Source organism: Carassius carassius, chromosome 46 (assembly GCF_963082965.1).
Source record: "Carassius carassius chromosome 46, fCarCar2.1, whole genome shotgun sequence".
Lineage (NCBI taxonomy): Eukaryota > Metazoa > Chordata > Actinopteri > Cypriniformes > Cyprinidae > Carassius > Carassius carassius.
The window spans coordinates 5,478,898-5,550,986 of record NC_081800.1 but is presented as its reverse complement, the minus strand read 5'-3'; the positions used below and the strand labels follow the sequence as shown (position 1 = coordinate 5,550,986).

The 72,089-nt window shown below is 37.3% G+C and overlaps 5 protein-coding genes across 5 annotated transcripts in view; 1 reads left to right on the top strand and 4 right to left on the bottom strand.

Moving 5' to 3' along the window:
- Positions 1-13,881, top strand: part of LOC132129077 (CD9 antigen-like) — a 17,876-nt gene extending 3,995 nt beyond the window's left edge. Inside the window, exons 2-8 of the mRNA XM_059540505.1 lie at positions 1,729-1,825; positions 11,493-11,590; positions 11,822-11,896; positions 12,003-12,083; positions 12,405-12,455; positions 12,770-12,853; positions 13,062-13,881. Coding sequence (XP_059396488.1) covers positions 1,729-1,825; positions 11,493-11,590; positions 11,822-11,896; positions 12,003-12,083; positions 12,405-12,455; positions 12,770-12,853; positions 13,062-13,127 — 552 coding nt within the window. The 3' untranslated portion in view covers positions 13,128-13,881. The remainder of the gene's footprint in view (positions 1-1,728; positions 1,826-11,492; positions 11,591-11,821; positions 11,897-12,002; positions 12,084-12,404; positions 12,456-12,769; positions 12,854-13,061) is intronic.
- Positions 13,882-18,616: 4,735 nt separating this feature from the next.
- LOC132129475 (mitochondrial glutamate carrier 1-like) lies at positions 18,617-21,899 on the bottom strand. Its single transcript, XM_059541095.1, has 9 exons — positions 21,740-21,899; positions 21,325-21,450; positions 20,941-20,996; positions 20,497-20,587; positions 20,286-20,404; positions 19,845-20,037; positions 19,076-19,230; positions 18,914-18,989; positions 18,617-18,816 (listed from the first exon to the last, which is right to left on the bottom strand). The coding sequence occupies exons 1-9, from the start codon at positions 21,757-21,759 to the stop codon at positions 18,657-18,659; spliced, it is 996 nt and encodes a 331-aa protein (XP_059397078.1). The 5' UTR covers positions 21,760-21,899; the 3' UTR covers positions 18,617-18,656.
- A 1,383-nt stretch (positions 21,900-23,282) lies between these two features.
- LOC132129476 (thyrotropin subunit beta) lies at positions 23,283-24,960 on the bottom strand. The gene is made up of 2 exons (XM_059541096.1): positions 24,701-24,960; positions 23,283-23,759 (listed from the first exon to the last, which is right to left on the bottom strand). The coding sequence occupies exons 1-2, from the start codon at positions 24,860-24,862 to the stop codon at positions 23,520-23,522; spliced, it is 402 nt and encodes a 133-aa protein (XP_059397079.1). The 5' UTR covers positions 24,863-24,960; the 3' UTR covers positions 23,283-23,519.
- A 22,313-nt stretch (positions 24,961-47,273) lies between these two features.
- On the bottom strand, positions 47,274-59,528 carry LOC132129446 (alpha-1,3-mannosyl-glycoprotein 4-beta-N-acetylglucosaminyltransferase C-like). The gene is made up of 4 exons (XM_059541058.1): positions 59,321-59,528; positions 57,626-57,740; positions 56,324-56,441; positions 47,274-48,629 (listed from the first exon to the last, which is right to left on the bottom strand). The coding sequence occupies exons 2-4, from the start codon at positions 57,725-57,727 to the stop codon at positions 47,482-47,484; spliced, it is 1,368 nt and encodes a 455-aa protein (XP_059397041.1). The 5' UTR covers positions 57,728-57,740; positions 59,321-59,528; the 3' UTR covers positions 47,274-47,481.
- A 1,447-nt stretch (positions 59,529-60,975) lies between these two features.
- Positions 60,976-72,089, bottom strand: part of ap4b1 (adaptor related protein complex 4 subunit beta 1) — a 12,466-nt gene continuing 1,352 nt past the window's right edge. The window contains exons 3-11 of the mRNA XM_059540737.1: positions 72,066-72,089; positions 67,890-68,020; positions 66,550-66,697; positions 65,123-65,619; positions 64,146-64,229; positions 63,814-63,917; positions 63,183-63,390; positions 62,747-63,019; positions 60,976-61,870 (exon numbers count right to left, since the gene is read on the bottom strand). The exon at positions 72,066-72,089 is cut by the window's right edge and continues 201 nt beyond it. Of these exons, the coding sequence (XP_059396720.1) occupies positions 61,446-61,870; positions 62,747-63,019; positions 63,183-63,390; positions 63,814-63,917; positions 64,146-64,229; positions 65,123-65,619; positions 66,550-66,697; positions 67,890-68,020; positions 72,066-72,089 (1,894 nt within the window). The 3' untranslated portion in view covers positions 60,976-61,445. The remainder of the gene's footprint in view (positions 61,871-62,746; positions 63,020-63,182; positions 63,391-63,813; positions 63,918-64,145; positions 64,230-65,122; positions 65,620-66,549; positions 66,698-67,889; positions 68,021-72,065) is intronic.

Sequence of the window (72,089 nt, the reverse complement as noted above, 5' to 3'; positions counted from 1 at the left end):
TTCGTTTGAAATGTTCCACCTTGTTTTCCAGCATTATACAGTAATTGGTGTTGGCTGTAATTCTTCATTAGAGAACGTACACATATGATCTCGACTTTAGATTGTGTTCAGGTGGACACTTGGAGCGTGAAACATAAAAGCAAAGTCTGGTAGTTGAATCATGGCCGGTTTCTTCTCTGCTACAAATTAAAAACTGTTTGTTGCTGAAATGATGGAACTTGCATAAAAATGTGCTCAGAAATAGTCTAAAGTCACCATAAAACTCCCAATAAACTTGAAAAAGCCATTATGTTTTCCATATACTGTTTGTAAAATAAGAAAAGAAAGCCAAAAGCGAACCAACAGGCAATTGTAAGAATTTAAAGACTGGAAGCTGGTCTGAAGCTGACCCACATTAGTATTTTTCTTTAGTATTTTTTTCTGGTATTTTAATTGTCTGCCTTATTCTTACAATTATCCATGCATTATTTTATTTTTTTATTTTTAATTTAAAGCAAACTGTTTGAGAATGAATTATAATTACGTTATGTGTATGTATTAAATATTTTTTTTATTCAGCAAGGACACGCTGATCAAATGTGAAATGTATAATGTTACAAAAGATTTACATTACATTTCAAATAAATGCTGTTCTTTTGAACATTGGACATTTTGAATATTCCTCAAACAATCCTGAACCAAAATTGTGAATAATTCTGATATGCCTTAGATATACATCTTATATACACACATAAATGATATACTATATACATGTTTATCTTCTAATGAACAGATTTTCCAGTCACTCGCTCATTGTCTGGTGTAGAGGAGTGTGTCCCAGACAGACAGTTGGTGTTTTGTCCCAGAGATAAACCCTGATGGCCAGAGGGGGTCTCTGGAGGGGGACACAGGGTGGGGCCGGATGATGTCACACTACCGAGTGTTTGAGAGGTTCATGTCCCGCGGGGGGTCGTGTTATATGACAGCTGTAGCAGACAGGAGACGCTGAGGAAAGTGCCGCTTGTCTTGCATCATCCTCATGGATTTCGTTTTAAACACATATGTAATATGATTTTTCATCGCCTTAGATGGTCTTTTCCCTTCTGAGCTGAGAAATCTCAGAGGTGTTGATTTTACACACACACACACACACACATACATATATATATATATATATATATATATATATATATATATATATATATATATATATATTAACATGCTTTACCCTCTCTAAATGGGAAAAATTGCCCTGAGTGGTGGCAGGAGTCCAAGAGTGTAAAACTGGGCAGCACATTTTAAATTGAATCAAATGGTACTCAGCAGATGGGCTTTTAAATGCACTTTGACAGATGAGTGTCTGCTTTCCTTGTCAGCAGTAATTAGAGTTCATTTAAGAGTGCTGGTGGTTGAATTCTGCCGTCTGCTTTTCCTTTCATGGTTTGGCCTTCAGCCGTCATTTCTTAGATTTAAAACCAAAAGGATCCTGCCAGAGTGGAAAATATCTGTGCCACCTCTCCATAAAAACTGAAGACAAAGAGTACAGAATCTTTCAGGCCTTAGATAGAGGTCTGACAATGTTTTCATAATCATTTTTGTAAAATGAATTCATCTTGAGGAATTGAACTTGAGCTGATGTAACGTGTTGTTTAGGCATTTATCTGCTAATGATTCTGCAGTACAGTCTTGTTTATGTTCTTTGGATCTGAAATGACATCCTCTGAAGATCTTTCGGTGTTGTTTTGGCAGATGATTGGCTCGCTGGTTCTGGCCGTGGGGCTCTGGCTGAGACTAGATTCAAAAACCGTGTCTCTTTTAGATGGAGGACCTGGTACCTTCTTTATCGGTAAGCAAATAATCGATCATATTTCATGATTATTTCTCCAATGCCTACTGTATATACAGTGGGGCTGGAGAAAGTACCTGAGACTACTTTGAAATGATGTGATTTAGAGCCTACAGTAGGAACATTTTAAAAATAAGCAAAGTTTAAGAAACATTATGACACAAAATTAATACAATTATAATATGTAAATATGTAAATATGAAGTAAAATTAAGTAATTTGGTATTATAAAATAACATGAATTGTATCATTTGACATATTTAAATTACAATTACTAAATACAAAATAATTAATTATATTATTAATAATATGGAAAATTATACTGTTGATAAATTATGAGAAAAATTGTTGAAATGAAATGTTGAAAATAAACTTACAAGAAATAATAAATTACAAAAAAAAGTAGTTGCAATTCAAGGAAAAGTCATTAAATTTAAAAAATATTTAAATAATTGTATTAATATAAAAAGTTATTATACAGTATAGTTAATGTATATAACTAATGATAATTATAATATTAAAATTGATAATATTTAAAATTATAAAAAAAAATATAAGATATATTTAATGATTCTACAGTTCTGCAAAATATGAATAAAACTGCTTTCAGAGTTTTGGAGCCCTCTATAGCACTTAAAATAGAAATAAAGGGTCATCAGACAGACCTAGTGTTTGGATGGAAACAAAGTTTCCACGGCCTTCTGCCCAGCCCTCGTGATACACAGTGAGTTCTTGTGAATTCAGAGGTTGGTGTTTCTAAAAACAGGAAGTGACATTTCAAGCCATGCATACATGGAGGAAACCACAAGACTTCAAGTCAACATGGGAGGAGAGAGAGATACAGACAGGTCATGCAGTGCTAAATCTGGATGCAGAGAACAGTACTTCATGATGTCAGGAAATATTCCTGTCCTCAAACAGCCTCCTCAAGCTCGGTTTAGTTGCTGACATCACCCTCATCTGTGGGTTTTACTACTTAAAGCTGTGAAACGAAGCCAGTGTGAACAAGCATGACTTAAATCCTCAGCCATGTCCCAGTGACAAAGTCACATTTTCGTTTCTCATCAGCCCGGTTTTATCTTGTTCAACTGACCCACAGTCACATTTGCATCACACACAGCCTTGTTTTCCTTCATTAGATGCAAATACATTTATATTTATAGACTAACTGAAGCTAGCCAGTTTCTGTTTCTGTAATTATTTACTTTGTTTACTGACCCTTATAGTAACAGCTCTACTTTAAGTATATAGAGAGAGAGCGAGCGAGAGAACGAATGAGACAGAGACAGAGAGAGCGAGAGAGAGAGAGAGAGAGAGAGAGAGAGTTGGGTAGATTACTTACCAATTGGAATCCAATACTGATTCCAAATTACGTGACAAAAATTGTAGTTAATAATGTAATCTGTTACATTACAGATTTTAGGTAATGTAATTAGATTACTTTTGACCTAACTTGTTTATCACACTGTAAAAAATAATTTGAGTCAACTAAAAATACTTTACCCTGCTGCCCAAATTTTTTTTGTTATCTTGACAAAATATTTCTTGTTGAAACAACTTCCCATTAGAGTGGAATTAGTCCAGGTAACACATTTCTTTAAGTTGACTTGACTATTATTTTCTAGCCCAATCAACTAAATCATGTTGTGTCAACAGGGATTTTTTTTGTTACTATTATTATTTTTTTATTATCACTTGGATCAATAATCGTAAACGGATGTTACCCCCTTTGCCTTAAATTTTTAACGAAAGATGACAAAACACTTTAAAATGTCATTTATTTTATGATATAGACAGCACTTTCATTCACATTTAAATTGAACAAGCAATTTGCTTTCAGCACATCAACTGATAATTGATAAAAAAATTGCAAAATACAAACACGCATCTAAAGATCTGAACCGACACTTGAAATTGTGATGTATAAAAAATAACCTTGGCATTAAGAAACAAATGATTTATTCTCTTTTAAATTGTTTTATGTTGTAATGTGTATATGGATGAGTGTTTGTGAAGTTGAATGTAGTCTTGTTTGAATATTGTATTTAGGAATTAGCTAATTTATGAACTGACTGTAGATGTAAATTTTATTTTACAATGTTTTTGTGAGCTGTGTGATCCTAGCACGTGGGACTACGGATGGAAATTAGCCTTTGGCTATAATCCGGCATTTTTACATGCATGTACTCCATGTTATGTTCATTAAAATGCACTGTCCCAATCAAAAAAAAAAAAAAATAAATAGTTGCATTTCAATTCCTCAGATTAAAACCACAGGGATTATTTTTAATTTCATACCTCAATATGAAAATCAGAAGGTTAAACTCTGCATATTAACCCTGCACAAGTTCACATGCACTCCCCCAACCATAATGCAAGTCATGGTCAAAATGAGAAACCAAGATATTATATGTATATATAAGGCAAACGAAATCACATTTAGTTGAAATTGAAAATTGAGTGTACTGTACTTCTGTATGATAAAATATGAATGGAATGCACATGGAAGCACAAAGATCTGAACCATCAGATTCTAAATTTCATAGCACAACATGACCAGACAAGTCTTAACATCAGAAGGATCTCGAAAGTTTCCAAACTCTCCCACACCATAATGCTATTTAGTGGTCATAAAACAAGAAACAGATAGAAAAAGGAAAGTAAAAACACTTGTCAATTTGAAGAAAAATTTGTAAATTATTGTATAGGAAAATGAGACGTGAAACATTTGTTGTGAAAGGCTCAAAAGAACCTAAAGTTCCTTAAAAAAAAAACACACAAACACATCATGAACATTGAAAAGTGAAAGTATGGTGACCCATACTCATAAATCGTGCTCTGCATTTAACCCATACAAAGTGCACACACACAGCAGTGAACACACAAACACAGTGAACACACACCTGGAGCAGTGGGCAGCCATTTATGCTGCGGTGCCCGAGGAGCAGCTGGGGGTTCGGTGCCTTGCTCAAGGACACCTCTGCCATAGTAATTTGTGATGTCACACGGTCAGATGGCTCGATTTTGAGAAGGGGGAAAACATTTAACGAGATTACAAAAAAAGAAACTCAATTTTTATCATTATAGGGTGGTTGTGTACACACACTGCCAACACACATTTCAGTTCATACAACTTGTATGAACCCAAAAGAAAATTTCCTCCCCCTCATGGCATCGTAGGTGTGTATGACTTTCTTCTTTCAGATGAATCCAATCGGATTATATTAAAAATTATCCTTGCTCTCCCAAGCTTTATAATGGCAATAGGTTGGTGTTGTTTTTTTGGGTTTTTTTTTTTAACAGTCCAAAAGTAGTCAAATAAAGTGCATCCAACCATAATAAAAAGTACCTTACACTGCTCCAGGGGGTGAATGAAGGCCTCCCGGAGCGAATCCATGTGTTTTTGTAAGAAAAATATCCATATTTAATATGTTATAAACAATTTTCTCTCACTTCCATGAGAGCCGTTTCCGGGGGGATGAAATAGGACATAGGGGTCATGCATGCACCGGTGATTAGTGACGAACACGGAAGTGCAGAGGAGAGACAAAATACACCTGTCACAATTAGAAGCACATAATTAGGCTTGATGATAGTCAGTCAGATTTTTTTTTTATAATGTTTAAAATATGGATATTTTTCTTACAAAAACGCATTGATTTGCTAAATCCAAACCTGAAAGAGTTTCTTTCTGTTACAAGTCTCAGATATTCTAACACAGTACACAGCCCCACAACGTGTTATAACCCCAGATCACTAAGATATCTTCTTCTATTACCTGGACCACATCACTTAACTCAACTCACTTTATTTCTAGAGTGCTTTCAAAAACCACAATGGAGAGGTTTTTAAGGACAGATGTTTTTGGTCTAGGGGCAGCCACAGAAAAAGCTCTATCTCCTCTACATTTCAAGCATGTTCGAGGAATCATCAGGCATAGTTGATCCTTAGAGCGAAGAGATCTCAAAGGTTGATGTAAACAAATTAAATCGGAAACATACTCTGGTGCCAAGCCATGGAGAGATTTGAAAACGTTTAACAACACTTGAATTCTGTATCGAATCGGTAACCAATGTAGTGAAATCAGAACATGGGTAATATGGTCTCTCTTTTTGGTACCAGTTTAAATCCTAGTAGCTGAGTTCTGAACCAGCTGCAGGTGAGGGAGAGAAGCCTGACTCACACCCAGATACAAAGCATTGCAATAATCCAGACAAGAAGACACAAAGGCATGAAAAACCTTTTCCAAATCACTGAAAGAGAGGATCAACTTAGCTATATATCTAAGATAAAAGAAACCATTTTTAACAACAGCATTAATTTGGCGATCAAATTTAAGCTAAAATAAAGCCAAGACTTTCACAGAGGAAGAATTTTTTTCCCAGGAAGCAATAACAGATTGTCATTAGAATCCATACCACATCAGTTCTGACCAAAAACAATCAACTCTGATTTGTCCTCATTCAGTTGGAGAAAGTTGCTTGCCAACCAACACTTCACATCAGTCGAACAGTTCTACAAAGACTCAAGAGAAGATTGCTCCCTATATTTTAAAGGGAAATAAATTTGTGAATCATCAGCATACAGATGGTAATTTTATACCGTGCTTATCAAAAATCTTTCCCAGCTGAAGCAAATAAAGGGTAAATGAAAGAGGTCCGAAAATCGAGCCCTGAGGAACCCCACACGTCAAAAGTACAACAGAAGAAGAGTAGATTCCAAAACGGACTAAAATGGTTCTATCCTTAAGATAAGATGAACACCAGTCCAAGGATACCCACTTGGTCTTTGAGACAATCAATGAGGATATCATGATCAACTGTGTCGAAGGCTGCACTGAGATCCAACAGTAGAAGAACAACAGGTCTACCTGAATCTACATCTAATAAAATATCATGCATCTAATAAAATATCATTATATGAAATAAATCAATCAATCAAATCAATCATAAATAAATATGAAACTCTCAATAACACAGACTCTGTACTATGACCAACTGTAAAACCTGACTGAAATCTATCGAAAATATTATAACTAACTAAAAAAGCATTAAATTGTACAAATACAATCTTCTCTAAAATTTTTGAAATAGAACATAGTTTTGAAATAGGACGAAAATTATTCATATCTAATGCATCAAGATTTACTTTCTTAAGAAGGGGACGAATGATAGCATGTTTTAAACCATTTGGAACAATACCAGTAGACAAACGACTATTATAAATAGATAGCACAATTAAATCAGTCACCTCCTTAAATAAAGTAGATGGAATGAAGAACCAGAAACCTTCAAAAATGCAAAACTTTGTCTTTAAGTTGTGACACAGAGACAGGAACAAAACTGGTAAATTTTTTCAAAGGAGCAGCAAAAGTAGCAGGATCACTAGTTAGAGATAAAATCTGAGAGCGAATTCCTGCAATCTTATCAGTATAATTTTTTTTACAAGTGTCCACAGAATAAGAAATTGAAGGAAGGATAACGGGTTGAAGTACTGTATAAATAGTAGAGAAGAGTATTTTTGAATTATGACAATCCTTTGAAATAATGTCAGATTAATGGTTTGATCTAGCTAATTTAACTGCTTTTTGAAACTTCGTCAAACACTCTCTCAAAGATTCATAAGAAACTTGTCAGAACATGGGTAAACATGGATAAACTTGTCATTTATCTTTTGAGCCATTTACGTTCAGCCCTCCTACACTCTTGTCTAAGGGCCCTAATATTGCTGATTTTGCCAAGAAAGACATGTTCCTGGATCTTTTGATGATCCTGGATCAACATTATTGTCCAAAAATATAAACTTAACCCAATCCCTGCCCCTAAACCTAACCCTACCCATAATTTATTCCTAAAGTCAGTGGGAAATGATAGCTGATTAACAAGAGTGTAGAAGCACCTAACCCTGATTTTAAGCCTAAAACAGATATTTCTCTAAAAGTTATCTAAATTTTGATTGGTTGATTGGACTGTTGTTCCAGGATCAACAAGGATGTTGATCCAGGAACGTGTTGTACTTGGTGAAATCAGGCTCACCTACAAGACACTGTGATAAACCAAATGACTCTAATAGATGATTAAACTCTTTAACCAAGGGTCTGGAAGGACAACACACTTGAATATTAAAATCTCCCAAAATTAAAAAACTATCTTAACAAGGAATGATAGCAGATAAAAAATTCGAAAAAAAAAGTTACTTATAAAATCTTTATGATATGAGGGGGGTCTATAAATAAAGGCACATAACACAGATTTAAATGAATTCAACACAATTAACTGAACCTCAAATGTTGAATAAGCCTCAGTAGAAAGCAGTTTGCATTTTAAATTATTTTTAAAAATAACAGCAAGGCCCCCTCCCGTCCAGCTGACCTTGGGGAGCTAAAAAAAAACTACAGTCTGGAGGAGAAAGTTCAGAAAAAGGAGCCATATCACCAATGTTTAGCCAAGTCTCAGTAATAAATAGAAAATCCAAGAGAGGAAAACATAGTTTAAAATAAAATTCTTGTTTGAAAGAGATCTCGCATTGATCAATGCCATTGACACTGAAGCAGAACCAGAAGAAGATTGACTTTGATTCACTGCAGACTGATGCTGCTCAGTTTGGTCACCCACAACCGTAATCCCAACAGTCATGTCCTTGATGAATCCCTGCTCCAAGCCTGTGTGCTTTAATAAAAACAAAAGGAAGCATTAAAATGTGCCTTACAATCGTAAAACTTACAGACTCCAATAAATCTGCATTTATAAAGTAAATAAATGTACTTACAACTTTGTCCAACCTCTACAATGTCAATGTCATTTCCATTATGTCTGCTTAGCATTTTGATGGATACAAATGCAAAAGGACTCCATCCACAAGATTATTGAATTCTGCCTTGATCTTCTTCAGTCATACCAAAATATCATAAACATGAAAAATACAGAAACATGTTAAAACACTGTAAAATAATAAACATAAATATATAAATAAATCTATACAGAGAAATGTCAAATGTATTGACAAGTTTGTTTTAATCACCAAAGACAAACTTTACCATCCAGACTATGCTTTTAAATGACACAACACAGAATTATAACAAAATAAAAGGAAATTTCACACATTTGTATGGCAATTTATACAAGATATAATGTTAGCTATGCTATTATTACTGTTATTCTAAAATATATAGTTTTGAACGTATGCAGTTTACTTATGAGCGTATATTCACGCAGCACTACACTGGGTTGTGGTGAGGCACCTGAATGACTAATGTTACTTCAGAAAACTGAAGGAAGAGTTTGTGACGTTACCTTCAGAACTTCATCTGAACCAAGATTATTTCAGCAATATCAAACGTAATGTTAAGTTACGCACTCCAAAATTACTTTGAGGGAGGTGCTCATCTATGGTGCTCATTCGCTTCCCTTATAACATGCAGAAAATAGACAGTTTGAGTAGTAATCTTGTTTTTTCCCTAATATATCATCGATGTATAATCTGATGGATGTCTTTACGCTGTTAGGTTTAAAGTAATTTTTTTTCAAATTCCCGCCGCTCTTAATCCATACAGTGATCCGTTGGGTTCTGTTTGAACGGTCCCTAAGGCAGCACTGGGCTCGAATATATTGTATTTTTATCATTCTCCATATAAGTTCAGCTCAGTACCCTGTGGGAGAATATTTGTTTTAATATTTATAGGGAAAATACTGTGGGACCGCCTGTATTTTGAGGCTTCAGAGTGCCACTAAACGAACATTTGCATACATACAACTAGAAAATACGACTCTTTAAACCATACTTACTCTTCGACAACTAATGTAATTTTACACGTTAAGCCAATAAATACAAATATTTTACGTACCAAAGTTGTATTGAGAAATTTCCAAACTTTGTGGAGAAGCTGAGCAGGATGGCTGACGACCGTCTTCTGTCTGAAATGGCCTTCACGAGAGTGAAGTGATGTTGAGAACGTGATATTGTTATTGAATTGATTCAACACATTTTTTTTAACTGGACCATGCTAACCAGCCAAACCTTAACCGTTTGGAATAAACCACCTGACAGTGCTGATATAAACCAGTTCAGACTTCTTAGTCCTCCCACAATCACAAACACACACACACACATTTTGCATGACTTTTAGATTACAGTCGGCAATGACAAAGGATTGTCTTCTCTGCAGCTCCTGTGGCAACGGTGTAAATATTATCAGCATGTGACAAGATTGTTTTTAGTCGAGGGAAGATAAAGGTTGTGTTCACTCTCTCTGTCACCCTTTGTTTTCGTTCATCTCAGTTTTACTCTCAAATGCTTGAGATAACGGTAAGTCTTTTTTGTATGAGTAAGTAACACTCTCAGCCCAGAGGAAGTCTATATTCGGGGAAAATAAAAAGTGTTGTTTTTGGTATGCTTAGTGGTGTTTGCAAAGACAAGTATCACCATTGCTTATACTGTAAAGGGTTGCAAAATTCCCTACAAAAGTCTCTCAAGAGAGATTCAGTCTCATTTCCAGTCTTCCCACCTGTCCCAGGTCTCCTGTGGCATAATTAAACCGTCTCAGGATGAACTCCCCATGCTGAACTAAAGAGCTCATGTCTCCTGATTACAATTTGAGGCTAGAGTCAGAGGAAGCTGATCCTAGATCAGTGCATAACAGGAAGCTGACTCTCCATGGCCTGATGTTGACCGAATCTGTCAGGTATTAGACTTGTGGCTCTGTTGTGGATTCAGATGGGAATTCATGCACCCCACGCCCTCTTTCTGTTTTGCTCTAATGAGGACAATAAGTCGATGGAAGAGGCTGAATGAAAGATAATGACATCATCTTAAAGTGTTGTACACGACCACGCTGTGCTCAAACACATGCGGTCATCTCCCAAAGGGACTCACTTAACCCTTGTGCTTCCCTCTGCTGGCGGTGACTGATTACATCCTGCTCAAACTACAGCGGTGTTGTGCCAAAAAGAGTCTAATACCAGGAGAAAATGATTATTTAACCGTCCAGTTCACATCAATAACCGTTTCTTGGCTGGAGCAGGACCACTCAGAAGAAGTACATGATTTATTATTATTATTATTGCTAATATTTAAACTGTATTTATTTACTGTTGTTATTTTTAGCTAATGTTTATACTGTTTATTATATATAACTATCAATACTATTTCATAATATACATTATCACTGTTTCCCACTGCATTTTGTACACTATGAGAGCAAAATTAAGAGATTTTTCAGAAACCAAATTGAACGACATAATAAATATATTTTTTTTTACTCAAACCTCCTTTATATAACATTCACACTGGTGTTTTTAGGAAGCCAAACAATTTAATTAATAAGAATAATACTTGTATTATTTCGAAGACAGAAATATATTAATATTGTAATATAGCTGTGCTATAACAAAAAAAAAATATCTCTATTCTAACAATTAATATTGTTGTTTTACATCTTTATAGTAAAATGATTTTGCAGTTGTAAAATAAGAATAATATTATTAATTAATTTAAATGACACCCTTAAGCTTTCTGTGAAAACAGGTTTACAATTGTGTCTCATTGAATTGCTGTAATCATCTTACAAAAAGAAATATATGTAATATATTTCAGCATAGTGTGTGTGTGTGCGTGTGCGTGTGTGTGTGTGTGTGTGCGTGTGCGTGTGCGTGTGCGTGTGTCCTGTGCAGGGGTTTATATCCTCATCGCGGCCGGGGGTCTGGTGATGCTGGTGGGCTTCTTCGGCTGCTGTGGTGCCGTGAGGGAGTCTCAGTGCCTTCTGGGATTGGTGAGTGAGAGATTCTTCTGTTTTCAAGTCAACAAAACAATAGTGCTCACTGACAAATGGCCATTGAGGAGCTGACAGTAAACTTGAGGATGTTGTTTTATTTCAAACATTTTGATTTGAGAATAGGAAAAAAAAAAGAGGAAACACCTGCAACATTGATGTATTCTATAAAATATAGTATGGAATATAAAGCTGACATATCCCAGGTGCTGTGTTTCTCTTGCATGGCAGTTTTTCACCTGTCTTCTGGTCATCTTTGGAGCAGAAGTCGCTGCAGGAGTGTTTGGGTTCCTCAACAAAGACAAGGTACTACTAAGCTGCAAAAGATCCCAGTCATATGGATTCAGAGTTCATTTGAAATGAAATCAGTCGGACTTTTACAACATAAGTTTTTATTCATTTGTCATTTTAGATCATTGAGGAAATCAAAGATTTCTATGACAAATCAGCAAAAAACAGCAGTAATGAAACCGTAAACCCCTACCATGACACCGTGAGTTTGCACTTTAGTCTTAATTTAGTTTTATTTATAATCTGCTATATTTATTAAGATTTTGAACATTAAATATAAATGTTAATTCATCTAAAATCAGTTTGTTTGTTTGTTATATGATTTTGTCAGTTTCTATTGATTTATTTTCATTTAAGTTTGTTTTAGTCATTTTAGTACTCGCACTTAATTCAGTTAATTTCAGATTGATATCAATTATAAGTGATCAATAACAACACTGATAGAAATGTAAGATAAATTATGTTTCTATATTTGTCTGACCTTATTATGAAAGTTACATTTTTGAACACTTCACATCTGCAGTTGAACTGCTGCGCCTCAACCAGTTTGTGTCAAAACGTCGGATCAAACCAGGTGAGAATGAATGAAGCACAAAAGAGAATCATTATAAATGCAATAAGAAGAACGCCTGTATGTTTGGCACTTCAGTTAGTGTGACATCTGTTCAATATGCATTGAAACTAAACTGGGGTGCGTTTCCCAAAAGCATAGTTGCTAACCTGTTAGCAACTTAGTTGGTTGGCAATGGGAAATTGTATTGCAACCAACAAAGTTGCTAACTTAGTTAGCAACTATGGTTTTGGGAAACGCTCCCCTGTTTAGGAAGATGTGCTATTGAGATGCATATTATGAATCAGTCAGTTTTCGATCTGTTTGACTCCATGCAGACATGTCACGAGGCCATTGAAGAGTTTTTCAACAGTAAGCTCTTCATCGTGAGTTCTGTGGGGATTGGAATCGCAGGAGTCATGGTAAATATTTAAGCAAGGCTTTGTCAAGCCGATATCTTGACAGTTTTTCTTCTTTTGCATGTGCTCCGGTGTGCTGTAAACAATGGCGTCAGTATCGCCTTATCAATCCGAGACTGATTCAGACCCAGAGAATATCAGAGTGTGGACTAAAAAGTGAAGCAAACTGGGTCAACTTTAGTTTCACGTGCAACATCTCCTCTTTTTACAGATTATTGGCATGATCTTCAGTATGGTCCTATGCTGTGCAATTCGGAACAGCAGAGAGTTGATCTAACATGGTCTTCCACACCTGGACATGACCTTTCACCTTTGACACTTAACCTTTGCTGGACTTGCATATACAACAAAAACATTCTAACAAAGTTCAAGGTGTTCTTCTGCCACCCAGGAGCTAAAAACAGTCTCCACTTCCATAACCCTGTCCACCTCAGCCAACCGATGGTTAGTCCAGCCTAGTTGTTTAAAGTCTATCAAATAGCTGGATTGTCTTTATTTAATGCCTGCTTTGGAGCTGGATCTTCCAAATGCGACTAAAACAAGACGCCTTTCTATTATTTCTTCAAATTGTTTTATTAATATCATTTAGATCTTGAGTTGGAGTGCACATTGATCAGCTCTTTCTGCGAGGGTTTGCAGATTTATGTATTGATGCTATTCCAGGCTGTCGCTGCATGGCTTCACATGTCAGGTAAAAATATTGTGTAATGTGATGCCAGGGGTTCTGTGTCAAACCCACAGCTGCTGGGAACGGTGATAAGAAGACCCACAGATGCCTTTCACTTTTCATTTGTACATACAAAGTAGTCTTCTACATCGCCGACACATTCCAAACGCAAATAAACATTATCGAAGGATCAGAACGACATGCACATGCGCACAAATCGCTCAAAACCCTTCAGAAGAATCCTTGCATGCATATCGTCCCGTATTCCCGCTTAAAGGGACAGTTCACCCAAAATGTTCCAAACCTGTTGAACACAAAAGATACTTTGTAGAATCTTGGTAACCAAACAGTTGACGGTAGCCATTGACTTCCATAGTATGTAGAAAGGGAAAGTTTGGAAGTCAATGGCTATTGTCAGATATTCTTCAAAATCTCTTCAGTCTTTGTTCAACATCTGAAAGAAACTCATACAGGTTTGGAACAAGTCGTGGGTGAGTAAATTATGATTTTTAGGTGAACTGTACCTTTAAGTCCCGCCTCACCTCTGAATTTCTCCATGTCCTTTTCACTTCAGGAGAGGCACACTAACACATATTCCCAGCTCTGCTTTCTTGCGTTTGAACTCACAGTAACATCGATGATCGGGTTTCTGTTATGCAATAGCCGGGCTCATCTGAAGCCCCCACTGATAATGGTACAGCCCGGTATTTTCTGGCAACGATGGAGCCAAATCCTCTCATTCTCAAGGTGGATCTTATGGGGTAGAGTTGCCTGGTTATTTTACACATGTAGCTAAGTAAAGACTCGAGGCTGAAGATCCACTGACACTGTCTTGTGCCTACTACCATCCAACTATCTGCACTGTGAAAACCAATCATTTGCTTGATTCATTCAACAGTTGAGGAAGGTCCTTAGAGGAAGAGTTATAACTTTTTATTATTTCATCTTACATGCATTTATATCAATTGCATGAATAAATTATACATACACTTGTTGACTTGTTGAAATAATTGGGAGACTGATCCTGTGAATTCCTTTGTACAACGTCACATTCACTTATTTAATTAGCGAGTAGCTTTTTTTTAATTAGTAGTTTTTGTGATTTTATTGGATCAGATGGGGATGTTGAGACAAGAAGTAATAAGAGAGGGAAACAGGAGGTTCAGGTCACTCGAGACGCATCTGCGTCATGTGTCGTATTTTGAGGTTTAAATGAGATTTTGTTTCTCAGATTTTCAATGAAGCCTTGCACTTTTGACCCCCCACCTCCCACCCCTTTTTTTTTTTAATTGTCAGTTATCCTTCAACTTTAATGATCAAATTCAGGATTCTGAAATGAACGCGTATCTCCAAGTTTTAATGAATCAAATTCCATTAGCAAAAATCCAGCAAAATATTGTGGAAAAAAATAGTTTTCAATATGGTAAAATTTTCAATATTGTAGCAATGCATGAAGCACAGCTCACAAAGAAGTCACTTTTAAACAAAGCAACTTTCTGTTGGTCAAAGCAGAACATTTTGGACCAACTTGAACATGAGTGAAATCTTATGTGTGGAACTTATTCGCCCTCATGTGAAACTCCCAAACATGCCGAGCAGCAATATATGTGTGAGTGTATGTGCAGTCTTAAATCCTATGTACATATCTGTGAGAGTTTCATGAGTTGTCATTGTAGTTGTAGCGATCATCAATATCTGTATTGTGCGGTTAATATGTATTTGAGACAGTTTTGGCCACTGTACAGCAACTTGTGTTTCATAATTTGCATTTGAATATTAAGGTGCCTTTTTTTATTTATCTGAAAAAACAACTTTGTATTTGGTTGAAGGTTTTTTTTTTTGTTCTTCATTTGTTTGTTTTTTGATGAAAGGACTTGAAAAGTATGGAAGCCCGTTTCCGCCACTGAATAAAAAAAAAAAAAGTAATTGCGACTTTTTATCTAACGATTCTGACTTTTTTCCTCGCAATTGCAAGTTCATATCTAGCAATTCTGACTTCTTTTTTTTTTAAGAATTGCGTGTTATAAAGTCAAAATTGCGAGATAACAACTCATAATTAAAAGACGCAATTATTATTAGTTTTTTTTTCCGTTTTGTTTTATATTTAGTGGCGGAAATGGGCTTCCATAGAAAAGGGACGAAATGTATTTTTTTAATTATTTATAATGAGGCAGAAGTTGTTTGGTCAGATATATTTCTGCTGGTGCATCACTGCTGAAGTCAAGTTGAAGCGGCATTAGAGTAGCGATTAGGATACGTCGTAGTTGATGCTAACAGAGAGTAACACATGAAATACAGTAAGTGTTTAGTTAAGTGTTGATGTAGATCTGTCCTCGTACCCAAAAGCAACCCAGTCATGGTTGTTCAGACTGTAAAATAACTAGAATGGAGCATGTCGTGTGGCTTTCGAGTAGAGGCTCTGTTGTAAACTATTTTTAGTGTGTTATTCCTACACTTTTGTGTAAAACATGTTTTGTACTGTAAACAGAACACTGCAGTCTTGATGTTAGTGTTCATAATGTGTGTGTTTAATTTATTTTCTGGAGAGAAAGTTCAAAACAGCATTCAAGTTTCTCAGGAACATTGCACCATGAGAACAAATAAACTTGTTTGAAGTTTCTGATTCTTGTGGTTTTCAGATTTTCAAATCACCAACAGCTTGTTGCCGATATGCCTATGTACGTACCTTGTTGTCAGGACTGTCCGTTAAATAAAAATTGTAATGGGTGGCCTGACTTAGTCGGCCCCCTCATCACATGACATCAATACCGGTCGTCTTTTTAACTGATTGCTCTGGAAGTGAAATGTTAGAAGCACAATCAAATTCATGTTGTATCGCATGACATGGGCTTGAGTCTTATATCGTGTGTGTGTGTGTGTGTGTGTGTGTGTGTGTGAATACCCACACAGTGTGAATTAGGCACCAGCTTGGCAGTAGGTGTAAAGCTTCTGCTACCCAATTCATTCTAAATATTGATCATGCCGTATTTTCAAGTTATTTAGGCCCACCAAATAAAGTTTGCCAGCACTTAATAGCTCTTCATTTCTGACAAAGGATGAATTAAACCATTAAAAAGGATAATGATTTTTATATGAAACTATTTCATTTAAACAAATATTAAATAAATAAAAAATTACAAGTTCATAGAAAAGCTCATAGAATAATTCATTTGTGAAAATGTTGTTACCAATTGTATTCCATACACAAGTCAAATGCTATTGCATCATGTAACTGTATTTATATTGACCAGGAAGTTAATTATGCTTTCAAATACTTTTTTTAATACAAATAATTTCATTTGTAGACATGCTGGCCACATCGCAACTTTATAGCAGGACTTAATGTTGCCTTGTCTTTCTGGCATGAACTGCTCGTCAGCTGCAAGCAGGAAGCACTAGAACCAGGCTAAAGTTTCATCTGCAGTGCACCGTATGCACTTTTCACCAGCACAGATGTGTTCTTAGTTAACACTCACCAAACACTTTAGATGCCTGTACAGTATATTAGTGAGTTTCCTTTACTGCATCTCATGCGTTATTTCAATCTTTAGTTTTATAATTTTGCATTAAAGCACATAATATAATACATTCATTCTTCTTTTTTTTCTAAACTTAAAAGCTCTAAAAAAACAGTTTGTTTAAAGGCTTGAGAAGAACTACCAAATGAACCTCACAGTTATTGATTTTTATGTTTTGTGTTTTTGTTTTTTTCCTTTTGTTTTTGTTTTTTCAAACTAGTCTTACCTTAGTTCTGAGTTAGTTTTGTTAGGTAGATTTATATTTATTTTTTGTTTTTTTTTTCATAGACAAATGTATTAAAGTGTTTGTTGAGAATAACTTGTCCCAAAAAAAAAAAAAATGTGTCATTCCACATTAAAAATAAAAATAAATAAACAACAGGTGATAAGTTTCAAGAAACCTTTTGAAATGTATTTGCACATACAACAAAATTAGGATCACTGTGGATTTAACAAGAACAAAACACACATAGGTTTTAGTTATGATCTTTTTGTCAAACCACATAGTTTTGTTCCATGTTTCTTCTGTTTAGCACATTTCAAAGTGTGAACCACACTTAAGTCCCATACTTTGGAATGGTTCAGAATGTCTGTCCATGCTCTTAAGAATGACAGTTCAACAAAGTTAGGTTGAACAGAACTAATTCTGTAAAATTAAAACCTCACTTCAGCAGGAATCAAACATCCTGTCTATGTGTGTGGGTCTCTTCCAATTCATGTATATTGTATAACAATGTCCTCACAGGTGTATCTCCACGCTAATGTCCACACTAATCAGCATTGCAACTGTAATATTGTGCATATACACAATGTCACAAGAAAGGTAAGACACAACTGTTAATGGAGGACATAAGTATAAAAAGGGACTTTCTTTCAAATCAACCCTCACTGAGGATAAATCTGACCGTCTCTGACCATACATTTCCAAAAGAATCATAATCATGTGCAATGATTTAGCTTCCTGAATAAGCCAGTTCAATATGCTAAAGGTAGCATGTAAAGATGTGAACTAAAACTCTAAGCCAACTACCTTCTCCAACTACCATTTGTTTCAACACGCTCTAATAATTATGCAACATGTAATGGTTTGTACAAGATGGCAAAATTGTACACTCTCTGAAAATAAAAGGTCCATAATCTGTTACTGGGGTTACACTTTTGTACCTTACTTACCCCTAGAGCAGGGCTGTCAAACTCAGTTCCTGGAGGGCCCTGCAGAGCACACATACCATGTAGTTTACAAATAAACCTGAAGGACTTGGTTTGTTGGATCAGGTGTGTTTAATTAGGGTTGAATCTAAACTCTCCAGGAATTGAGTGCATATTATTACCTTAAAAGTATCTATTAGTAACCCCAGTGTCAACTTTTGTACCATTTTTTCTGAAAGTGTATGATCTCCTATAACTTGGTTCATATAGAAACATTCAACATTTATAGGTATTTTTCAGATTATTGTGATGGTTTATGTTGTATGTATTCGTATGACCCAGATTAGAATAATTTTGCCATCTTCTACAATTCATTACAAATTGTCATGTGAACAGGCTGGTTCATTCTCAGATATTTAGTTGCATTATAGCTGCGTTGGTATTTAAAGTTTAATTCAGGTGGTTTCATAGCTTAGACAGAGTAAAGGTTGAATGGAGTTTGCCCTAAAAGAAACTCCCCAACACCGATGAAGTAAACCACTTGAGCAATTCCAAAGAGTGGAGCAATGACCAGCGCCCTGCAGCCGGCACCTTTCAGAAAAGCAGACGGCCCTTCTTTGTGCATTATCTTTCTGTAGAAACAAAGAGAGGGCTCATCATTAATACAACAGAAAACTGCATTAATGCATTTTACTAGAATGCCATTAGCTAGATTACTGGTTGCTTTACCTGATGCAGTCTGCCACACCATTGTAGGTGTCTTCATTTGCACTTTTATTGAGTGACTGCAGCCGGGTTTTGACAACTGGATAGAGATGGGATTAACCTTAGTCTTTGCACATACACTAAAATTTACTCAAACAGGTGTTCTTAGTAAACTTGAATGCTCACCATCACAAGGACTGACTGCCACAGCTGCTGTACATCCAGCCACACAACCTGAAATAAAAGACCAGTAAAAAGGCACCTTGTCGTCCTCAGAGGTCTTTCCCAGCTTGTTGATGTGGGCAAACAGTGGAAAGTAAACCACTGAGAAAGGGATGTCCCTGTAAGAATTAGACCCAAAGTATGCTTCACTAAAGTCTTGAGAGATAACTTCCCCAGGTTGGACATTCCTGGATCAGCGTCTTTTGTCGAATGTACCTAGCTAACAAATACAGTCCTAACCTACCATTAGAATCTGAGAGGAATGATGCCTACTAAGAAAGATTTTCAAGGCTTTAACTCTGCCATAACCTGACTCTAAAATTTGACTGTTAGATGGTAGTGTTGTTCCAGGATCAACAAGGATGTAAATCCAGCTTGTCCCAAGTCCAAGTCCAACTTGGGTCAGCCATGTTACACCAGAGGTGTTCAATCCTGCTTCTGGAGGGCAACCTTCCAGCAGAGTTTATCTCCAGCCATAATTAAACACACTTGGACAAGGTCTTCAGGATAACTAGAAACTTCCAACCTGATGTTTTTGGGCTAAACTTTGTAGGAAAAGTGGCCCTCCAGAAGCAGGCTTGGACACCCCTGCTTTACACCAATATTTCCTTGTGGTATCAAGTTTAGAGGTTCTGGCTTGTTTAGACCTGTGCTACGTGAACCACAGTTTGAACTAGAGGATTACATTTGGAATAGATTGGCCAAACATTTACATTATAAGATGGAGTCGTACCTCAAGAGGGTTGCTCCTAGACCTTTGTAAAGTCCCTGGATGCCCTTTGTGCGAAGCAGTACCTGGGTAATCTGAATGGCTGAAACTTTCCTGGTTGAAGACACTGGACCCACACTGTACGAACAGTTCAGGACTGGACTGGCTGTTCCAAGTTTCACAGTGTGAAGCACAGGTAACTTCCTCTGCTGGGCCACTGAATGTAAAATATGCCACAGCCTGTCAAGGAACCTCCTGCATAAAGTCTTTACAAGTCTACAAAATTAGTGGATCTAAAACTCTGGTCCTGGGGATCCACTACTTTGCACAGTTTGTACAATTTGAAAAAGGTGTGTTAAATAAAAAATAATATTCACTGATCTGATGATTGATGACATCATGAATATTAAGGGTATTGAAAATTGTAGATTAATCATGATAGAAGGATCAGTATTTATGCCTCACCAAGTCGCCCCGCATCCTGAAGCTGGATCTTAAGCATTTCCATTGGGGTTGTTACAATAACCTGACACATCCCTGCCCCGCAGCCAGCCAACATTTCCTGAAACACGCTCAGCTTCAGCCTGAAATACAAGTGAGTATCATTCAATGCTATTTTCATTGTAACTATTATTGAGTATTGTACAATTTCTTGATAGAAGCAAAGGGAGCATACTTTCCCGTACTGAGCTGCTGACGGAAGAAATCATTGGCGGCCAGTTTGATGGCCTTCTCAGGAGTCACCAGTGTCAGGTTGACTGCTGCACCTATAAGAAAAAAAAACTTATCAGTTGATCTACGAAAAATACTTACTACTATGATATTTTTTGCTTTGGGTCCTCTTCTGATTCCTGACACTGAATCAATACAATGAAAACATTTTAAAGATTTATTTGCAGATGTAGAACTTTGCAAGCTATATCAAGGATCTAAAAGTAAGTCACAGAAAATAGCAGCTATTACAAAGAGGCTTTGGATTGGCACCTCTTTTCAGTTTATGTAAATGGGGTAAAGTGCTGACTTGCAGGTTATTTTACATTATGAAGATGTCCTCAGGGGCTTTAGAATTTAGGAAAAGAAGAAGGTCTAGAATTCTATTCAAATTTTTAAATCTGCTTACCTCTGTACATTCCAAAGTATCCCTCGGAACGAACAGTCTTTATCAGACAGTCCATCCTAATCAAAATAATAATATGTTATTGTTGTCTAATGAGGTAAGTCACCATTCCAGATGTATACAATGAATACTGAATAAACCACCCCCCGTTTTCACGAATCCATAGTTTTCTGAGAAAGAGAAACAAGTTTTCAGTTTCCATAAAAGGTAATTCTCACTTACTTCCAGGATCTCTCTTTCAAGGAAAATGCTGTCTTGTTTATGGTTAAGTGAACTTGCAATAAGGGTTTACAGTGACTTTTTTTGTTGCTTTGGATTAAAACATAACAAAAGAAAAATCCTAAATTAAAATAAACGACATGTGAACAATGTGAAATGCAAACATACATATTGTTGTAGACCCGTTGGCTTCCTCTTTGGTTCTGGAGTCTTGTCTTGGCGAGATCTATGGGGAACACACAGGTGACACCCACCAGTCCAGCAACTCCACCATTGATGAGCTTGGCAGGGAGGCTTGTGAGGAACAAAAGAGCAAATAAAGAAATCAATACCTATTATACTCCTAATGCTTTCATTCACTCAGAACCCACTCCTTCATTTAACAATTGTACAAAAAACCAAGACACTGCTTTGCAGGTATAGGCAAGGCAATGTCAGGCTGACACATTTATTTAAATGCAACACTTCCCTGAGTGTTTAAGAGTTAAACTGAACATGTTTAGACCACTTACAATAAAACTGCAGTATCAAAAGCATTTTAACTGACTACAGTACACTGCAGACAGTCGTTCTGGTTCCATACCTTATTTGTTGTTGAGCCATGGTGAGAGGTTTGTAGTTTGGTCTGAGGACTGAGGTAGACAGAGGCACAGTCACTATGCAAAATAGTGTAAATGGGTTATATACTGCAGCCCCTCCCAGGAGCCTCAGGCAACACTGGCTGTTTACTCCCTCGCTGTGTGTCTCTGCTGTGACTGACTGCACGGCCAATCAGAGGAGCAGGATCTTCTTACAGCAGGCATGCAAAGAGACACTTACACTACCACCCACACACTTGCATGTATGCTAAGGGATTTTCGATCAGTATCTTTGAGTGCATTCCTAAGTTTTAGAGGAAATATTAATTTACTTTTTTTTTTTTTTTTTTTTTGAATAATGTTGGATTTCTTCCAGAGCATGCTTTTACATGCATATAATGTTCTGAACCGGAAGCATGCATATCTTTTTTTAAATGGTAATATAATAGTATATAGAAATATTACTGATCTAAATAGAAGGTTACTGGTCTGGACATCAAAATATTATATATTGATTCTGTCCCAAGAATCACAAATCATTGCACCTTTGATCGAGACACTTTCAATCAATTTCAAGATCCTTAATCTCACTTCACCTGATTATAGGTACACCTGTAATAAATATTTCATAAATCACTAGAGATAAAAGCAGTGAAAGTCAAAGAAGTCAACAAAGTACTGAATTTAAATGATAGATTATTATAATTATTTTATTTGCAAATGTAAACCCATTTTATGAAGACTAATTATAATTATATCTAATTGTGTAAAATTGTGTTTGATTGTATTAGTTATATTTTATTTGTTTATTTATTAAGGTAAATTCTAAATCACAATAATTAATGCAACAGTGAATCAGTATGGCATGTTGGACAAATAAAGTACAATCAATGACATGTTTAAAACTGTAAATGTCCTAAACACAACATAAATACACTTTCACTTGGAAACTACATCGCTATGTTATGACCATATTTTTTAATGATCTGTTCTGCTTTTTAGTCAAAGCTTAATGAATGCAAAAACTGATTGTGATCGTTATGGAGCGGCACTGAGAACGTAAATCGCACAGAACCCGAATTTGCATACATTTTTCATAATATGTCAATGCCAAACCAAATTTTATGATTAATGTTTATTTTTCAGTTTTCACCACATTGTTTATATACTTTGCAGATTTGGTAATAAAATGTGTGAAAATCATCATCAGTCAGTAACAGTTTAAAAATACATTGTCCTTAGAAATATTTTGTCTCTGACACACATGCATACATATGTAGTTGGCAAACTGTGCAATTAATATATAAATATATTTTGCAAGCCTTTCTGATGTAACCTAAGAAGTAAAATAAATTGCTCTCGTACATAAAAGATCAAAGTAAGGATAGTTAAATGTTATGTGGAGATTTTAATTGTTTAGTATGTATATTCTGGTGCTCTAGTAATGGTGTTTTTTCTATGGAATCATATGCTTGTTTTTTGCTTGTTAATGAATATTATTTTTACAGTGTTACAGTAAATGAGACTTTAGTGATGAATGCAGACATTTATAGTGAAAAAGATACAGACAGGAGAACCACAATAAAAAAGACTGTCTCTCACCTACAATATTCATCAAGACATTATAGCTGAATTTTGTATGTGTGTGTGTATATTATATATACAGCAATGTTACAAAACCAGTCATATTGTATACTCTCTCTATAGCTGAAATGAGAAACACTTTCTAATAGAAGGTTATCAGAACTGAGTTTTATTGTGAGGAAAGCCCCTTGTCGACTGATGTCAGACGGCACGCAGGTGCTCGGAGCATTTGCTGGGAGTGTGTTTGGGCTTGTAAACACACTCGTTCCTGGAAGTGTTGCATTTTGTGCAGCGGCACCGGCGTGCCACCGGATAAAAGAAGAGCGGGTCAATGTGGACAGGACAGCCGGGCATCTTAGCAGAATGATAGACCACAGAACGATGCATGCATCCTCTCTGAATCAGGAAACGCTTGCCCACAAATCCTCTGAGGTTTGTGTCCTGTCACACACACAAAATCGTCAGAGTAGTGCAGTATATAATGTTTAGTATATTTATATATGCAATATATTTAATCTAATCAACAAGAATGCCAAACAGTATTTATGCTTATTACTAATTATTGCCTATTATGTATTTCTACTTGTTGTTTATTGTAATATATATAGTATATTTCCTAAAATCAATGAGATAATGTGCAGAGAAAAACATCCAAGATAATACAAAACAAGAAATCAAAAGCTTTGCTCCATCTTGCCCATCGATTTTCAACATGTATTGAGTTTCCTGCTTTGTTTATATATATATATATATATATATATATCTAATGAATAAAGTGTGTAACATTATTATTATCTGTTTTCACATGTCGTCCTTTGATATTTAGGTTCATAAACAACATGGACAAAATAAAAAATGGCTAATGAAAGACAACTGTTCTTATTATTGGTGTTTCACATGTGTGTAATGTCCCCAGAACAAGTAATTTATGAATACTACTCTCATTTTTATGATTCACTTTCTCTTACTCTCTCACATACACACACACACACACACACACACATACACACACATATATATATATCTTTGTTTCAATTTCCTTCTGACACACAAACACACACCACATACACAAAAAGCATATGCTAGATTAACTAGACTTATAAAACTATATTTAAAAAAAAAGGTATTGCTTTTTCATATATAATTAAATATATTCAATGGTAAATTAAATATGATCTAAATATTTCTTATTCAGGACCGGATGCTCAACTGCACTTCATTGTCAAAAAATGACTTTTCCCAAAATTAAACTGAAAGCGTCGTTCATCATGAAACCTGCTTATCTCTGGTATCCAACTGGTCAGTTGTCCAAATTATTTGACACATTAATAGATGTAAGAAGCATGCTCCATGATTGTATTGTGAAGCTGTCAGGCTCTTACCTGTGTGAAGCACATTCCGCTGCACATGGTGGTGTTGACGGCCATGCAGTGACCGCACTCGTGTCTCTCCACGTACAGAGTGTAGTTCTTCAGAGAGCAGGCCAGGAGAACATCTCCTCCCAACACAAACAGCAGACTGCAAAACAACATCTTCATCTTCATTGCCTCTCCAAACACAAAATCTTCCTTCTGGAGGATTGCTTATGTTCTGCTCAATGTAGTTGAGAATCCTTCATATAACAAGTCAGATTTGGATTGGGTCAGAGTTCCTCATGTGCTTTTAGACTCACGCTAATCCCATATGATCTGTGTGCCTCTTATCTTGCGGTGTGGGGAGGGAGGGTCTTCAGGTTGATCCTCCACACTAGAAATCAACGTGACACCGGGCCGAATGGCCAGCCCCGCACAGCCCCGTTCATCTCTTGATGTAACTCTTCATGTAAAACCAAGTGTTCGGTGGAATTGGTAATTATGCATCGCTATTTATCTTTTCAAACAAATGCATACCAGTGAGAATCAGGGAAAACATCTTGCATTTTATTTTATTAGCACCGTGACTTTAGCATTCAAGAATAATTGTATCTTGATCAAATAAATAATAGCAAATTTTACATCAAAACAGACCTTAAGGTCTCCCTTTATATATGAACATTCATCGGCGTTGCAATTTCTAAAGATCAGCTATATACATCTATTAAGTAGTGCAGCTGTTTCAGTTATTTTGTTAATGTTACTGATTACATTTGATTAGTTTTGATCACTTTTCTAAATTGCCAACGAATGTGTTCAACTGTTAATCATTTTGAAACGTTTAAAGCAGTTTCGGTTAACCTCACAGTAGTGCTCTGATTCCTGTCAGACTATCAAAAAGCACAGTCATCGCAAAATCAGACAGACTTTAGCACCTCTTTTTACTTTGAGATCATTCTAACTCAAATTTAAAATGATAAGAAATAGTTTAATAGCTCTCACACTGTTGACATCAAATCTTTGCATAGCAAATAGGACAGGAAAAACAGGATTCTGACAATGCCTTGAAAAAAAAGAAAAAAAAAAAAAACAGTTAGTCTTAAAATATAAAGCATATACATAAACCCAAATAGGAAATAAAACAGTTATCAGATAAGCATGTGTCTTATTCTGTGTCCAGAGACATTGATGTCTCATATTTTAGAGCAGTCAATGCAATTTGGGAAAGAAATCAATTAAATCTGTATATGATATGAGTGTGTTTGTGAAAGAGAGAGAGAAATAAAATTAAAATCAGTTATAAAGATGTGACTCCCATTGTAATCGTTAAAATCCTGTGTAAGTGTAATTTAATGACACTTTTTTTCTCTGTAACTGTAATGGATTACAGCCACATGATTACAACTCTTTTGACTATGTTTTTATGTTACATTGGGTTCTTGCTAAGCTTCCCATGCAAACTGATTTCTCTGTATCAAACTGACCAACTTTCAGCTAATGTTTGTATTATTACAGTCATGCTCTTGATGCATTTCTTGCCATGTCCCAGTTCTGTTGGCTAAATGGGGTTGTGTGCGGAGACAGCAGGCATGTTTCACGTGTTTCGTTGATTACCTGGACAATGTTTTGCTGTTCTAATCCCCACTAATGCTTCCCTCTCCACTGCTGGGACATGTGCGGCCACAGCATGCTTCCAAACCTCAGCTATATCAACCGCACCGAACCGTACTCACGCTCAAACACACAGAGAAATAAAACAACACAAATAACTCAAAGAAAGTGTCAGGCATAAATATATTCTTAACAGATTACACAGTTCAAAATGTGCTTCATGATTTCAGTTAACTGAGTTTATTAAAAACAAACAAATATTATTTATAAGAAAGAATAAACCTGATTACATTAGTTTACCATTTAAATAGTTCCTTAAGAAAATAACTGCACGTTATCACTTTTTACAGTATTTTGGGGTGTAGTGTGACCTTATTCACAATACCTCACGCCTCGAGTACCTTATTGCTTTTATAAAATGGTTACCACACAATAAAAAAAGTCCTTCCACTACAAAATCCTGACAGTAACAGTAAACGGCAAGAGAATGTCTCGCTAAAACATGCCTCGTCTTATAGACCTCAAACTAAAACTTTTAGTCTTTTAGTATAAAACAGACAAATTGGTACAGCGCAAGTTTGCAAGTGTACAGTGTAAATGAACACACAATCACATCTAAACAGACATCTACACTCTAAAAAATGCTGGGGTGTTTCAACCCAACTTTAGGTCAAGTATGGACTAACCCACTTTTGGGTTAAAAATGTTATTAACAAATTTAACCCAACAGCTGGGTTAGTCCATACTTGACCTAAAGTTGGGTTGAAACACCCCAGCATTTTTAAGATTGTAATAAATAGAGCAATATTTCCTCCACACTTTGGAAACTGTAGACTTTCACAAAGATGCGTGCATTGCACACGTCAACATATCTCTCACACAACAAGAGTTTCACTGATGGGAAGAAGGCTGTGGTCTCAGAATTAAAGGCAAATTATGCAACATAACGCCAGGATTCAGCATTTTGCTGAAATACATCATTCATGGAACAGTTTTGACTCGACAGTATAATATTGATTGTTTATGTTGCTCAGGGTGTTGCAGTGATACACAGAACCGTGCCTTATAGTGAAAACACAGCTGGTGACCAATCAGAATCAAGGACTGGAAGTAACTGATTGAAAATATAGCTAAATGTCCAGGAGGAAAGTACTTAATGAACTGTTGAACTCTGATTCTACTGTCATTAGATGTGTATATGATTTCATCGCATAATTCATCATGACACCTGAAAGAAAACATGTTAAACTCAATAGGGCTACCGACAATCGATCAGACTGTTAAAACCAGAATGAATCATTTTTGTGCTTGTGATATGTATCTAGCAACTATCATGTAATCAATGTAAAGGTCATGTAAAGGTCATATAAAAAAACTATATATAATGTTAATACATTGTGACATTTTTGTGTGTGTGTGTGGCTTATATTCAATTTATATACAGTTTACCGAAATCATTGAAAATTTATTCTGTTTAGGTAACCAAAATAAATGAAAAAAAAGGCAAAATAAATGGACAGAGAAAATCAAACAAAAATAAAGCAAAATAAATGCTATATTTATTTAATATATACATATTAAGTCATTAAGTTAAAATAATAGGATGCACACATTAATTTTATACATATGCTATAATGTGCGTATATGCATTTTTGCTGATTTGATCTGATTTGACCCTTGAAAATATTTATGTGTACATGTATTCAGGTTGATTCATATTAAATATAGTAAAATATTTATTTAATAGATTTAAAAAATTTTTAAAAAAAAACTCTGCAAAGAAACTTTCAAACTGGTATATAAAAAAATACAAAGCCATACAGTCGGTCTTCGGTTCAAATGTTCAGGTCAACTGAGCAGTGAAATATGACGGACCGAAGGAGAAAAGCCTCAGCGTGGGGTCAGGCGTGTGTTTGTCTTGACCACAGCATTGACTCCAGGTGACTGTAACTGAATCAGTCTATGTTTAGTGCACTCTCAGCCTCAATAATCAGTGTAGGGGTTAGCAGACTTTATATAATTAGGATGTTATTTGAGCCCTTTATAACTGAAAGATTCTCTGTGGTGCTCAGAAGATGCCAGGAGGATAATATATGGTTGTGCAATCAGTTACATTCACAGTATCCTGCCAACAAGTCGACCTGGTCACGTTGTACTAGAAACATGGAAGTAAACGCTAGAGGGCAACATGATACACACTGGTCGCTTCGGGATAATACTAGGTCACAAGGATACATGACCCATCCCTTTTTTATGATGTCTCCTCCACAACCATATCTTCTGAGGGACAGACACATTTCAGCCAAGGTCAAAGGTGAAAGAAGAATGTGCATATTTATTTATTTATTTTATTTATTTATTTATTTATTTATTTATTTAATATACATATACATATTCCACTATACATAACGTCTACTGTATCTAACACACATACTGGAGGTCAAAAGTTTGGAACAAGGAAAATAAAGTCTCTGTTTTTGTTTGATAAAAAATACTGTAAAAAAAACAGTAATAGTAATATTGTAAAAAAAATAAATAATAATAATTAAATATAAAATAACCATTTTCTATTTTAATTTATTTCAAAATTTTATTTATTTCTTTTATGCAAAGTAATACTTACAAATGTTGAAAACAGTTTTTTCTTTTCTTTTTTTTTTTTTTGATGAAAAGAAAGTTCTAAAGAAACATTTTATATTGTAACATTTGAAATGTCCTTACTATCACTTTTGACAAATTTCAAGCATCCCAGTGGAAAAAAAGAGAGTTAATTTCTTTTTTTTTAAATCATTCTTACCCTAAACCATTTGTACAGTATTATTTTAAAATGTATTCAAAATGAATCAATTATTATAATTGTTAACTGTAGTAATATTTCTGTATTTTGACTTTTTCGAAAACACCACCTGTCTATATAAATTGATTGATACTACAATATTGTGGCAGACTGCCAGGGTCCCGACATCAGTCGCCCCAGGCAACACATACACAGCAGCTGGCCAGCAATCAACACTTACACCTGATGGTGATCTCCTACTTAATATAAACACCATATATACACTGATGGAGAAAGAGGAAGACAGAGGGTCGTCGCGCGACACGGAGCCGGGGGCGGATTTTCGGAACGGACCGGAAACGGAAGTTAGACTAACTTGTGTTTGCAACCGTCGTGAGTGTTTGAAATAAATTATACTGAATTGCTTTAAGTATAAAAGTTGCTGAAATAAGAAGAATACGATGGGGAAATCGAGGAAAAAGAAAAAAGAGGAGGCTGGATCAGAAACAAGAGCTAGAATTGATGAATCAGAGATTGAAGATGAAAGTGATGAGATGGGTTGGACACAAGTGGACGGAGGGAGAATAAAAAGTGTTGAAAAAGCAAATAATAAGAGGAAGAAAGATAATGAAGATGATTCAGTAGGTACAGATGAGGATAGTGAAAGGGGGGTAATAAGTGAAAGGAGAGAGGAAATAAAAATGATTGTAAGATTTAAAGAGGGACAAGGAGTAAAAGGGGTAAACCCAATTGAGTTAACAAAGGAGTTGAGGAAACAATCAGGAGAGATTAGGGGTGCAAGAGTACTTCAGGATGGAGCATTATTGGTGATTTGTGATAATGAGGAGCAGAGGGATAAGGTGATGAAAATGAAGGTTGTGTGTAAACAAGTGATTTCAAGTTGTAATCAAACAGGTGGAAAATCATGGGTATGTGGAGTAATTACAGGGGTAGCATTGGATGTCACTATGGTAGAGTTGATGATAAATATTAAAGGAGGAAATGTAATTGAAGCAAAACGATTGCAAAGGAATAGGGAAGGGAATAAGGAAGAAAGTCTTTCTGTAATGTTGCGTTTTGAAAGTGGAGGAATGCTACCAAGTAAAGTGATGATTGGATATGTTAGCTTTCGGGTGAGAGAATATGTGCGTGCTCCGCTGAGATGCTATAACTGCCAGAGATATGGTCATATTGCGAGTGTATGCAGAGCCAAAAAGAGAACATGAGTACAGAAAATGTGGAAGAGGTGTGGAGGCAAAATGTTGTAATTGTGGAGGAGCCCATAATGTGGCATATGGAGGATGTGAAGTGAGAAAGAGAGCAGTAGAAATTCAGAAGGAAAGAGATGGAAATAAGCTGTCATATGCGGAAGCAGTTAAAAAAGTAGACTCAAGGAAAAAGATAGAGAGTGAGGAGAAGGAGATGTGGAAAGATCAAATCAGAAATGAAGAAAAGGAAAGGGAAAAATCGGATGACACAATGATAGTAAGTAAAAAGAGTTTTGTGTTATTCATGGCAGAGGTCATAAATTGTTCAGCGCAGACTGAAAGAAGAACAGAAAAGAAACAGATAATAGTGAGAGCAGCAGAGCGGTTCCTGGATATCAAAAGGGCTAACATGGGAAATGGTTAGAGATGGTCTAACTTTAGAAATACAGCCTAGTCTGTATTAATTTTACAATGGAATGCTAGGAGTTTGGTGGCTAATGGACTGGAATTTAAGGGTTATCTAAATAAGATGGAGGAAAAGCCAGATGTGATATGTGTACAAGAGTCTTGGCTGAAACCTAAATTTGATTTTGTAATTAAAGGGTATGTTTCTGTGAGAAGAGATCGGGAAGAGGGAAATGGTGGTGGGTGTGTTACTTTCATTAAATCTGAAATACAGTATAGAATGGTGGGGAAAGGAAGAGAAATGGAATATGTGGTGGTGGAGGTATGGAAGGATGATAAGAGTGTTGTAATAATACATTTTTATAATCCATGTAGACAAATGACATTGGAAGATATGCTGGAGATAGAAGGGCAAAGTAGAGAGAGGGTGATATGGTGTGGGGATTTCAATGCCCATAGTAGTATGTGGGGAGGAAGTGTAACTGACAGAAATGGGAAGGTGGTTGAAGAATTGATGGATGAGATGATGAATTTGATCTGTATGAATGATAGGGGAGGTACACGAGTAGACATGAGAACAGGTCAAGAAGCGGTGTTGGATTTATCTCTTGTAAAAAGTAGGTTAGGGGGAATAATTAACTGGAGGGTATTAAGGAAATGTACTATAGGTAGTGACCACTTTCCTATTTTGATTGAAATGTGTACCAATATGAATAATTGTGTAGAAAGAAGTGAGAGAAGAGAAGGGAGATGGAAGTATGAAAAAGCTAACTGGACTGAATATGTGAAAAGGGTGGAGGAGGGTTTAGACATAAATGAAATAAGAAGGGTAGATGATATAGAAGCTATAAATGAGAAAATTATAGGAGTTATGAAAAATGCAGCAGTAAGTAATATTCCTAAGGGTAAAGGAAGAAGAAAGACAAAAATGGTACCATGGTGGAATAAGGAGTGTGATGAAGCTATTAGAAGGAAAAGGAGAGCATACAAGAAGGCAAGAAGAATGCATAATTATACAGATTTAATCGAATATAAGGGAGAACAAGCAAAGGTTAAAGAGGTGGTAAGAAGGGTAAAAAGACAACATTGGAGAAATTTCTGTGATAGAATAGGGAGAAGTACACCAATAGGAGAAGTATGGAGTATGATCAGAAGGATGAATGGAATAAGGAAAGATATGGAATATCCTGTTTTAAATGAAGGGGAAGTTACAGCAATAGAAAACTGTGAGAAAGCAGAAATGTTTTGTAATACATTTATAAAAGTAAACAGTACGGAAAATCTGACTGAAGAGTTTAAGAGGAAGAGGGAGGAAGTATTACGAGAGCATCCTCATCTATTGGGAAAAAGACAGAAAAGAGATGATATGATGGATGTCCCGTTTGAAATGTCGGAACTAAAGCGAGCGCTGAGGAGAATGAGAGAAACTACTCCAGGGCAAGATAAAATCAGCTATTATATGATCAAGCAGTTAAGTGAGGAATCGTTGAGAGTAATGTTAGAATTCTATAATAAAGTGTGGGAAATGGGGGTGCTACTGCAAAGTTGGAAAGAAGCATTGATATTGCCAATAAAGAAACCTGGGAAGAATCCAAGTAAGCCGGCTAGCTATAGGCCAATAGCCCTTACTTCTCATGTAGGTAAAGTGATGGAGAGAATGATAACGGATAGGTTAGTATATTCTTTGGAAAAAGAAGGAAAATTAACACCTTTTCAAAGTGGATTCAGGGTAGGAAGAGGAACTATGGATCTGGTTATGTGTTTGGAAGCGGAAATAAAGAAAGCTCTGTCAAATAAAGAATCAGTAATTGCTGTGTTTCTTGATATTGAAAAAGCCTATGATATGTTATGGAGGAAGGTTCTGATGATTAAGTTGGAAGAGATGGGGGTAGGGGGAAGAATGTTTAATTGGGTTAATGACTTTCTTAAGCAAAGAGTAATAAGGGTGAGAGTAGGAGATACTATATCATCTCAAGGAATAATAGAAAATGGTACTCCTCAGGGAAGTGTGATAAGTCCAGTACTTTTTATAATAACGATTAATTATATATTTAGCAAGGTGGATAGGAGTGTTGGTAGATCACTGTTTGCAGATGATGGGGCTTTGTGGTTCAGAGGGAGAAACAATAAGTTCATTATGGGGAAAATGCAGAAGGCTGTGGATGAGGTAGTTAAATGGTCATATAAGTGGGGATTTAAGCTATCGGTGGAGAAGTCACAAGTTATAATATTTTCCAACAAGAAAGTAGGTAATGAATGGAAGTTAAGGATATATAACAGGAAAATGGCACGAGTAACATCAGTTAGATTCTTGGGAATGTGGCTAGATACTAGACTTACATGGAAAGAACATATTGATAAGATAGTGAATAGGTGTAAAAGAGTGTTAAATATAATGAAATGTATGGCAGGACAAGAGTGGGGAGCAGATAGAGGGGCACTTCAAACAGTATATATAGCAATGATAAGATCTGTACTAGATTATGGAAGTATAGCATATGGGTTGGCAGCAAAGTCACAGTTAGAGAAATTGGATAGAATTCAAGCACAGGCATTGAGAATTTGCTGTGGAGCATATCCAACAACACCTATAGCAGCAATGCAAATAGAGATAAATGAAATGCCGCTTAATATTAGAAGACAACAGTTAATGGCTGTGTATTGGACAAATCTTAATAGTCAGAATGAGGTACATCCAACAATGAAAATATTAGGAAAATGTTGGGAACAAGGAATGAAGAAACATAAGAGTTTTGGGTGGGTGGTAGAAGAAGATATTAAGGAGATGGGGATAGACAATTATAGATGTGTACCAAGAGTAATATATATGCATACTCCTATATGGATTATTCCTCAGCCGGTAGTAGATTTAACATTACTGAAGATAAGACAGAATGAAGGAAATAATGAGATGGAAGTAATGAGAGCAAATGAGTATTTAAGAATAACGTATGGAGATAATATACTTCCCTCTCCACTGCTGGGACATGTGCGGCCACAGCATGCTTCCAAACCTCAGCTATATCAACCGCACCGAACCGTACTCACGCTCAAACACACAGAGAAATAAAACAACACAAATAACTCAAAGAAAGTGTCAGGCATAAATATATTCTTAACAGATTACACAGTTCAAAATGTGCTTCATGATTTCAGTTAACTGAGTTTATTAAAAACAAACAAATATTATTTATAAGAAAGAATAAACCTGATTACATTAGTTTACCATTTAAATAGTTCCTTAAGAAAATAACTGCACGTTATCACTTTTTACAGTATTTTGGGGTGTAGTGTGACCTTATTCACAATACCTCACGCCTCGAGTACCTTATTGCTTTTATAAAATGGTTACCACACAATAAAAAAAGTCCTTCCACTACAAAATCCTGACAGTAACAGTAAACGGCAAGAGAATGTCTCGCTAAAACATGCCTCGTCTTATAGACCTCAAACTAAAACTTTTAGTCTTTTAGTATAAAACAGACAAATTGGTACAGCGCAAGTTTGCAAGTGTACAGTGTAAATGAACACACAATCACATCTAAACAGACATCTACACTCTAAAAAATGCTGGGGTGTTTCAACCCAACTTTAGGTCAAGTATGGACTAACCCACTTTTGGGTTAAAAATGTTATTAACAAATTTAACCCAACAGCTGGGTTAGTCCATACTTGACCTAAAGTTGGGTTGAAACACCCCAGCATTTTTAAGATTGTAATAAATAGAGCAATATTTCCTCCACACTTTGGAAACTGTAGACTTTCACAAAGATGCGTGCATTGCACACGTCAACATATCTCTCACACAACAAGAGTTTCACTGATGGGAAGAAGGCTGTGGTCTCAGAATTAAAGGCAAATTATGCAACATAACGCCAGGATTCAGCATTTTGCTGAAATACATCATTCATGGAACAGTTTTGACTCGACAGTATAATATTGATTGTTTATGTTGCTCAGGGTGTTGCAGTGATACACAGAACCGTGCCTTATAGTGAAAACACAGCTGGTGACCAATCAGAATCAAGGACTGGAAGTAACTGATTGAAAATATAGCTAAATGTCCAGGAGGAAAGTACTTAATGAACTGTTGAACTCTGATTCTACTGTCATTAGATGTGTATATGATTTCATCGCATAATTCATCATGACACCTGAAAGAAAACATGTTAAACTCAATAGGGCTACCGACAATCGATCAGACTGTTAAAACCAGAATGAATCATTTTTGTGCTTGTGATATGTATCTAGCAACTATCATGTAATCAATGTAAAGGTCATGTAAAGGTCATATAAAAAAACTATATATAATGTTAATACATTGTGACATTTTTGTGTGTGTGTGTGGCTTATATTCAATTTATATACAGTTTACCGAAATCATTGAAAATTTATTCTGTTTAGGTAACCAAAATAAATGAAAAAAAAGGCAAAATAAATGGACAGAGAAAATCAAACAAAAATAAAGCAAAATAAATGCTATATTTATTTAATATATACATATTAAGTCATTAAGTTAAAATAATAGGATGCACACATTAATTTTATACATATGCTATAATGTGCGTATATGCATTTTTGCTGATTTGATCTGATTTGACCCTTGAAAATATTTATGTGTACATGTATTCAGGTTGATTCATATTAAATATAGTAAAATATTTATTTAATAGATTTAAAAAATTTTTAAAAAAAAACTCTGCAAAGAAACTTTCAAACTGGTATATAAAAAAATACAAAGCCATACAGTCGGTCTTCGGTTCAAATGTTCAGGTCAACTGAGCAGTGAAATATGACGGACCGAAGGAGAAAAGCCTCAGCGTGGGGTCAGGCGTGTGTTTGTCTTGACCACAGCATTGACTCCAGGTGACTGTAACTGAATCAGTCTATGTTTAGTGCACTCTCAGCCTCAATAATCAGTGTAGGGGTTAGCAGACTTTATATAATTAGGATGTTATTTGAGCCCTTTATAACTGAAAGATTCTCTGTGGTGCTCAGAAGATGCCAGGAGGATAATATATGGTTGTGCAATCAGTTACATTCACAGTATCCTGCCAACAAGTCGACCTGGTCACGTTGTACTAGAAACATGGAAGTAAACGCTAGAGGGCAACATGATACACACTGGTCGCTTCGGGATAATACTAGGTCACAAGGATACATGACCCATCCCTTTTTTATGATGTCTCCTCCACAACCATATCTTCTGAGGGACAGACACATTTCAGCCAAGGTCAAAGGTGAAAGAAGAATGTGCATATTTATTTATTTATTTTATTTATTTATTTATTTATTTATTTATTTAATATACATATACATATTCCACTATACATAACGTCTACTGTATCTAACACACATACTGGAGGTCAAAAGTTTGGAACAAGGAAAATAAAGTCTCTGTTTTTGTTTGATAAAAAATACTGTAAAAAAAACAGTAATAGTAATATTGTAAAAAAAATAAATAATAATAATTAAATATAAAATAACCATTTTCTATTTTAATTTATTTCAAAATTTTATTTATTTCTTTTATGCAAAGTAATACTTACAAATGTTGAAAACAGTTTTTTCTTTTCTTTTTTTTTTTTTTGATGAAAAGAAAGTTCTAAAGAAACATTTTATATTGTAACATTTGAAATGTCCTTACTATCACTTTTGACAAATTTCAAGCATCCCAGTGGAAAAAAAGAGAGTTAATTTCTTTTTTTTAAATCATTCTTACCCTAAACCATTTGTACAGTATTATTTTAAAATGTATTCAAAATGAATCAATTATTATAATTGTTAACTGTAGTAATATTTCTGTATTTTGACTTTTTCGAAAACACCACCTGTCTATATAAATTGATTGATACTACAATATTGTGGCAGACTGCCAGGGTCCCGACATCAGTCGCCCCAGGCAACACATACACAGCAGCTGGCCAGCAATCAACACTTACACCTGATGGTGATCTCCTACTTAATATAAACACCATATATACACTGATGGAGAAAGAGGAAGACAGAGGGTCGTCGCGCGACACGGAGCCGGGGGCGGATTTTCGGAACGGACCGGAAACGGAAGTTAGACTAACTTGTGTTTGCAACCGTCGTGAGTGTTTGAAATAAATTATACTGAATTGCTTTAAGTATAAAAGTTGCTGAAATAAGAAGAATACGATGGGGAAATCGAGGAAAAAGAAAAAAGAGGAGGCTGGATCAGAAACAAGAGCTAGAATTGATGAATCAGAGATTGAAGATGAAAGTGATGAGATGGGTTGGACACAAGTGGACGGAGGGAGAATAAAAAGTGTTGAAAAAGCAAATAATAAGAGGAAGAAAGATAATGAAGATGATTCAGTAGGTACAGATGAGGATAGTGAAAGGGGGGTAATAAGTGAAAGGAGAGAGGAAATAAAAATGATTGTAAGATTTAAAGAGGGACAAGGAGTAAAAGGGGTAAACCCAATTGAGTTAACAAAGGAGTTGAGGAAACAATCAGGAGAGATTAGGGGTGCAAGAGTACTTCAGGATGGAGCATTATTGGTGATTTGTGATAATGAGGAGCAGAGGGATAAGGTGATGAAAATGAAGGTTGTGTGTAAACAAGTGATTTCAAGTTGTAATCAAACAGGTGGAAAATCATGGGTATGTGGAGTAATTACAGGGGTAGCATTGGATGTCACTATGGTAGAGTTGATGATAAATATTAAAGGAGGAAATGTAATTGAAGCAAAACGATTGCAAAGGAATAGGGAAGGGAATAAGGAAGAAAGTCTTTCTGTAATGTTGCGTTTTGAAAGTGGAGGAATGCTACCAAGTAAAGTGATGATTGGATATGTTAGCTTTCGGGTGAGAGAATATGTGCGTGCTCCGCTGAGATGCTATAACTGCCAGAGATATGGTCATATTGCGAGTGTATGCAGAGCCAAAAAGAGAACATGAGTACAGAAAATGTGGAAGAGGTGTGGAGGCAAAATGTTGTAATTGTGGAGGAGCCCATAATGTGGCATATGGAGGATGTGAAGTGAGAAAGAGAGCAGTAGAAATTCAGAAGGAAAGAGATGGAAATAAGCTGTCATATGCGGAAGCAGTTAAAAAAGTAGACTCAAGGAAAAAGATAGAGAGTGAGGAGAAGGAGATGTGGAAAGATCAAATCAGAAATGAAGAAAAGGAAAGGGAAAAATCGGATGACACAATGATAGTAAGTAAAAAGAGTTTTGTGTTATTCATGGCAGAGGTCATAAATTGTTCAGCGCAGACTGAAAGAAGAACAGAAAAGAAACAGATAATAGTGAGAGCAGCAGAGCGGTTCCTGGATATCAAAAGGGCTAACATGGGAAATGGTTAGAGATGGTCTAACTTTAGAAATACAGCCTAGTCTGTATTAATTTTACAATGGAATGCTAGGAGTTTGGTGGCTAATGGACTGGAATTTAAGGGTTATCTAAATAAGATGGAGGAAAAGCCAGATGTGATATGTGTACAAGAGTCTTGGCTGAAACCTAAATTTGATTTTGTAATTAAAGGGTATGTTTCTGTGAGAAGAGATCGGGAAGAGGGAAATGGTGGTGGGTGTGTTACTTTCATTAAATCTGAAATACAGTATAGAATGGTGGGGAAAGGAAGAGAAATGGAATATGTGGTGGTGGAGGTATGGAAGGATGATAAGAGTGTTGTAATAATACATTTTTATAATCCATGTAGACAAATGACATTGGAAGATATGCTGGAGATAGAAGGGCAAAGTAGAGAGAGGGTGATATGGTGTGGGGATTTCAATGCCCATAGTAGTATGTGGGGAGGAAGTGTAACTGACAGAAATGGGAAGGTGGTTGAAGAATTGATGGATGAGATGATGAATTTGATCTGTATGAATGATAGGGGAGGTACACGAGTAGACATGAGAACAGGTCAAGAAGCGGTGTTGGATTTATCTCTTGTAAAAAGTAGGTTAGGGGGAATAATTAACTGGAGGGTATTAAGGAAATGTACTATAGGTAGTGACCACTTTCCTATTTTGATTGAAATGTGTACCAATATGAATAATTGTGTAGAAAGAAGTGAGAGAAGAGAAGGGAGATGGAAGTATGAAAAAGCTAACTGGACTGAATATGTGAAAAGGGTGGAGGAGGGTTTAGACATAAATGAAATAAGAAGGGTAGATGATATAGAAGCTATAAATGAGAAAATTATAGGAGTTATGAAAAATGCAGCAGTAAGTAATATTCCTAAGGGTAAAGGAAGAAGAAAGACAAAAATGGTACCATGGTGGAATAAGGAGTGTGATGAAGCTATTAGAAGGAAAAGGAGAGCATACAAGAAGGCAAGAAGAATGCATAATTATACAGATTTAATCGAATATAAGGGAGAACAAGCAAAGGTTAAAGAGGTGGTAAGAAGGGTAAAAAGACAACATTGGAGAAATTTCTGTGATAGAATAGGGAGAAGTACACCAATAGGAGAAGTATGGAGTATGATCAGAAGGATGAATGGAATAAGGAAAGATATGGAATATCCTGTTTTAAATGAAGGGGAAGTTACAGCAATAGAAAACTGTGAGAAAGCAGAAATGTTTTGTAATACATTTATAAAAGTAAACAGTACGGAAAATCTGACTGAAGAGTTTAAGAGGAAGAGGGAGGAAGTATTACGAGAGCATCCTCATCTATTGGGAAAAAGACAGAAAAGAGATGATATGATGGATGTCCCGTTTGAAATGTCGGAACTAAAGCGAGCGCTGAGGAGAATGAGAGAAACTACTCCAGGGCAAGATAAAATCAGCTATTATATGATCAAGCAGTTAAGTGAGGAATCGTTGAGAGTAATGTTAGAATTCTATAATAAAGTGTGGGAAATGGGGGTGCTACTGCAAAGTTGGAAAGAAGCATTGATATTGCCAATAAAGAAACCTGGGAAGAATCCAAGTAAGCCGGCTAGCTATAGGCCAATAGCCCTTACTTCTCATGTAGGTAAAGTGATGGAGAGAATGATAACGGATAGGTTAGTATATTCTTTGGAAAAAGAAGGAAAATTAACACCTTTTCAAAGTGGATTCAGGGTAGGAAGAGGAACTATGGATCTGGTTATGTGTTTGGAAGCGGAAATAAAGAAAGCTCTGTCAAATAAAGAATCAGTAATTGCTGTGTTTCTTGATATTGAAAAAGCCTATGATATGTTATGGAGGAAGGTTCTGATGATTAAGTTGGAAGAGATGGGGGTAGGGGGAAGAATGTTTAATTGGGTTAATGACTTTCTTAAGCAAAGAGTAATAAGGGTGAGAGTAGGAGATACTATATCATCTCAAGGAATAATAGAAAATGGTACTCCTCAGGGAAGTGTGATAAGTCCAGTACTTTTTATAATAACGATTAATTATATATTTAGCAAGGTGGATAGGAGTGTTGGTAGATCACTGTTTGCAGATGATGGGGCTTTGTGGTTCAGAGGGAGAAACAATAAGTTCATTATGGGGAAAATGCAGAAGGCTGTGGATGAGGTAGTTAAATGGTCATATAAGTGGGGATTTAAGCTATCGGTGGAGAAGTCACAAGTTATAATATTTTCCAACAAGAAAGTAGGTAATGAATGGAAGTTAAGGATATATAACAGGAAAATGGCACGAGTAACATCAGTTAGATTCTTGGGAATGTGGCTAGATACTAGACTTACATGGAAAGAACATATTGATAAGATAGTGAATAGGTGTAAAAGAGTGTTAAATATAATGAAATGTATGGCAGGACAAGAGTGGGGAGCAGATAGAGGGGCACTTCAAACAGTATATATAGCAATGATAAGATCTGTACTAGATTATGGAAGTATAGCATATGGGTTGGCAGCAAAGTCACAGTTAGAGAAATTGGATAGAATTCAAGCACAGGCATTGAGAATTTGCTGTGGAGCATATCCAACAACACCTATAGCAGCAATGCAAATAGAGATAAATGAAATGCCGCTTAATATTAGAAGACAACAGTTAATGGCTGTGTATTGGACAAATCTTAATAGTCAGAATGAGGTACATCCAACAATGAAAATATTAGGAAAATGTTGGGAACAAGGAATGAAGAAACATAAGAGTTTTGGGTGGGTGGTAGAAGAAGATATTAAGGAGATGGGGATAGACAATTATAGATGTGTACCAAGAGTAATATATATGCATACTCCTATATGGATTATTCCTCAGCCGGTAGTAGATTTAACATTACTGAAGATAAGACAGAATGAAGGAAATAATGAGATGGAAGTAATGAGAGCAAATGAGTATTTAAGAATAACGTATGGAGATAATATACAGATATACACAGATGCTTCTAAAAAAGGAAGTAGAATAGGAGTGGCAGTCAATGTGCCAAAGTTAATGGTGAAGAAAAAAGCTAGAATTAGTGATAATTTGTCGGTGTATACAGGTGAGTTGATGGCTATTCTGCTAGGAGTACAAATAATTAAGGAAAGGAAAATTCAAAATGCAGTCATATGTTCAGATTCTTATTCAGCAATAATTAGTATTGATAATCAAAAGTCAGAATCAAGACCAGATTTAATCATGGAAATTCTTCAAAATCTCTTTGAATTGAACAAAATTAAAATAGAGGTACAGTTTATGTGGGTCCCAGCGCATGTGGGAATTAAAGACAATGAGGAAGCAGATAAATTAGCTAAACAAGCAGTAGATGAAGAGATGGTAGAAATTGAGTTACAACATAGTTTAAAAGAAATTAAATCAGTAATAAAAGAGAAAATGAGTAAAAAGTGGCAACAATATTGGGATAATGAGAGTAAAGGGAGACATTTATATGCAATACAAAAGAAAGTGGGAAAAGGTAGAAAAAGAGGGAGAAATAGAAGGGAGGAAAGTATAATTACAAGACTAAGGGTGGGACATACCGGTTTGAATAAAACATTACACTTAATATCTAAGCATCCAACAGGTTTGTGTGAGAAATGTGGACAGAGTGAAACTGTAGAACATGTGATTATTAATTGTAATGGGTATGATGAAGAAAGAGAAGTGCTAAGAGAAGAATTATGGAAGAATGAAGGGAAAGAGTTAACATTAAAGAATATATTAGACTCAGATATAGGAAATAGTATGGTTAATGTGTTGTTTCAGTTTTTGAATAATACTGGTTTAATGAAGAGAATATAGGATTAATATGTATTTAGGCTTGTAGAGAAAGGTAGAAGATGTGGATGAGTATAGTGTGAGACAGGGTAAGTAGATTTGGAGGTAAATAAGGTTACGGAAGGTTACGGGAGTTAAAGGGAAGTGGGGTGGAAGCTGGAGGATCTGAACACGCAGCGCCAGTGGTTTTTTTTTTTTTTTTTTTTTGGGGGGGGGGGGTGATTAGAAATGTTTCTGATCCAAGATCCAAGCTACCGGGTGATGGCAGTAATGCACTGTTAAGTGCGGTTGCCAATAAAAAAAAAAAAAAGAGGAAGACAGAGCATCTGCGTCCAGACATTTGTGAATGTCTGAAGAGCCCCAAAGAAGAGAGGGCCCTTGAAAAGTCTGGAATATATATTTTCAAGGGGGGGGGGGCATTAGGACTGCCTATGCATAGGGCCCAGGATCTTGTGCAGCGCCCCTGATATTATAACATTATATCTTCCAGCGACGAGAGGATACAATCACGGTTTTTAAGTAAACTCCCTCTAAAAAGATAAATGCACAGACGCGAATATATGCAACTTCCATTTCTCTCTCTCTCTCTCTCGAATAGGCAATATTTGAGAAAATGGTTTGGTGATTTCTAATTATTGGGTGGATTAGCCCCAATCAATGTCTACGGCAGTTATCGCCCTGATCAGACATATGCTGTGGCACTATCATGCAGTCTGTTATGATATGACGTTAGCAAATATTAGCTATTTTTTTGCAAACATTTCTTTGAGTAACATGACCATTAATATGAACTCACAATTAAATGTAACAAAACAAATGATCACTTTTCGTTAAAATCTTTATTTATGCCAAAAAAGCTTACATTTATGTGTCTTTTTGTTCACTGTAGCAACAATGTTGCCGAGATAATTCATACCCCTTCGTTTGAAGTGTGGTCCCGAAAAATCTTCATTTGAATGGCTATTTGGCCCTTCCCCTTACCCCTACCCCTCAAACCAAAAGAGAATTGAGACACCCCTATCCCTTCACGTGAATGCGCGAAACGGAGGGGTAGGGGAAAGGGGAAGGGTTAAGGGGTAGAATTGGGATTGGGCCTTGATGGCTGCTCTGTCAGATCTTCGTCATCAGTAAGGAACCTAGGTGTGCTATTTGATGGCAGTCTTTCCTTTTGAAAGCCACATTTCAAGCATTTGTAAAATGGCACTTTTTTTCACAATCTCAAAAATATCAAATTTTGACCTATGCACAAATGCAGAAACATTAATGCATGCGTTCATGACCTGAAGTTTAGATTGTTTAATGCTTTGAGTAGTTGTTCTGCAAGCTCAAACAACAGCTGGTTTCAAAATGCTGCAGTTAGAGTTCTTACTAGAACCAGGACGTATTAGCCCAATTCTGTCAACATTGCACCGTATTAAACATTTGTATAAATTGTAAAATATTATTACTAATAAAGACTTATTGCATTTAAGTCCTACATGTACGCTGCAAAACTCTGGCAATTTGATGCCTGGAATATCAAAATCAACGGTGGGTGGCAGATCTGTTTCATATTTGGCACCCAAACTGTGGAAATAACCTACGTAACACACTCTGTCAGACGCACTGTCAATTTAAATTTAGATTAAAGACCCATCTCTTTATCCTGGCTTGCACATAACACACTGACACATTTCTAATTCAAATTCATTAAAATATTTTTAGCCTGCCTGCAAGCGGGAACACTTCCCATAAAATAAAATGTGCTTGCTACATGGTTCAAAGAATGGCATCTACGCTAATATTAGTCTATTTATTTTTTACTCCGAGGTCACCATAGCAACCAGATCCAGTCTGTATCCAGATCAGATGGTCACTGCAGTCACCCGTATCCAGCTCAGATGGTGGCTCAGCACCTAAAGAGGACCTCTACAGACCTGAAAACAGCGGAGACCGGGACAACTACAGGTGCTTCTCAAATTAGAATGTCGAGGAAAAATTCACTTATTTTAGTAATTCAACTCAAATTGTAAAACTCATGTATTAAATACAATGGAAACAGACTGAAGTAGTCTAAGTCTTTGGTTCTTTTAATTGTGGTGTTTTTTTGGCTCACATTTAACAAAAACCCACTAATTTAAGATCTCAACCAATTAGAATATGATGACATGAATAATCAACTCAAAATACCTGCAATGGTTTCCTGAGCCTTAAAAATGGTCTCTTGACAATCACTGACACCCTTCACAAGGAGTGTAAATCACAAAAATGCATTGCCAATAAGCTGGCTGTTCATAGAGCGCTGTATCAAAGCATGTTAAGTTGAGTGGGGAATGAAAAAGATGCACAACCAACCGAGAGAACTGCAGCATTGTGAGGATTGTGAAGCAAACTGGATTTAAGAATTTGAGTGGACTTCACAAGGAATGCACTGAGGCTGGGGTCAAGGCATCAAGATCCACCACACATAGAAGTGTCAAGGAATTTGGCTATGGTAGTCGTATTCCTCTTGTCAAGCCACTCCTGTACCACAGACAATGTCAGAGGCATCTTACCTGGGCTAAGGAGAAGAAGAACTGGACTGTTGCCATTGGTCCAAATCCTTTTTTTTTTTTTTTAGATGATAGCAAGTTTTGTATTTCATTTGGAAACCAAGGTCATAGAGTATGGAGGAAGGGTGGAGAAGCTTACAGCCCAAGTTGCTTGAAGTCCAGTTTTAAGTTTCCACAGTCTGTGATGATTTAGGGTGCAATGTCATCTGCTGGTGTTGGTCCCTTTGTGTTTTTTGGAAACCAAAGTCACTGCACCCATTTACCAATAAATTTTGGAGCACTCCATGCTTCCTTCTGCTGACCAGCTTTTTTAAGACGCTGATTTAATTTTCCAGCAGGATTTGGAACCTGCCCACACTGCCAAAAGCACCAAATCTATCTATGGGTTATTATCAAGAGGAAGATGAGAAACAAGAGACCAAACGATGCAGATGAGCTGAAGGCCACTGTAAAAGAAACCTGGGCTTCCAGACCACCTCAGCAGTGCCACAAACTGATCAGCTCCATGCCACGCCGAATTGAGGCAGTAGTTACAGCAAAAGGAGCCCCTACCAAGTATTGAGTACATGTACAGTAAATGAACATACTTTCCAGATGGCCAACAATGTACTAATAATGTTTTTTATTGGTCTTATGAAGTACTCTAATTTGTTGAGATAATAAATTGGTGGGTTTTTTGTTAAATATGAGCCAAAAGCATCACAATTAAAAGAACAAAGGACTTCAGTCTGTGTGCACGGAATTTTATTTAAATTAAATTAAATATGCATTTAGCAGACAGTTTTATCCAAAGTGACTTACAGTGCATTCAGGCTATCAATTTCTACCTATCATTTGTTCCCGGGGAATCGAACCCCCTGCTCTACCAATTGAGCTACAGGAACACAAGTTCCTTTATTAAATTTATACACCAGTTTCACAATTTGAATTGGAATTTGAAAAAAAAAAAACGGACTCCACTCAGATAGCATTTAATAGAACCGACTTTGAGACCTTTGGTGCCGTTGAGAAACGAAATGAAAGAGGTGATGAGAGTAGCATAAAAAATAATTGTGTGGCGCGATTTAAAAAAAAAAAAAAAAAAAAAAAAAAACTCATGGTGCCATTGCATTCTATTACACACTATGAGCTTGACTAATCCCAGTGGTCCACTTCACATTGCTTTTATATGCAATTTTATTTCCCACTTTCCTATTTACGGTCATTCTGGTAGGACGTGAAGGCAGCATCAGTGAAAGCTGAGAGACAATGGTAGCTTTAACAACATTAGTCTTTCAGAGTGGCAAGAAGGTCTTTCAGAAAGGTAATTTTGAAACCTAACGCATAATACCTTCTTCATCTGGAGCTGGAGCTGTTGGCACTGCTCCATCGTTCAGGAGCAACTTTTGTGCAAAACTTGCTTTATACTACTGACCCTTAGTCACAAAGCAGTCCATTGTAAAATTGTTCGCACAAACATAAACTAATTCCGATAGAGTTGAGAGAGCATTTTCTAAAAAAAAAAAAAAAATTTATCCACCTTGTCTTCAGTGGCTCAGATTTCAGGAGTTAATGGAGAGAGCTTTGTGGATTCATACATCCAGCTACAGAACACCAATGCTGAAAACAGGTAGTTAGGAGACATTGTTATTATTTATGGGGATTAAAAAAAAAAGGAGTGGGTGGATTTATATCATTATAGGGTGGTTGTGTACACATACTGCCAACACACATTTATGTCCAAGCAACATGTGAAAGTGAATTTTGCATAATAGGTCCCCTTTAAGTTATACAAATGCAAAGTAAAAGCATTTTCACTAGTGGTTTCAGATATGTATAATAGTATATACTATAGTGTAGATACAATAATATATATTTCACAAGGGCAACCCAGTACAGTTAGCATGTCATTATATCAATTTAGACCCATAATGCAATGTGGAGTACCATCCTGAAGTGGTTTATTTAGCAATAATGACTGACAGACTGCAAATGATCCTGTTAATTACAAACAATAAGAACATAATTTAACATAAAATATTGATTTGAGTTGAAAGTTTCTGACTATTTGAGTGTTCCAAGAAACATGAAAGCAGTTTAATTGGCTGACACAGAAAACTGTTGAGTATACAGTTTAGCAAATTTACGGAAACATAGTATAATGCAAAACAAAACAAAATAAAAAGAAGGAGAACACATACTCCTATTCATTGAGTGAAAATCAGTTTGTACGATGTGTGAGGTTTTATAAACCAAACGTGCTGATATAATTGTCAAAAACAAGATAAGTGCAACACAACATGATATATTGTTATAAAATGCGTAATTTTCCCCAAATACTGAGCCAAATTAATATAAGTGTGTGTGTTTGATCATTCTGTGTGTGTGTGTGTGTGTTGAATGTAAACTGGTATCAGCACTTTTGCCCTTAGAAGTGTTTGGGGTGATAGAACTAGGGAATTGTATTTCAAAGTCATCACCCCTAGGGGGCAGAATGATCTTTTTAAAGGCTTGTAAATCTAAGTACTTTGACTGTAAAATGCTTTATTTGAGCAGGTTAAGTCAACATTACTCATTTTTGTTTAAAGCTGAAGTACTAAAATAAAAACTAAATAAACTAAAACTTAAACATTATACAGACATATTCAATAGAAAAATAATAAATGACAAAACACCCAGCAACATTACTAAACCTTTACCTTAAATTAAAATAAAAACAGAAAATATGAAAATAAATTTAATTCAAATTATTAACAAAGTCTGAATACTTCAGTGTGCCTGATTTTTTTTTAATCCCTTATTTCGCTGACCCTATTTGTATGAAATATAAAATGAACATATTGGGAAATCGTGCAAAAAGTTATCAAAAAGTTTTTTTGTTTTTTTTACTACACTTAAGCTAAAAGTATGTTTATTTAAATGTATTAAAATTATTATTTTATTACAGTATAGTATTTTATTTCTGTTAAAATATATTAACAAATAAATGTAATTTAAATTTAGCTTCCTAAAGAAAATATATTATGCCAAAGTAAATGTATCTTATTTTAAGGTTATTTATAATATTATTTTATGCAGTTTAACTATCATTCCCTCACGCTTGTATCCTCACACAGAGATTACTAAACATGCCTATTTTAAAGAATTCATGCCTTTGTAAGTAATGATAAGGAATTCACACCAGAAATATTTCAGAGGGTTTCGGCAGCTTTAACAATCCAAACCTGGATCTTGCGTACAACAACCCAGCTCGTTTGGGCTGCAGTGACTCGGATTCGTAGACATGCCACGGTTGCCGGCACAAGTTTCTGGACTGCTGGTTCATTAAACTGGCCTTGCTGAAAAGCACCCAGCTTGTCAAATCCGGAACACTCCACCTCCGACTCCTTTTTCACCAGCGTTTTTCCGAGTTCCACTTCAGCATTGGCCAGCTCATCTTTCCCATCCAATCCTGTATGTATTTGGACACGTGAGATGAGAACAGGTTCATGAAAGACCACTAAAATGTAGTTTTCTGGGACAATAGGTGATACACCCCAGAAATACTCTAAGCCCTGGCTGTAAGCTTTGTCGACTGTATTCGTCTGATAAGTTTCAATATTCGTGCTAATGTCTGCTGGAGGGTTATCAGCAACTTCTTCAACAAAGTCCTCATCCTTGAGATGATTGAACGTCCCCTTAAATGATGAATAAGTGCCCATGTGCTGAAACAGAGATGGGCGGAAACGAATGACTTCATCCTGCATCAACAATTTGTGAAAATGCGACAGCAGGAAGTCACAGGGCATCTCTTGGTAGAAATTATAAATGAATCGGGCCAGAATGGGCAGATCTCTGGACTGATAGAGTTTTCCAATGTAGCCCAACTTGGAGAATTCCAATGTGACCCACTTTGAGTTGCTCATTGAATGGATGTGCTCACGTATACTGGAGAGAAAGTTCTTCGAACAGCTCACGTCATCCTCCAGCATGACATAGTATTGGGAGAGATTACTGCTAAAATGGAGCAAATAGGAGTAGTCCACATTTTGCTTCGAACGGAAGGACACGCGCTCAGAAGCATCATTGAAGTTCCTCTTCAGTCCTGTGAGGGGAGGATAGTTGTCTTCATTGGCATGAATGACAAGAAGTTGACCCTTGGACAGCCGCGTGTGGAATTCATTTGTAATCTTCTCCAATGTCTGCTGGATCCAGCTCACATCAAAGTCAGCAAGAAGGACAACGACGACCATATGATCCAGCTCTTCCTCTGAGGAGGCAGAGTAGATTGACTGAAGAGTGTCCTGAAGATAACTGCCCTTTTCCCTCTTCACAGATGAGAGGCCCACTGTCAGGTATTCTGAAAAATGAGGAAACACAAGGGCGTGAATATAAAGTTGTTTTCTGGGTTCACAATTTCTTATTCAAGATTTTGTTTTGTTTTTCAGATAAAATATTCAAAGTTACATTTTTTCTTGCTCCACTGGCAAATAGTCGAGATAGATAGATAGATAGATAGATAGATAGATAGATAGATAGATAGAGTGTAGAAGAGATGGGGGTGTAGAAGATGGCGCCGCCGAGTCCGGTCGCCATCCAGGTCGCTCCGCTTAGATTATGTTTTTATTTACTTTTTTTTACCTACTTTTGCTTTCTCTTTTTACACACATTACCTCTGCACCGATCATATACGACAAAGAAACACTTTTGGACATTGGACACCGCTTCACTGACCTGTTTCAGGACACTTTATCCTCCAACCCATCATGGCCATCTGAGATTCTCCGGAACGCCGAGGTGAACAATGGCCACCTGAATAACCACCCGAGGCGACGGATCAAGAAACACCGCGGGAAACGTGCTGGGATTCGCAACAGACTGAGGAAAAGCGCACACAGCCCTCCTTTACCTAGCATTCTTTTCCCCATTGTCCAGTCTCTGGAGAATAAGATGGACGATCTTAGAGCCAGGATAAGTTTCCAACGGGACATTAGGGACTGTAACATCCTTTGTTTGTCTGAAACGTGGCTCATGCCCTTGGTCCCGGACGCTGCTGTAACGCCGTCTGAAAACTTCTCTGTTTTACGGATGGACAGGACAGCCGAGGCCGGCAAATCCAAAGGCGGAGGAGTGTGTTTCATGATTAACAAGAAATGGTGTGACCCCAGGAATATCTCCACTCTGTCGCGCTCCTGCTCGCCTCATCTGGAACATTTATCCATTATTTGCCGCCCATTCTATCTGCCTAGGGAGTTTTCATCGATCATCGAGCTTTGTCTGAGCTTCACGATGCGCTCAGCGGCAACATCAACAAACATCCTGACGCTGCTATTATCATCGCTGGGGACTTTAATAAAGCCAAACTCAGGCAAGTTATGCCTAATTTTTATCAACATGTATCCTGTCCAACCAGAGGAACGAATACACTAGATCATTGCTACACTCAGTTTAAGAATGCCTACAAAGCTCGCACACTACCGGCTTTCGGCAAATCGGACCATGCCGCCATTTTCCTCACACCGGAATATAAACAACGGCTCGTTCAAGATCCCCCGGTGCAGAGGGTGGTGACGCGATGGTCCGCCCAATCAGAAGCAATGCTACAGGCTGCTCTTGATGACATAGACTGGGACATGTTTCGCGCAATTTCATCTGACGTCAGCGAGTTCATGGATGTAGCATTAAGCTTTGTAAACACGCTAGCCGAACAAGCTACGGATACAATAACTATAAGGACATTCTCTAATCAGAAACCGTGGGTGGACAGATCAATCCGTGCAGCAGTAAACAAACGCACTGCTGCTTACAACGCCGGTCTTCTGTCGGGAAACATGAGCGAGTACAAAGCATCGTGCTATGCTCTCCGACGCGCAGTAAGAGCCGCCAAACACAGATACAGGGAACGCATAGAGTCACATTTCCAGTAAAATGACTACCGACGCATGTGGCAATGACTAAGGACCATCTGTGCCTTTGGACATAAATCCTCTGCAGAGGTGAGAGCAGATCCGTCGCTGGCTGATGAGCTAAACACTTTCTACGGCCGCTTTGAAAGCAATCTAAGCAGTGTGAGTCTGTCGATCAGCGCGTCAGGAAGCAGCAGTCAGATCAGCGATCATCATGTGATCACCGTGTCAGAGAATGAGGTTTGGAGGGCACTAAAGCGAGTGAATGTAAGGAAAGCAGCCGGACCTGATGGGATTTCTGGCCTTGTTCTGCGGTCCTGTGCTGATCCGCTCGCTGGTTTGTTTACATCAATTTTTAATGAGTCCCTTGCTACACCGGTGGTTCCTTCCTCATTCAAAAAATCTGTCATCATCCCTGTGCCTAAGAACAATAAACCCTCTTGTCTGAATGACTATTGTCCAGTTGCCCTCACAAGGACTGGTTAAAAACGTCATCTGCTCCTCCATACCGGATACTTTGGACCCTCTTCAGTTTGCCTATCGCCCAAACAGATCCACAGATGATGCCATCTCTCACATTCTGCACTCTTCTCTCACACACATTGACAGCAATAACAGGAACTACATAAGGCTGCTATTTATTGCCTATAGCTCAGCTTTTAATACTATAGTCTCCTTAAAGCTAGCTTCTAAACTCATAGACCTCGGCCTGAATTCTTCACTCTGCAACTGGATTCTTGATTTCCTCACCGGCAGACCTCAAGTGGTGAAACTAGGCCAGTACTAGCTCCATCACCCTGAACGTAGGAGCCCCACAGGGCTGTGTCCTGAGTCCCCTGCTCTACTCTCTCTACACACATGACTGCGTGTCTTCGCACAGCTCCGCATCTATAATCAAATTTGCTGATGATACTGTGGTTCTGGGCATCATTCACCACAATAATGAGACCGCATACTTGGATGAGGTAGAGAAATTAACATCATGGTGCCAGGACAACTGTCTCTCTCTGAATGTGAGCAAAACTTAAGAACTGATTGTGGACTACAGGAAGAGACAGCAGCAGCCCTATACACCTCTTATGATCAGCAGGACCCCTGTGGAGAGGGTGAGCAGCTTCAAGTACCTTGGTGTAAACATCTCCGAGGACCTGACTTGGACTACTCGCATTCAAACACAGGTTAATAAAGCCAGGCAAAGACTGTACCATCTGCGACAGCTGAGGAAATTCAGGGTCTCACCAGCAATCCCGAAAACTTTCTATTCTGGGGCTATAGAAATTGTATTGATTCAGTGTATCTCAGTGTGTTATGGGAACAGCTCCAGTCAAGACTGCAAAGCCCTGCAGAGAGTTGTGCACTTAGCTGAGTGCATTTCAAGGTCTGCTCTCCCCTCTCTGCAGGACATCTACCTCAAACGCTGCAGAAGCAGAGCTGCTAAAATCACCAAAGACTCCACCCACCCCAGTAACCATTTTTTCACTTTGCTGCCATCTGGTAAGCGCTTCCGTAGCCTGAAGGCAAAAACCGAGGCTCCTAAAGGCTCCTAAACTCAAAACCAGCCTCTTAACATCCTCATGCCTCCACTTAATGTACACTTTATCAGTAAGATATTCATCATTCACTACCTCACATAGACACACTGACAGTGTCACCCTGTTTGCACATTTGCTTCTTGTACATTCCTGTATATCTTAATATTTAAGACTACAGTTTACTTTCATGTACATTATTTTGCGTTCTATATTTAATCCTACAATATAGATCTTTTTTATATTTTATTCTTATATTTTTATTGTTTACTTTTATTTCATTCTTACATAGCTTTATTTATGTATATTTTCATCTGTGTTGATTTCTTTAATAATTGCACTGTCCATGGAGCGGACCTGACTCACATTTAACTGCTGGTTATATATGCTATATATAATTTTGTATGTGACAAATAAAAATCTTGAATCTTGAATATCAATGTGAAAACAGGTTTGGCTGTAAATTAAATGAATGCATCTATTTACAGGGGTTTTATTAAAAGCAAAACACAAAAGAATGGAGCATTGGAATGACTTGAAAGTCACAAAATAAACAAACAACCGTGAACACGAGGACCAAGATAAAAGAAACAAAAGCAAACATGAACAATGTCAACCATTACATTTAACAACTGACCAAACACTGAAAACACAAGAGCTATAGTCAAGGTCAAATATATCGGCACCCTTGGTAAATATGATCAAAGAAGGCCGAGAAAATTAATCTCCGTTGTTAATCCTTTTGATCTTTAATTTTATTTAAATGACAAAAAGCTAACCTTTCATTGGACAATAAGAATTTAAAATGGGGGGGCAATATAGTTATCATATAAATGTTTTTCTCAAATACATGTAGGACACAATTATTGGCAACCCTAGAAATGTTTATGAGTAAAATATCTCTGAAGTATATACCCATTCATATTTATAATTTTGAGCACTCCAGGGTGATTATGAACATGAAATTATTCAGCCATGGATAAAAGAAATATAAATAGGAGGGAAAACAAAGCCCAAATGTCCTTAATCATCCATCACAATGAGAAAAACCAAAGGATAAGTGAGCTACACTAATTAGTGAATTAGTGAAGTGGCTTTAAGAAAAAAGCTAGAGCAGTGAAAATTCCCATTTCCACCATCAGGGCAATAATAAAAGGGTTCCAATTAACAGAAAATGTTACAAATCTGCCTGTAAGAGGACGTGTGTCTATATCGTCCTAATGCACGGTGAGAAAGAGAGTTTGAGTGGCCAAAGACTCTTCAAGGATCACAGCTGGAGAATTGCAGAAAATAGATAAGGTCAGAAAACCTTAAAAAAAATTGTCAAATAGCACCTACATCACCACATGTTTTTGGGAGGGTTTCAAGAAAAATTATCCTAGCTCATTCAAAAACAATCCCCAGCATATTCAGTTATCATACACAACGGCAACTTTAAATGGGACTGGCTTCTATGGTCAGATGAAATAAATAAAGAAAGCTTTTTGCAGCAAACACTCTAAATGGGTTTGGTGAACACAGGGATAAAAAGTACCCCATGTGTCCAATTAAATATACTGCTGTATTTTTAATGTTGAGGCCCTATATTTCTGCTGGAGGTCCTGGGTGTCTTGTTTTGATACATGGCATCTTTGACTTAAACATAAAAAAGTGTCTCTGTTAGAGATCACATAACGGGACATGTTTGGATCTTCCAACCGTACAATAATCCAAACACAAACCTCAAAAACAACAAAAATGGGTCACTGGGCACAAAACAAAAGCTTCTGCTATGGCCATTCCAGTCCTCTGACCTGAACCCTACAGAAAATGAGTGTGGTGAACTTAAGAGGAGAAGCTGGGGATCTGGGATCTGGAGTGATTCTTGATGAAGGAATGGTGTCTGATCTCTTGTCAGGTGTTCTCTATCCTCATCAGGCATTATAGAAGGAAACTTAGAGCTGTTAAACTGGCAAATGGAGGTTTCAAAAAGCATAGAATAAAATGGTGCCTTTAAATGTGGCCAATGTGTATTAGAGAAAAACATTTAATTCATAATGATATTTCCCCCATTTAAAATTCTTATTATCCATTGAAAGGTTAGATTTTTGTGATTTTATTTTAAATAAAAGATCAGAAGGATTAACAATGCTGATACATTTTCACAGCCTTCTGTGATCATATTTACAAAGGGTGCCGATATTTTTGGCCATGACTGTATACAGTATATACACAGGGGGCTAAAAAGTGTAACAAGATAACGATACACTTGGGGATATAACCATGGATGAATCACTTAATGAAAGGATTACAAGTGACTACAAAAGCTGACAACAAAAACAGACAACACTGTGAACATGTATCGTAGGCAGAGCTAGTGGAGCTTGAGACCAGGACAGAGTTGGCGGAGCTGGAGACCAGGACAGAGTTGGCGGAGCTGGAGACCAGGGCAGAGCTGGTGGAGCTGGAGACCAAGGCAGAGCTGGTGGAGCTGGAGATCAGGACAGAGTTGGCGGAGCTGGAGACCAGGGCAGAGTTGGCGGAGCTGGAGACCAGGGCAGAATTGGTGGAGCTGGAGACCAGGGAAGAGCAGGTGGAGCTGGAGATCAAGACAGAGCTGGTGGAGCTGGAGACCAGGCTAGAGCTGGTGGACTGGAAACCAGGGTAGAGCTGGAGACCAGGGCAAAGTTGGTGGACTGGAGACCAGGGCAGAGCTGGTGGAGCTGGAGACCAGAGCAGAGCTGGTGGACTGGAGACCAAGACAGAGCTGGTGGACTGGAGACCAAGACAGAGCTGGTGGACTGGAGACCAGGGCAGAGCTGGTGGACTGGAGACCAGGGCAGAGCTGGTGGACTGGAGACCAAGACAGAGCTGGAGGACTAGAGACCAGGGCAGAGCTGGTGGACTAGAGACCAGGGCATAGCTGGAAACCAGGGCAGAGCAGGTGGAGTGGAGACCAGGGCAGAGCTGGTGGAGCTGGAGACCAGGGCAGAGCTGGTGGACTGGAGACCAGAGCAGAGCTGGTGGAGCTGGAGACCAGGGCAGAACTGGTTGAGCTGGAGACCAGGGCAGAGCTGGTTGAGCTGGAGACCAGGACAGAGCTGGTTGAGCTGGAGACCAGGGCAGAGCTGGTTGAGCTGGAGACCAGGGTAAAGCTGGTTGAGCTGGAGACCAGGGCAGAGCTAGTGGAGCTGAAGACCAGGGTAAAGCTGGTGGAGCTGGAGACAAGGGCAGAGCTGGTGGACTGGAGACCAGGGTAAAGCTGGTGGAGCTGGAGACCAGGGCAGAGTTAGAGACCAGGGCAGAGCTGACAGACAGGAGACCAGGGCAGAGCTGGGCGGACTGGAGACCAGGGCAGAGCTGGTAAAGCTGGAGACCAGGGCAGAGCTGGTGGACTGGAGACCAGGGCAGAGCTGGTGAAGCTGGAGACCAGGGCAGAGCTGGTGGAGCTGGAGACCAGGGCATAGTAGGTAGAGCTGGAGATCAGGATGGAACTGGAAACCGAGATAAACCTGGTGCCTACACCAACATTGGCAGAGGGCTCCTCCACCTCTCTCACAGAGAAGGAGTATACGCTCAGCACAAGTGCTCACTCCACAAATTTGTTAAATGTCTCTTGAGAACCATCAAAGGAAAGTTGTGAGCAAAGTGGTTTTTAGCAAGTCCAGAGAAAATCGGATCTGCACTTTTATTATTAATATTATTATTATTTGAGGCTCATATATGAGTCCATGTATATGTATGTTACCATAACTTGCATTATACTCATTACTACACTGATTCCGCGGATACCGCTTGCAAAACAAGTCCCTTTAATGAGTTGATCTTGCAACATGCTCTTGTACTGTTGTATTTGTATTGTATTATGTGGTGAGTTGGGTCGGGCTGAGGAGAGCCATGGGAGCAGAGCGAGGCTAGTGCAATGAGCAACACCTGTGGTCTCGAGTCCCACAGAGGCACTCAGGAAAAAGAGTGACGACAATGCAGGACGAGAGAGGACCAGGCCTTGACTATTCATGTTTATATATATATATATATATATATATATATATATATATATATATATATATATATATATATATATATATATATATATACACAATTACCTCTATTTCAAGATATATTCTCAAGTAAATTGTTCTTGTTTTAAGAACAGCTTGTACTTTTACTGGAGAACAAATCTTGCATGTGTGTGATTTTCACAGTTTCACAGAGGGGTTCAAACAGGAAGCAGCCTCACACTCGAAAACAAGTACAGTAGACTACAAAACTTGATGCAATGACAGCTGCTCACATGTACATAAAAAATTCAGTTTAAAAGTGTTAAAACACTGCACTTGCTGCACTGGTGGACTGATAAATAGCATTATTTATGCAGCATTTAAAAAATGGACATCGCATTTAATTGCAATTCCTTTTAGTGACATCTGTAGCATTATCTTCTAGATCTGTTGCACCAAAAACAAAACATCTACATCAGGTACGTGAAACTCAATTCTGGGAAGGCCAAACCCTTGTAAAGTTTAGCTTAAAACCCTAAGTAAATGCAACTGATCCAGCTAAGCAAGTCCTTTAGGCTTATGTGTGTTAGACACTGCTGATCAGATCTAAATGCATGTAGATGAAAACAGATAACTCACTCTTGGACTGCTGGAAGACTCCTGCCAAAACTTTAATGGAAACATTGAAATGCAGGTAATGGCCTTTAAGATCTTCCATCCAAGTCTCCTTATCCCAGATCCAGGTCAGTGACGACCCCTGTAGCAAACAAGATATAATAAAAATAATTCATTGCTCAGAACTAAAAGGAAATAACGGTCCAGAGTCTGTCACTATGTAGATTTCCCCTTCAAAAGTTACTAGTACTGTATGTACACTAGAGGTACTAATAAGTACCTGTTACTATGCAACGTTTAGGGGTCAAAAAGATAAAAATAAGGTACCACTGCAGTGACAGCTTTTGTACCCTTTTTCCTGAAAGTGAAGAGAGCTACAAACATGTCAGGAAGTTCAGTATTAAGCAGTTAGTCCCTGCTGTTGTAACCACAGCATTAAGCAGTTAGACCCTGCTGTTGTAACCACACCGTCATGTGAGTAAATGGCCTAATTCTATCACCAACAGCTATTTCAAAAAAGCTGTGTACCCTATGAGTTAAACCTTTTCAGAAGTAACAGGAAAATATATATACTGTAGTTCTTGTCTTGATACTTGATACATTTTGTTCTATATTTCTTTATCATTTCTAACCAAAAACAAGGGAAAGAAACTTCTTGTGAAATGTTTAGTTTCAAAAGTGTGCTTCTTTGTTTCAAATACAGTGTGACTTCTTTTATTATTTTAGTGAAAAAAATTATAATGTCCACAACACTGCTTTTAACTCCCATATTTAATAAAAAGGCAACGTTTCAACCCTTCTGGGTCTTCTTCAGACTGCTTTTATTATTTTGTAATCAATTTCATACCAATACTGTCACAGTGTTACAGTCTCCACAGCATAAATAACCTAGTTCACTATTCTCTTACACTGTACACAACGTTCAGCATATTACGCCACTTTCAAACCTGATGTAATGTCATGGGAAATATTATGTTGTGAGAGAAAAATCATTAGCAGTATGACTCAAATGTACAGGAAACGCCATCAAACTACAATATGAACAGAACAAGGGCACCTTGTGGTGTGCCAAAGTCTGAGACTAACCTTGTCTGAGGACATACAACACAATAAGATTCTTAAAAGGATACTTCACCCACAAATGAAAACCCTCTCATTATTTACTCAAACTAAGCTCATTCCAAACCTATTTGACATTCTTTCCTTCATTGTGGAACACCTGATTGTGGATAATCAGGTTTGGACTGCCACAAGTGTGTGTAAATGATAAAAGAAGGTTGATTTTTTTGGATATTTAATAATCATGCTATAAACACAACCTAATACCTCGAGGCTTCCTGATTCTGCTTCCCGCGTGTGGATGTAGACCCTGGTCAAAATGAAAAGACCAGCAGCTAGGAGGAGGATGTTTTTCAGATAGCATCTCATCACACACCTTCTTCTGTTAAGAGACACAGACACTTTAATACTGTAACACCAACATTAAACACTTCACTTGGACCTCCAAATGCTGTTTTTCCAATATGTTTGATTGTCTTTAATCAGTAGTTGCACTGTGCAATTATTCACACTGACCCCGTTTGAATAATTAACGGCCGATTATGAAAGATTCAACTCACAAATTCAACACTGTCATGAAGAGCAGCAGAATAGTGCTTCTCAAACTAGTAAGTTGCCATCTACTTAGTAGTATAGGGAAAAGTAGCAAAGGGAGTGTAAACGTAAATTAATATGTCTGTGAATATCAGCATATTTGTTATTAATAAGTATTGTATATCTGGTTAGAAAGGTAGCATCACCACAAGGACGATTTAGACAGCTTTAAAGCTCAAATAATAGATTAGGCAGTTCATAAAAGCATGTTACCAAAAACAGAAGCAGGCTGCACATTTCTAGTTTGAATGCCTCTGAAATGTCTTGCTCTATGGAGTTTAACTGCAAGTGCATTACATTTGCTTTTCATTGTGTGTAACTTTTTAAAAAAATATTTGATGTAGCGTCGACTGTAATAAGTTCACGTTTTAAGTCAGAAAGTTGATTTAAGCAAAAAGTTATTGCTGCTTTAATGCAACAATTGATGTGTATTATTTTAATTTGAAAACCCAGATTTAGCTATAAGTGGAAATACTTTCAAAATCCTAAAAAATGATTGAGAGCTGGCTGTGTAGTAAAGGAATTACTGAATGTTTGATTTGTTATTATGTATTGTAACCCCAGTGATACAGGCCTTTCTTTTAAACCATGACTGATCTTTCCTCGTGAGCAAAGTGAATTTTGCCTAGGCACGTCTACCATTATGCACTATATTTGCATTTAATGAAAACACACATCATTTGTCATTATATCTGAGGTACAACAAATAGAGAGTAAACCAGGCAAACTGGTTTTAGTCTGTTAGGTGAAGAATGTGTGAATCTGGACTCACACCACGTTTCTTAAAACCAGGTAAGTTTGCAGTTTGAACAAGTTATGGCAGTTGTTTTGTTTAAAAGCATCTATCAGGTTTTACAGGAAAAGTCTAATCTGACCATCCTTAAGCCTTTATATTAAAAGCTAACCAAAAAAAAAAAACAAGTTTACTCAAGTTAAGACATCCCTAGGCATAATGGTTTTTATACTGTACAGACTGTTTATTCTATCGCCCTACACCAAACCATACCTCTTAAACATTCTGCATTTTTAAAATAAATTTTTATTAAAATAAAATAAAAAATAAAATAAAAACACACACAGCTTATTTTAGTTTATTATTATTGTTATTATTATTATAATAGGCTTGTAGAAATCTCATTTCATATAGGGTCGATTATTTCTTATTTCTATCTGCGAATAAATAAGAAAAAGATGTAAAAAATATTAATATTTGAAACTCGGAACGCCCAAATTGCACATTGGAACGTATAAAAATAAATGGAAAAAGAAACATCAAATCGAAAGTATGGAAAACGGATAGGCTGTGCTTGCAAACGTCTAGCCAAGCAGTGTAGATTTGAACACTCAGTTCATATAAAGTCCACTTACCTTTATATCACCTATAGTCTTGTACAGCAGAAGTCAACATTCAAAAATATGTTGTCTGTGAAGCGAGAGAATGGCGCGTCTAGAGGATCCACACGAGTTACTTCACTTCCTCGTGTCCTGCAGTCGCTCTCGAGCTTTGATTCGGTCTTGATTCTCCTCAGTGAGGTGTGCTGCGCGTTTATCCGGACGATGACGATCCTCGTGCGCTGCTGTCGCGAGCGCTGCTGATAGCTTCAATGAAGAGCGGGCAAAGGTTGAATACAACCTGTCAGGTAGGTAGTTCAGTCATTTTACCATCGGGGAAATTAATGCAACGTGTATTAAAAGAGTTTCAAAATGATTTTGATCTCTTGGCTTCATATAGACTTTGTTTAGTAATATAATTACATCATGACAAGACATACCCATCTATCTAACAAACAAATAAATACATGTAAAACTTTATTATTTCAGTTGAAACACCTCTTTTGCATGCACTTAACTTTCACATTTTTGTAGGTACTCTCCATAGGTCTGTTTTTTTTTAATACTGTACAAAGTATATTTCCCATTGCTCTACAGCAACCTTACACCTAAACTTACCCCTCACAGGAAACTTTATGCATTTTTACTTTCTCAAAAAACAAAAAAACAAACAAACCTACAACAACAAAAAACTCATTCTGTATGATTTATAAGCTTCTGTACCCAGGGGCGCTGCACAAGATCCCGGGCCCTATGCACAAGCAGTCCTAATGCCCCCCCACCCCCTTGTAAATATATATTCCAGACTTTTCCAGGGCCCTCTCTTCTTTTGGGGCCCTGGTAATCAGTACTGGTTTTACCCCCAGTCCGACGGCCCTGTCTGTACCCATGGGGACTTCAATTTAGGTTTAGTCCTAATAAGTTGATTTGTATTCAGGTTTAAGTCCACACACACACACACACACACAACATCTCACTCTTCTGCTATTTACTTCTGGATTTTATACTGCGCTTTTGCTTTCCTTGTATCTTTGCTCTCCTATGCCTTCACACACACACACACACACACACACACACACACACACACACACACACACACACACATACATTGAACAGTCAATTCTTGAACTTCATTCTTGGAAGCATGAATCAAAAGACCTGGGTCTAGTTGCATGAACTTAGCCTCTATGTTAAGACCGTGTGTAACAGTTTTTCACATTTGATAAGACACTAATCCCCATTTTCTGAACCAAATTGTCAATCGCCTAAACCGGTTTCCTCTTTCTTCTGCCAAACCTTTAACTAGTTCAGGCAGATCAGACACTGTTCGCAGATCTCTAAACACGTTCTCACTCACTACAACACAACTCGCACCGTGACAAACTTCTGTGATGCAAGACCATGAACACAGGAGAGTAAGAGTTAAGCACAACTGCAACACGGCTGTCATCGTTTACACACAATAATATGTGAATGTGCAAAATACAAACCGGTTGTAAGTGCACAGATGGCATGGGTGGAGGAAGAGGAGGACGAGGAACTGTCACTTCAGATGATCTACACTTTTATGTAACCCAACAAAAAAAAAAATATATATATATATATACATATCACCAGATAACTTACTTATAAGACTAGTCTAAACCATGCAAGTGATACATATTTAATTTTGCTAATAGTCTTCTAAAATGCATATTACAATATATTATAAGTATATTCAAATTAATGTGAGGACACAAAAGGCACCTGTTTTGTATTACAGACCATATGTATTTACTATAAATAAACATTGCTTTATCTGCAAGACGTTGAAAAAGAAAATTATACAACTGGGTGCTAGAAAGAAGACAGCTGCTAGATCAGAGTAGCACAGATGTGTAATGCTTGACTGTAAGAAGCGCTCAGGATATCCAGTACAGTTCTGCTGGGGAATAGCAATCGTATGAACTTCCTGAAAGTTAAGCTTTGGTTTACTTCACCACGTGTGTTTGCTAAATTTGCGTGTGTAATGTGCATGCGTCTTCCAAATGTAACTGTCTGAACAGCATACTACTATTTTACTGGAAGGTTTTTATATTTAGAAAGACTGTTGGCTTAAATGTGTTGAAAATGCTCCAGCTTAGATACTGTAATAACTGTAAGTTGTCCTCAACTTCAGACACTATTCTAGATTAAGAGTCTGCAGCACACTGTTGAGGACTGAAACAAATCGTCTGATGGCATGCTGGTTTACGGGCTGCTGTTTGACAGAGAGCACCAGGCTTTCGTCAGTGCCAGGGGCCTGCGGGGCCCCCTGCAGCAGTTCGGCCAGGATCAGGGTCCCAGTGCTCCTGGTGTAAATGTGGGCCTTCCAGGGCACAGTGTCTCCGGGGGTGAAGGCCAGAGTCTGGATCTTCACCAGCTGTAAGGAAGCCTGTAACGTGTCCGGAGCCGTTCTGGGACGAGAGACACCCAGAGCTTGTCTGTGGAGAATCTCCAAGTCCAGCCACACTTTCTCAAAGCTCTCGGGGGACAGAGGAGCACCCAGAGATAGACTGATCTCCTCTTCTGTGTCATCTGGGCTGGAGAGGGTCACATCTTCACTTCCTGTTAGTCAGAGAAACACGGGTGAGGTGAGACCGTTACACCATGTTATATCAGTATTACATTTATGATGCAATTATTAATGTACAATACTGTAATATTGGCAATTACAACATTTATTTATATTATAAATATTGTATATTTAAATCAAAATTCAAATTATGTAAATGAAGAATATCATGATTATTATTATGAAATAAAATTGTTTTTTATTGAAAATTATAACCATTATAAAATTAAAGTAAACATTCACCAAAAGAAAATACAACAATAAAAGAACAATGTAACATTTATAGATTTTTGTTTAAAGCTGAGGTACAACAATATCTAATATAGTGAACTTATAAATAAAATACAAAATTATACAGACATTAATAAAGAAAAGCAGGTAGGATGAGACATATGATGTTATATTAGTATTTAATTTATTATAAAATTAAGTGTCTAATATTACAATTTAAATCACAATTAATTAAAAATTGTTATTGCCAGGATTATTATTAACTAAATATGTTATATATTACTACTGAATTTATACATTTATAAATTCAATTGATGTTATTGATGTAGTTTAATTTTATTTAAATAACAATTAACTAAAATAAAATAAAAATAATACAAGATCAAAAAGAAATAAAATAAAAAATTAAACTAAATACTCTAAAATTTTATAAAATATAAAGACATCTTAAAAAAATAAATAAATAATATATATATATATATATATATATATATATATATATATATATATATATATATATATATATAACACAAAACTAAATTACTAAAACCAATTACCAATTATAAACCAAACCTATATAGTATATCAATGATGCTAAAATAAAACGGTTTATAGTAAGAATTAAAAATCGGCTTTACCCGGCAACAGCTCCCCTTCTGCACTGTAGGATGGCTGGTCAGCGGCTGATATAGCATCAGTCTGAGGGCATGGATCACGTCCAGCCAGCGGGCCGAGGGTGTTGAAGGTAGAGGCCCACTCACTAATGGGCTCTTCCTGCCGTCCCGTGACAACACTCATGGACGGATCAGATTTGGGTCCGGTTACAACCTTCCTGGTCTCTTCAACTCCCCTCTGAAGAAGTCTGTAGCACAGCAGAGCCCGGTCACGCACACACACGTCGCTCTCTTCCTCTGCGGCGGACCAGAGAACATTGTAACTCTATTACAGACGCAAGAAGCTCTTGACTAAATGGGTCAAATGACAGGAAACCTCGGTGACTGTATCTCAGAATTAAAAATATGTGTGTGTGTACATATATACACAGATGCATGTCTGTAAACGTGCTCTACACACCGATACAGTAATGTAAAAGACGGCCCAACATGTCTTGAGTCTCAGCGGGGCGGCACAGGAACATCTTGACCGTGGCGGTCAGCAGCTCCATCTTCACGGTCGAGGACAGCTCAGTCTTCAGCCCGTCTATATAGCCCTCCATCACATAGGGGGCGCTACCCATCTGATCACCATGTGCTCCCAGGAGCCATAACAGAGCCTGCTTTCCCTGAGAAAAACAGGAAAAGGGTGTAACCTTCTCGTCTCTGTAATGGAAACGTTACCAAACCATTTCACATCAGGATGATCGGGAGGTCAGACATGCCTTGGCTCTCTCTTATACTGATGTGTGATAGGCTGCTCTGCGCTTTAGCTGTGTTGTCTTCTGTGAAGCTCATTTAAGGCATCTGTGCTCCAGAGAGAGATCTTTAGCCACTGCATACAGACTGTGAATCTGAGATGATCTGAAGGCCTGTAGTGCCAGACGTATTCCCTGATGGTGTCAAGAGTATGCTAAGATGCTTGCAATTATTTTTGTAGATAATTATAAATTGGCAGTTTAATGGGATTGTGAAGAAAAGGCATCAGAAAGTGGCAAACACAGCTTGCTAGTTGTAGATGGTGAAAATAAATAGCAGCTGAATCGTCTCACCTCACTATCTTGAGGACGGTCAACACAAGCCTCGACGGTCTGACACACAGCGGCTGTACTCTGAGGACAGAACCACACCAGATCCCTGAACGTCTGGATCACGGCTACACACACACACACACACACACACACACACACACACACACACACACACGAGGGGGAGTTGATTCGGTGAACTGATAATGGTCGTTAGCAAACAAAGCATTCATCCAGGCTGGAGAAGGTTTGTGAAAATCAAACAGTACCTCCTTTAGAAAAAAACTTTACACATTAACTAGAAGATATAAAAATCACAAGCACGCACACAGGTGTGGCTCAGATTTCTCTCATACCTGACGTGATGTGATCTTGTTTCAGTGCTAGCAGGCCGGTCAGGATATCAAGACACTTCTCACTGTATGTTCGTGCAATGCGACCTTAAAAAAGAAAAAAAGAAAAATACTTATAATAAATTTAGACATAACAGTAATAGTCATTTTAGCAGAAAGTTGCAATGATTAGTTAAGACCGTGATTTATATTACAGGACAAGTGATATAAAGTGCCATACTGCCTGCTTTGGAAGAGTTAACCTTCAAAATGCTGTTCATTCAGAACTGTATGTTTTTTTTAAGGTCTCAGGTCATTACAACGTTTACACACCCCTCTCCATGGATAGGGTACAGATTGCATCCCTTTACTTTTTTGAAAATAATAAAGGTTCAAATGCCATTTTAAATTTGTATGATAAATTATTATATCTTAGCATGAAGGAGCTAGTTTTTGTCAAATCTCTAAACTAACCTACTTAAATTGTAATTTAATTAAAAAAATAAAATTGTGTGTGGGGGTGTGGTATCTGAGTGGTCTCAACTGTATCTGACAATTAAAATTATTACAAAAACATTACAATCAATAATATATATATATATATATATATATATATATATATATATATATATATATATATATATATATATATATATATATATTATTGCTGTTGAATTTAAATGTAATCAAATGATTAAAACGTAGAAAAACTGTCAAAAAATATTATTTGTTTTCACAAAAAAGGAACATTGAACTCTTGTGTGAAACAGAGTTACTTTATGATTTTTTTTTTTTTATAAAAAAATAAAAATAAAAAGCCTAAATTTAAACTCTGTTCCCCATTCTGGTATTAATTATTTATTTTTTCATTAATGCACCCTAACTGTGCAAAATGCTTAAAGCAGCCAGTTTGACATTTGCTCCTCAAAATAAAGTTTCTGTGTTTTCCTATTTAATCAGACGTCTGAGAGGAACAAACAGCGTCTCATGAGATGTGGTACCTATAGCAGCGATGGCTGCCTGGGCCGGTTCAGGAGACACGTCAGTGCAGTAGCTTCTCAGCTCCTCCAAAACCAAAGAAACATTTTCATCATTCACCAGCTCCACCAGGATCTCCATCTTGCGAAACTTAATGTAACTTGGTTCAGAGTATCCACAAAAGAAGCGTTTGTAATGCGTGGCGAAAAGGCCCGGCTGACTCCGCATGACCTGCTGTACGTGACAGAGGCCAGCGAAGCGAAGCTCGCGTGATGCAGCGCCGCAGGTGGCCAGCAGGGGCGCACTCGTGCGCAGGAGGGCGTCGGCCTGCACAGCGCGGTGGGCGGAGGCTAAATGAAGGAAGAGGCGGAGCGTGGAAACTGCAACATGTGCGTGAGAGCTTTGGAGGAAGGAGTCTAGTAGGCTGAGGATGTCGAACAACTCGTCGTCGCTACGAGGATGATAACGTAGCAGGAAGGTGAGGACTTCACTCTGAGCCCAGCTGTCAAGGTCCTTCATTCTGAAGGAGAAAACACAAGTCGGTCATTAGACAATCTGTTAAAAAGGTCAAAGACAATACATGATGCTTTCGAAAGCCTTTGAAAAACTTTTGTCCTGCAAAAATGCAACTTTGAAATAGTTAACTAATTGATTTGTTGATCAATCGGAAATGGAAATAAAAAATATTCAATGAAAAACATTTTTTACTAAAACTAAAAAAGTTGTATAATAAAAATAAGTTTAAGCTGAAGTACTATAATTAAAACTAAAACAGATAATTAAAGCTAAATAGCAATTCCCACAACAAAATAACTAAAATCTAAACTAAGATTAAAATGAAAACTGGAAATATAAAAACAGGAGCTCATTGAAAATTGATGAATAATATATTATATTTATTGTGGCCAGCCTAAGGCACTCCTATGTAATAATCATGCTGTCTGATCAGCATCTTGATATGCCACACCTTTGAGGTGGCAAAGGAGAAGTGCTCACTAACACAGATTTAGACAGATTTGTGAACAATATTTGAGAGAAACAGGCCTTTTGTGTACATAGAAAAAAGTCGTACATCTTTGTTCAGCTCAAAGTTTTGCATTTATAATTTTGTTCAGTGCAATAGTATAGAAACATACAAATGCTGTTTCAGTATTGAGATATTATTATAGTTTGTAATTAATATTCTGAATCAGTTTTTAGATTTGAATGTTACATTAAATGTTTTTATTCCAATTTTACTTTCAGTTATTTTAGTAAATCAATTCAACTAAATATAAATAAGAAATGTTGCCTTGGCAACTAGCTGAAATTAAGTTTGTTTCACTAACCGATAAAGAAGCATGAATAAACGTATTTAAGGAGTAAGGAAAATATAAATTTTTTACTTGACAAAGTAATTAAACTAAAAATCTTCTTGAAATATATATATATATATATATATATATTTCACCTGTTGAGAAGGTGATGAGCAATGGGTTTGTTAATAACCACACCACCCTCATCTTTGAGAATTTCCTCCAAGGCACGAAGACAGTTCACTACAACCACAGGGTCTGGATCCCTCAGAAGAGCATACAGCTCATTCACTATACTGCCATCTAAAAGACACAAATCCAGAACATTTATTTACATGTATTCATTCGGCAGACAGAAACTAACAGGAATAGTTAAAATTTGCTGAAAATGTAGCATTACATCACTGCCTCATCAATGGATGCTCTGCAGTGAATGGGTGCCGTCAGAATGAGAGTCCAAACAGCTGATAAAAACATCACAATAATCCACAAGTAATCCACACCACTCCAGACCATCAGTTAATGACTTGTGAGGTGAAAAGCTGCTTGTTCTTAAGAAAGAAATCCATCATTAAGATGTTGTTTCTGGCTAAAACACGAGACCTCTAGTCATAATACTGTTTCCTCCAATGAAAAAGTTATCTTGTCTTAATCAGGAGAGGAATCTGCACAGATCAAGCTGTAAAACAGCTCTAAACAAATATGTGAGTGGAGTTTGATGTGAGAAGACAACAGGGTATGGACTTTTTTTTACAGGAGGAAGTGTTATTATGGATTGTGATCTTATATTTCAATCAGAAGCAATGGTTTGAAGTTAAAAATGTCTTGATGGATTTGGAGCGGTGTGGATTATTGTGATGTTTTTATTAGCTGTGTGGACACATTCTGATGGCACCCATTCACTGCAGAGGATTCATTGGCGAGACACTGATGCAATGCTACATTTCTCCAAATCTGATGAAGAAACTAACTCATCTACATCTTGGATGGCATGAGAGCGAGTAACATTATGCTAATTTTCATTTTGGGTGAACAGAACTGTGATTCAGACATTCTACATTCGTTATATAAAAACATTAACTGGACCCTCACAGAAAGACAATTCAAAGCCCCTGCGCCAAAAATACACTGTGCATTTAGGAAAGACAGGAAATACTACTGAATTGTTCTGCTGTTTAGAAGCATCTTGATAAACATTTCCTGTTTTTGCCCCGCTTTTGTTGAAAAGTAGCTGATTTCGACACAAAATGCAATCCAACGGGTTGTCTACAAGTATGTGATATGTTCTGTTGAAAATATGTTCTTTTCAGTTAAGAATCCTTGACATGCTGTCAGTCATCACAGTCACCAGAAACATTCCTTTAAAAGGGAACGGTCTTGACCCAAAATGATGAATCTCTCTGCTTATGTCTTTTCATGCACATGTATTAAAATAAGCAGGGAATATTCATCACATTATCCTTACAATTTAGATACACAGAATATTTGACTCTACCGATCTCTGCGTTGGGCTGCAGACTGTGCATTTTGGCACAACCAAGCACAGCGACTCTCCTTACGTAACTGGCCTTGTCCTGCAAACCGGCAACAATGGGCTGCTCTATGTACTCTGTCATCCCCGGCATCCTGAAAAACAAGCAAATAAAGGGAAGGGTGTCATTCAGGACAGGTAGACACGGTAGCTTAGTATTTACTGAAGAAATATTCCACTGTAGACTGTTTTACCGTGATTTTCAAACAGTTAAATGGTGTGAAGAACATGTAGGAGAGCTGCTCATGAAAAAATATCGACCATGATTCCAGAGTGTTCTGATTGGTTGCCAGGAACGTTGTTAGAAAATTACTAGTCTGTTGTTGCTAGGTGACTGCTAGGGTGTTGCTAGGCTGTTGCTTTGCTTTGAATGGTATCCGAGTTGTTGCTAAGTGATTCCTAAGATGACTGCTAGGGTTGCTAGGGTGTTTTGTTTTGAATGGTATCCGAGTTGTTGCTATTTTTATTCTGCTTGATGAATAAAAATGAATATGAATAATTCTAAATGAACTCCATTACAGGAAAAGACAATAAAGAATAGTTTACATATAGCGTGTCGATTCAGCGTGGTAAGACTCTCGCTCTCTCTCTCTTTTGCATGTGTGAGAAACTGAAAAGATCGCTTGATGGAGAGAGAACTCTGAAGCTCAGATGCTGAAATTAATGCAAGCGTCATGCGCTTCAGTCTATGTAGTAAACAAACCCGCACGTCTCTGCCATTCATTAATTCACACAGAGACACACAGAACACGGATTCATATTTCAGGCAACATTTGCGGCTTAACATTTACAGATACTGGTCCATATGGAGATTTGATTTGATTAATTTATGCTAACTTTGACAAATTCTATGACTGTCCATATTAAAATGTAAGTTTCATTTTCATGACAGGATTTTGAGATTCCGTCCTCATTTTCTGCTTCGCGGAAATCATAACGCTGAACCGGGTTTGAACGGGACCTCGGTACTACCGGTACTTAAAGAAACCTGGTACCGTCACATTTAAATTTTTTTAGTACCGACTTGGTACCGAAGTACCGGGTCTTTTGACAACACTAGTTGCTAGGGTGTTTTGTTTTGAATGGTATCCGAGTTGTTGCTAAGTGATTCCTAAGATGACTGCTAGGGTTGCTAGGGTGTTTTGTTTTGAATGGTATCCGAGTTGTTGCTAAGTGATTCATAAGATGACTGCTAGGGTTGCTAGGGTGTTGTTTTGTTTTGAATGGTATCCGACTTGTTGCTAAGTGATTCTGAAGATGACTGCTAGGGTTGCTAGGGTGTTGCTTTGTTTTGAATGGTATCCGAGTTGTTGCTAAGTGATTCCTAAGATGACTGCCAGGGTTGCTAGGGTGTTTTGTTGTGAATGGTATCCGAGTTGTTGCTAAGCGATTCCTAAGATGACTTCTAGGGTTGCTAGGGTGTTGTTTTGTTTTGAATGGTATCCGAGTTGTTGGTAAGTGATTCCTAAGATGACTGCTAGGGTTGCTAGGGTGTTGCTTTGTTTTGAATGGTATCCGAGTTGTTATAAATAAAAATGATATTCGAATTTCGCTATATTTTTGCTTGCCATAAAAAAAAATATATATATAAAAATCCACAATAAAACCTAATTCGGTCACTTTCTGTGATTATCCATGGCATATTTGAAGATGTAAGCAAAAAATAATTAAAGAATGAATAAGAACTGCGGCCTTCTACAGTACTTCAAATATGCCGTGGAGAATCACAGAAAGTGACCGAATTCAAGAACATTGTTGCAGTATCTCTCAAGCGACGAATAAACACCGGTAACTTGGAGAATGCAGTGAAAACTCCTCTTCTCGCGTCTGCCCTAGACCCTCGGCACCAACATCTCAGGTTCCTCGACGAAAACATGAGAGAAGTAAGAAAAAGAAACTTTTTTTGAACATCAGAACATTTTCCTTGATGCGAGTGGTGCGTCACCAACGATGAAGAGGATGCAAGGCCCACTCATCGGAGAAGGCTGAGCCAGTTCTCCAGCGATGATTACAGATAGTCCAGCCGAGATGAGTGGGAACAGTTCTTGCTGGAGCCATGTATTCCACCAGATGAGGATCCCATTCAGTGGTGAAATGAAAACACGAAGCACTATACAAAACTTATTCACTTAGCACACCGTTATTTGTGAGTCCCGCCAACGTCTGTGCCGTTAGAGCACGTTTTCTCCGCAGCCGGTCTTATAAACAGACTAAGGAGCCGAGTTTCCCCCAATCATGTTTACATGCCCGTATTTCTTAACAAGAACATGTAAAACAATAGGAAAAAAAAGCAAAAAAGATTTGCTGACAGTTTAAAAGTTTAAAGGTTAAGTGTAGGCTACGTTCTACAATAGCTTAATTGCTGCAGGTTGCTTTATTTTAGTTTTTTATTTATTCACTTTTTTTTTTTGCTTTTAATCTGTACTTTTGTTTGTTTGCACGCATTGTTAAAGGTTTTCAGCTACAAAACACGATGTGTAATGTTCAAGCTTATTGTGTGTAAGCTTGTTCAAAAATGACGGAAACAATAAATGTTGCTGAAAAATAACGTCTGTCTCATTAAACTTAATTTAAATAAACAAATATTCGATTATTCGTTTTTTGTGAGCTCAAATATTCGAATGTGATTGTTGCGGAAATCGCCCATCCCTAGTTGCAAGGTTGTTGCTTGTTAGGATGTTCTGGGGCATGGCTTGGCTATTGTAGTGTTCTGGATGGATGTTAATGGGTTGCTAGGTGACTGCTAGGGTGTCTTGGATGGTTGCTAGAGTGTTGCTAGGCTGCTGTTGATGTTGTGTTCTGAGTAGGGCTGCAACAAACTATTATTTTGATAATCCATTCATCTAACGATTATTGGGTCAATTAATCAACTAGTCATCGATTATTTTGCTGATTAATCAGTAGAAATGTATTGATTATCCCGCTTTTGCATTTAGTTAAAATATTGAGTTATACATATTCTAATAAATAAAAGGTAATCACTGCAGCTTTTATTATGTAAACGCAGATCAGCACCCTCTGATTTGGCTGGGTTTGCTCTGAAGCGCTGTATCTCTGCTTCTCCTGAATATCATGGGGAGGGTTGAATTACAGTCTCGCGCTACAGCGCCACACTGGTCAAACCCCATTATTGCAGGCTCTAAATTAGATCATATGACATTAAACGACTACTCGACAACAAAAATTTGTCGACCATTTTTTATTGTCGACGTTGTCGATAACGTCAACTAATCATTTCAGCCCTAGTTCTGAATGATTGCTAGGTGGTCTTGTGTGGTTGCCATGACATTACTTGTAAGGGTGTTGCTAAGATATTGTTGCAGTATTCTGGCATTTTGCTAGTTTATTGCTAAATGATCGCTAAAGTGTCCTGGGAGGTTGCTAGGGTGTTGAGTGTAGCAGAGCCCAAATGTTGCCGTGTTTATTGTGGGGGGAATGTTGTCGCCATGTTATGGGTGGTTGTTAGGGGTTTTCTACAGTGTCTTGAATGGTTGTCAGGCTCTTGTTTTAGAATTCTGAATGGTTGCAGGGAGTTGCTTAGTTATTTTCTAAAGTGTCCTGGGAGGTTGCCGAGCAGTTGCTTGTTAGTGGGTTGCTAGGCTGATTGTTGTGGTGTTCTGAGACATTGTTTGGGTGTTGATATTGTGTTCTGAATGGTTGTTAGGGTGTCTAAGTGATTGCTAAGATCCCTTGGTGGTTGTTGGTGGTCTTGTGTGGTTGCTAGGGCATTACTTTTTAGGATGTTGCTAAGATGTTGTTGCCGTGTCCTGGGAGGTTGCTAGGTTATTGCTAAGTGATCACTAAGGTGTCCTGGTTGCTTGTGTAACAAAGCCAACTGTTGCAGAGTTTGTTGCTGGGGCACTGTTTGAAAGTTGTCGGGTGGTTGTTAGGGGGTTGCTAGGCTGATTGCTGTGGTGTTCTGGGACATTGTTTGGCTGTTATTACTGTGGTTGCTAAATGGTTTCTTGGGTGTTTAAGGGATTGCTAGGGTGGTTTTTAGGGGGTTGCTAGGTTGTTGTTGTATAATTGTGAAAGGTTGCAAAGGTGTTGTTAAGTGATTGCTAAAGGGGGGTAAGGAGGTTGTCAGGATTATAGTTTGAGTGCAGACAGAAGAAAATAAATGATTTCAAATCTACAAACCTGAAGTTGCACATGTTCCTCAGG

Bases quoted from the DNA above. Each gene is read 5' to 3' on its own strand.
- LOC132129446 (XM_059541058.1), bottom strand. From the start codon at position 57,727: ATGAGATGCTATCTGAAAAACATCCTCCTCCTAGCTGCTGGTCTTTTC. The intron at 56,442-57,625 runs GTATTAGGTTGT...TGTTTGCTACAG, and splicing joins CAGAATCAGGAAGCCTCGAG to GGGTCGTCACTGACCTGGAT. The intron at 48,630-56,323 runs GTGAGTTATCTG...CTCATTTTTCAG, and splicing joins AGTCTTCCAGCAGTCCAAGA to AATACCTGACAGTGGGCCTC.
- LOC132129476 (XM_059541096.1), bottom strand. From the start codon at position 24,862: ATGAAGATGAAGATGTTGTTTTGCAGTCTGCTGTTTGTGTTGGGAGGA. The intron at 23,760-24,700 runs GTAAGAGCCTGA...TGTGTGTGACAG, and splicing joins GCGGAATGTGCTTCACACAG to GACACAAACCTCAGAGGATT.
- LOC132129475 (XM_059541095.1), bottom strand. From the start codon at position 21,759: ATGGCTCAACAACAAATAAG. The intron at 21,451-21,739 runs GTATGGAACCAG...GTTCCTCACAAG, and splicing joins ATGGCTCAACAACAAATAAG to CCTCCCTGCCAAGCTCATCA. The intron at 18,817-18,913 runs GTAAAGCAACCA...TTGTTTCTACAG, and splicing joins GGTGTGGCAGACTGCATCAG to AAAGATAATGCACAAAGAAG.